Here is a 64020-nt window from a genome sequence, read left to right as displayed (position 1 = left end):
GATCTTGTAGTTCTCCTGTGATCTTGTGGTTCTCTTCTGATCTTGTAGTTCTCTTCTGATCTTGTAGTTCTCCTGTGATCTTGTGGTTCTCTTCTGATCTTGTAGTTCTCTTGTGATCTTGTAGTTCTCCTGTGATCTTGTAGTTCTCCTATGATCTTGTAGTTCTCCTGTGATCTTGTAGTTCTCCTCTGATCTTGTAGTTCTCCTGTGATCTTGTAGTTCTCCTCTGATCTTGTAGTTCTCTTCTGATCTTGTAGTTCTCCTGTGATCTTGTAGTTCTCCTCTGATCTTGTAGTTCTCTTCTGATCTTGTAGTTCTCCTGTTATCTTGTAGTTCTCCTGTTATCTTGTAGTTCTCTTCTGATCTTGTAGTTCTCTTCTGATCTTGTAGTTCTCCTGTTATCTTGTAGTTCTCCTCTGATCTTGTAGTTCTCCTGTTATCTTGTAGTTCTCCTCTGATCTTGTAGTTCTCCTGTGATGTGTGTACAGCTGCTCATGGCTGCGCTCACACTCCAGAAACAGACCCATTGGGGCAGGGCGCACGCCATCTGACAGAGCAAAACTATGGCCCTGACAGAATGCAGTGTGCATGGACTGTGTTGAATTTCGCCGTTACGCCTGTCCATTTCTTGTTCTTGTGAACGAGATATGTCATGAATGCAAACGTGAGGTGGTTAGTGAGGAAGTTATTTACAGTTTATTAAAGTCGCAGCAACGCAAACAACAAATAATTACAGAGTTAGAAAGACTCTGCTGTTTTTTTGCTCTCAGGGAATTAAAATCCACAGTTTGCCAACAATCATTTCCTCCGTCTCTGTCCTCCCCTCCCCTTGTTTGCGCCTATCCTATCCTCTCCTCCCCTCGTTTCCTCCTCTTTCTGTTGTGATGTAGAAAATGAATCCACGATCTTATCATTGAGATGAATGCATTATTCTAGAAACAGCATCCCCCAGTTAGTGAGTGTGTAATGACGGAGGCCGTTTGATGACACACACACAGTCGTAGCGGCCTGTAAGTGCAGCAGTGCTGTCACATCCAAACTCATTAGATAATGGAGCTAATATTGTGATGGAGCAGATAACGCTGCTCTCAGCTCCTCGCCGGAAAACACAATGTAGAATATATAGATTTAATACATTTCCTGGACGGCTGCGCGATTTGCAAGAAAGGCAGCGACAGTATTTCAACATGATTGCGAGCATTTAAAAACATCTTACAGAGGCATATTCTTTAAAAAAAAAAAAAGAAAAATCAAGAATGAGTACGAGGTCAAACAAAGGGGCTGCTAAGTCATCGTCTTTGCAGAGCTGCACGTCGTCTTTTCTCTTGAATCGCAGGAAATATGCTGTGATGAACAGCATCAGCGGTGTCTGTGAATGTAGAATAAAAAAACAGCAGATCTATGCACATTATAAGCATGCCTTATAGAGCAGCAGCTGCTCTAACAAGCTGTGTAATAAATGATCCTCTCATTCTGCAACAAGCGCCGCCGCGCAGAGGAAATATTGCTGCTGTCAGAAATGGTTTTAACATATTCATCACGTGCAGCCTCTCGTTTTTTTTCCCGCTGGTCTGCGTCTCTCTCACTTTTTTAATGAGGAGCTCATGTCGACATGCACAATTACGTCTCCTGGATCAGAGCTCCTCCTAATAGTTTGGAGAAGTAACAAGTTGAGATGAATTATGCTTCTTCACACACACAGTCTCACAGTGTTCCTGTTCCTCGCTGTCCGCCAAAGGAGGGTTTTAATCGCTCCCATTGTGGCTCAAAGCATGACAGTAACAGTCGACTTTATTGAACAATACGGGTGATTTATAGTTCAGATGGTTAACCATGATGACTTCAGTGACCGCTGAACGTTTTCTTTGGCCGCTCCACGAGAGCCAAATCTTTGCTTTCTTAGTGAAATATCCTAAAACCACCGCACTGCTGATCTGAATCTTAAGGTTAAAGGGCTGATATGTAACTCTGATTCCAAGGCCGTTTAAAATAATAATCCCGTCCACACACGCTCAGTCCACATGAAAACACAAAATGCACTGTTACGGCGATCACGAGCACGCCAGGTCAACATCGATGTCCTTGATATGCAAACCTTTTCATTCCTCTGCAATGACCATTTCATTTTTACAGTTGTCCCACCACCCAACGTCCAACCGGGTCTCGTCCTAATCCTCGAACATTGGCGTTGGGGGGGGTTTATTTGGTCGGAGTGCTTGTAAGTCAGAATGTGGTTATGGTACCAAATTTTGCCACAAGGTTGTGCCTCTGTTATGTTTTGAGTTTGTGAGAGAGAAAGTCTATCTCTAACATCCATCTTGTATATGTGGAAGATCTTGAGAAGAATCTGAACTCAGTGACGAGTTGGTGCAGGATATCTATGTTCATGTGTAATCAGTGCATATAGCGCCGTGGAGACCTGGCTTTGCACCGTCGATAAATTATTGTAGAATAAAAGTGCCATGTGGAAATCCCCCACTCTATTGTCTGTCAACTACCTGATGCTAACCCAGTAACTTCTGTTAATTACTACCTGCCACAACTGCCTCCTGTACCTGTTACACAAAGCTGCAGTGACCTCCGTCGTCCAATCAGTCTCTGCTAGACGCCTGATAACTGTGTGTGCATGTGTGAGTGTGTAAAAAGTCCAGTTAGCATCGCTAGCAACAGCGCTAGTTTGGTGACGTCTGCCATCGCGCTAATCTCATTTCAACTGAAGAGACAGCGTCGCACGATGACGTCCACACAGAGGAGAAACCGACGCACAGCGTGACGTTACAAGAACAACACTCTGTTTTCCCCGTCTACACAGAAACACCTTAAACTGAGTTTCTGAACATCTTTTCTTTTTTTTTTTTTTTTTTCAAGATTTATTTTTGGGCTTTTTGTGCCTTCGATGGAGAGACAGGACAGTGGATAGAGTCAGAAATCAGGGAGAGAGGGAGAGTAGGGAATGACATGCAGGAAGGGAGCCACAGCCTGGATTCAAGCCCGCTTGGAGGACCACAGCCTCCACACATGGGGCGAGCGCACTAACCACTGCGCCACCAGTGCCCCAGAGTTTCTGAACATCTTCACCCTGGAAGGAGTTTTACTAAAGGAAAGTTTACAGAGACCTAAACGCTGTTTGTGTACAAAAGGTAAAAATGCACAGACAAAAGCTAGGTGTTCAAAAATAGACGCCTACATGTGGACGAGGCCTCATTCTGTATGTTTTTTTCCCGTCTGTCTATCTCGACTGTTGATTTTCCTCATGGATCCTTGTTATTTTTCTTCTGTTGGATTTTTATGAAGTTTTCTCTTCTGCATGTGTTCTCCCTTTTCTCAGCGTGACAGAAAACACTTTGTTAATGTAACGTGTTGGATTGTTACCGTTGATATCACCCTTTACATTCGGCCCCTGTGAGTTCCTTCTCTCCTCCAGTGCTAATTAAAGCTCTGTGTAACCCAGCCGGGTGTTTCTGAGTTATTCCTACTAATTGGACCAAAAGCTCAGGTTGATATTGAAGCAGACATGCTGGGAATAACCAGAGTTCACAGAAACCTCATGTACTAATGACGAAGGTCTAAAGAGGGCAACGATGTCAGCCAGGTGCGCGCTAATGATGCATAAAGCAGTGAAAACAGCTGAGATTGTTTTTATTTATGTTTTCAGTCAGGTCATTGTAACTGAAGCACAACGGGAAGTGATGTTTTTACAATATTCACCATCTTCACTGTGTGCAGTTTGACACAAAGGTCACAACACTGAGCAGGAATAAAATAAATATCCAGGTTTCTCAATAAAATTTCCTGCATTCAAACTCTCCCCAGCGACGAGTCATTTGTGTTTCCGCAGAGCCGCTTCTCCACGGAGACGAGCTGCTGGCGTCCATTAGTTTTCAGTGTGTCATCCTCTCCGCCAAAAAGAAGACGAATAGGGTTCGGTCTCAGCTGTGAGGAGCTGACACTCCTGATGTATTAATAAGTCTGGATGACGAGCTCTTCTTCATCGTTACGAGACACATTCTCACATATCGACTGATCCGCCGCTCTGCAGGTGTGAATCATAGGAATCATACACTGTATATAAGGAGTGGTGACTGTGATGTTTCCCGTTGGTTTGTGGAGCCAGAGGGGACAACTTTTGGACAAGAGGGTGGAGCTAGAGAGGAATGAGGGGTTAGTTAACACCTGACTGTAAATGTATTAATGTTTGAAGCCTGGGGCACGGGTGGCGCAGTGGTTAGTGCGCGCGACCCATGTATGGAAGATATGGTCCTCCAAGCGGGCAGCCCAGGTTCAAATCCCACCTGTGGCTCCTTGCCTGCATGTCATTCCCTAATCTCTCTCCTATCTCTCCATTAAAGTCACAAAAAGCCCCCCCAAAAAAATATTTGAAGTCTGAGTGACGTCCCCCGTCTGCCCCTGCAGGGGGCGCTGGAGTCCCATCGATGGCATTCTACATGCTGGAAATTCTGTCTCAGTCTAACTTTCAGTCAACCTAACGACAGGCTGAGAGCTGGAGCTGAGGCGGGTTTTAAGCCTCCTGACAAACATTTACACTGCGCCCGCCTGTATCAGGTCAGATACACGCCTTATTGTGAATAACTCTTATCCTTCATCAAATCAAAACTGATGAGTCATCAAAACATTCACCCCCCCCCGTACAATGTGTGTCGATCGAGACATGAGATAATCAGACCTATTTGTTTTTTTGAGCCAGGTTGTAAACATGTTAATTTATTCTGTGAAAACGGATTGATTGCCAGTCATGTGTATGTGACTTGTGTTCCTGTGCAGCCAGCCTCTAGTGGACACTCGTCCACTAGAGGCTGGCTGCACAAGATCACAAGAGAACTACAAGATCACAAGAGAACTACAAGATCACAAGAGAACTACAAGAACACAAGAGAACTACAAGATCACAGAAGTAATACAAGATCACAGAAGAACTACAATATCACGTAGGAATAAAGAGAAAAACATGTAAACAACATGTTCCTTTGTCTTTCTGAGGATGATTATTGTCTGTATATTGTGTTTTATTTTGAAATTTATCGGACGCCCTGTGCATTTCCTTGTCTGACTTTATAGATGTGCTTGGTTTCTCTTTGCAGCCCTCTGCAGACCCGGTCGTCCTCGTTTCCTCCTCAGCTGCAGATTTTAAAACCTTTTGTACAAATAAAAGAGAAGGAGACTGTTGAAAGATCAGAAAGAGTTATGCAATTGTTGAATTTTTAATTTTTTAAATTTTATTATCATTTCATTCTTTTATCATTTAATACATATGTCATAAAGTCATAACCTTTTTCTGCTTTCAACATTTCCTGTTAAACTTACACACACTCGTAGTGCCGACGCACCTGTGAGGTCAGGATAAGTGTGTCATACATTGAAGCAAAACCACATTGGAGCTCGTAGGCGTATAGCGTTTCTGTGTATCTGCTCGGTTCAGCTAAAACCACATATAAACTTAGTATTACCTGGGTTATGAACTTGGTATGACCTGTGGATGCATCACGTTTCTGCGAACGTGCACTGTTGAGGTGTTACAGGATCTTGGAAAAAAAAAGAGAGACTTTTTGGCTATAAAAACCCTGTAGAAAACCTGATCCAGCTTCTTTTTTGCTTTGCTAAATGAATCCACGTCACTCTGACTTTTGAAACCCAATTTTTGGGAATTAGTCTCTGAGACCAAGATCTTATAAAACCTCAAGTGTCTACACTCACAGGTTTAGACTTTGGTCTTTGTGTTTTGCTTTTCTTTTCCATTTATATATTTTTTACTTTTACTGTTTTGTATTTGCATTTGGAATATCATTTGAAATTTTTAAATACATTTTCAGAAACTTTTTGAAATCATTTTTGACTGAAATCATTCACACCACAAAGACTGGAAGTCCCCCTTAAGGACCCCGTGAACCTCAGAAAGGAAAGTTGTGAGCAGTCCCACCACGGCACACTTCTACTGACTTTTAGTACACACTTCATACACACCTAGCATCCTAGCGAGGGGAGTTCACAGTTATTCCCTCTCCGGGGGGTAATCTAGAGTCCAATATCTGAGGTTATCCTTGAATCTAATTATTCTAGAAATGAATGTTAGGCAGATCATCCTGGGGCTGTGATTATAACTTGTTCATCCGTCCTCCAAAGGGTGTTAGTGGAATAATTTTTACATAAATCCTTCCACTAGGAAATAGTAGACTAGCAGGTTGGAGGGAGCGAGATCTCATTTAGTTTTCTAATTAGTTAACTAATGTGTGGTGAGCTTCCGTTAGCTATAGTAAAGTTATTCACCCCTTTTTGCATGTCCAGGACTTTCTACAGACAAACTGCTCTGACCAAGATTACTAAAATAAAGAGTGACTGTTTTCTCTGTGGGGTTCTTTTAGTATGTGCATGTTCAAATTCATGTATATTTCAGTTTGCTGCTTTGACTTTGGCTTCATTCATAATTAAAACCACATGAATCAGCGTGTCAGTCAGCGCTGTAATGTGAAGGGCTGAATGACATTTTAACGAGTGCCGGGCTATTCTGGGGTCAGAGCGACCGAACAGGTACCCACTGTCATCACTCACTCAGAACAATTAATTATTCTTCTGCCATACTCTTCATGCTGTGGCCCGTCCTCCTCAGGGCAGAGAGTCATTTTAGATCCCGTTATGGAATATAAATATCATGGGGAGATATGATTTTACAAGCCGAGTCAATGATGTATAAACATAAGAGGTGTAAAGATAAACCAACCTCAACGTTAAAGGAGCAATATGTAACTCCTGGGCCGGCTCTAGCCATTTTGATGCCCTAGGCGAGGTTAGGATTTGGCGCAATTCTCAATTCTCACATTCAAAGGCTTGTAAAGAGTATTGCAAAAGAAGACAAAAAGGGAGATGATGCAAAGATAAACATTTGAAACTGTGACATGTTCTTTGGCCACTTGCAGCTCGATACAGGTTTCTAGCAGACGACGATGCAGAACAACAGACTGCCCAGACTGAGCAGAAACAATGACACCCGTCAGCAGAGCGACGCCGGAGTCAGAACGTTCAGACTTGTTGCTGATTATTTTTAGATCGTGTGGAGCCTGCCAACAGGATGCTGTCGTTGGAAGTGGCCATGTTGCAAGCGACATGTTGTTATGTCATTTGTCTGGATGGACATTTTGTGCCTTCAGACTCTGATACTTACAGCGAGTTTTTGAAACTGTGAATGTGCAACGGGGAAAACCTCTTAGGCTGGCTAAACATGGGGTGATTTTTAAAAAATCTTAACCAATGTTAAAAACGTGGAAGACCACAAGGACAGTTTCAACCAATTTTGACACTCCTGCCGTTTGTAGTAACGATGATCAAACGTGACTATAGAAGAAACAACAAATATGTTGGATGATCAACTTTGTCAGCTGGCTGTCCTGGCATGCGTTCTGTTTTGCAGCCTATTTTTTCAATATTACACGCTCGAGTCCAAGTGGCAACCTCCAGTGTTGGAAAATGAAGCCAAGTAGAACTGTTATGATTACTGCTGACAACCAACGTAAACGAGCTGCTGAGGAGGAAACCTTTACCGACCACCTTCTGTGGCCAGTGCAGGTTCTCGATCTGTTGTCACCTTATTTTTATATCAAGATTATCATTAAGATTACATTAATGTTCCTCTTTGATCACATGATATTTTTTTTTTTTTTTTGCACAAACGATCAGACTGAATGTACTTTTAAACACGATCATGAAGTGTGCAATTTCCCGACATCCCATTAAATCATTTCCACCTGCAAAGTGCCGAGATGAAAAGATGCTTAGCACAGCTGAAAGTGACCTGACGTCAGAAAAAAAGTCATTATGATTAATTAGGCCCCATCAATCAGGCTGTCAGGAGAAAGAAAACCTTACATTTGACCTCTCTGCAGCAATTTAAAAGTGACATAAAGGGCTTCAACACTTGCAGAAAACTCCTGAAAAAACTCCTGATATCTGCAGGAGGAGCTGTCCTTCTGAAATCATCTAGATATTTTCAGGAGTGTATGAGTGAAAACAGCTATACTAACAAAAACAAGACTGAAAACATGAGTTTTTGTGTTTTATAGTGAAATATTTTAACCTGGGACGTCACAAATCTGTAATCTGGGAGGGCACTGCTCTTGTGGCGACCAACAACTGGTGTGTCGTGTTTGTCGACTTGTTTGTTTGTTTTAAGTCCGTACCTGGGTTTGATGTGTGTCTGATTCAAACCCCTTATAATCATGATATTGAGTCACCGGCACTCTCAAACAATTTCATACTAACGCAAGTTTCTCTTGGGATTACAATGGAATTATCTGGCCGTGAATGATCCCACACACTCTTGGTTGGAACAAAACCTTATCAGAGACCTATCTTTTCGGCCGGGTGTCAAATTTGGAAAGTCGCGGGTTTGTAAACGAGGAAGAAAGGCGGCGTGCGTCAGCGCAACAGGAAACTTCAGAGCAATAACCGTATTCCCCTACCTTCTATGATTTTGGCTAATGTGCAATCTCTAAGAAACAAGATTGACGAATTACAAGGAAATGTTCTCCATTTTTTATAGATTATAGAGATTCATGTCTTATGGTGTTTACTGAAACGTGGCTGACTGACTTGTGCAGGGACTCTTCAGTGGATATTACCGGCTTCGGGGCTCCTGTGCGTTTGGATCGAAACAGTGATGTGACACGTAAATCTCAGGGAGGAGTAGTATGCTTGTACATCAACCGTAGATGGTGCAGTAATGTAACTGTGTATGAGCGGCTGTGTCTTCCCGATATCGAGCTTCTGTCTGTGTCGGTAAGGCCATTCTATCTCCCGAGGGAATTCGCTCAGATATTTGTAACTGTTGTCTACATTCATCCTAAAGCTGACGCCAAAACTGCTGCCGACACAATCTTTAAAGTAACACACGACATGCAGTCCTTATCCCCGGATGCTCCTAATTTTATTTCAAGAAATCCTTGAACAATTTTTATCAATACGTCACGTGTCCAACACGACGTAACAAAACTCTGGATCTATGTTGTGGATCAATCAAGGGGGCATATAAGTCTGGAGCAGGGCCTGCACTGGGTTCCTCAGATTACAATACTGTGCACCTTCTACCTGTGTATAGATCTGTGATGAGGAGGGAGAAAACCAGGTAAAAGTCTGGACAGACTTCAGGGGTGTTTTGATTGCACAGACTGGTCTATGTTCCAGGAGGACTGCTCTGATATTGACGAACTTACAGATGTTGTGTGCAGCTACATTTCATTTTGCAAAGACTGTGTGATTCCTTCCACGAATGTGAAAATCTATTTTTTTTTTTTGTTGAATTTTTGTGCCTTTAATGGATTAATAGGACAGTGGATAGAGTCGGAAATCAGGGAGAGAGAGAGTGGGGAATGACATGCGGATAATAAGCCACAGGTGGGAGGTGAACCCGGGCCGCCTGCTTGAGATGACAGCCTCCATACACGGGGCGCGCGCACTAACCACTGCGCCACCAGCACCCCAAGAAAACTAAAATTAGGTATAAAGACAGAGGCAGAACTCAGCAGTAACAATCTGAAAAAAACCTGGAATGGAATTAAAACTATGACTGGACTACACAAGAAGGGTAACAGTGGAATTGCCTTAGATTATTTTTATTCAGATAAACATCTGGCAGTTGAATTAAATAGTTTTTATCTTTGTTTTGAAAATAATGATTTGACTGCACAGATGAATGTAATAAAGGAAAAGACAACAGCTCCTCCAGCACATGCTTTTGATGTGAAGGAAATGGCAAATCTTTTTAGGCACACCGAGGCAAAAAGCCCTGACCCTGACAACATCTGTGGCCAGCTTTTGAAAACATGTGCAGATCAGCTGTGTGGCATCTTTCACTATATCTTCACACAATCTGTTAACCTGCAGAAAGTGCCTAAACTTTGGAAAAAGTCCATTATTGTTCCTGTAGCTAAAATTAGCACCCCGACAACACTGAATGATTTCAGGCCTGTAGCGCTGACTTTTCTACTGATGAAAACATTAGAAAAGATTGTCAAGACTCAGATTTTAATGCAGGTTGAAGAACACCTAGATCCTCTTCAATTTGCGTACAGAGCTGGTAGAGGTGTGGAGGATGCTGTCACCACATTGTTACACTATTTGTATAAGCATCTTGAGGGCCCTAAGACACAGACTCCTGTTCATTGACTTTTCTTCAGCATTTAACACCATACAGCCGATTTTGCTTGCTGAAAGGCTAATTCATCAGTTTAAACTTGAGCCTAGCTTGGATTGGATGAATTGTAGATTTTCTGACCAATAGGTGGCAGTGTGTGAAAGTAAATGGTGTTTTTTCTAACCAACTCTCTTCTTCCACTGGGTCTCCTCAGGGTTGTTGTCTGTCACCCCTTCTGTCAATTATGTACACTAATGAGTGTTGCAGCAATCACAGTAATTTGCTGATGACAATGTTGTTGTCAGCCTTCTTGAGGGGGGAGGGCAGGGTCATGGGCCAGTTGTGGATGACTTTGTGGCTTGGTGTGACGAAGCTTTTCTCCACTTAAACGTGACAAAAACTAAAGACGTGATCATTGATTTTAGAAAGTCCCCACCAAGCCAAATTCCAACTGGTATCAAATCAGCTAACACTGAAATTGTGGAACGCTACAAATATCTGGGTGTTGTTCTGGACAATAGGTTATGTTTTGAAAATCATGTTGATGCTACCTCCAAGAAGGTTCAGCAAAGACTGTTCTTTTTAAGAAAAATGAAATCTTTTAATGGTTCTACGGAGATTATGACTCTGTTTTAAAAAAGTTTTATTGAATCTGTTTTAAATGTTTGTATCGCTGCATGGTTTGGGACAAACAAGAATAGACTTGGGAGACTTGTAAAAACAGGTGTCAGGTTGGGCTTTTGACCTTGTATAATCAAAGGAAAGCTAGGGCCATACTTGTGATCCCAAGATCACCCACTTCACAGTGAGTTTGACCTTTTATCCTCAGGTCGTCGTTTTAGAGCTCCTGTGAGGAAGACTAAAAGACTCCAGGTCTCATGTTTACCAAGTGCAATTAATATGTTACACAACAATTATCTATTTGTTGCTCTTTTTGCACTTGAATTGCACATTTGCACACCTCCACTTAGCACTTTAATAACTTGAATTTCCATTCTGGTTTGGGCTCTTGACTGATTTTATTGCGCTGTTTGTATTTGGTTTTATATTTTGTTGCGTTGTCTGATTTTCCAATTCGTTTTGGTTCGTTTCCATGTTTTATGGTGATGTTGTCCTTGTGTTTCTTGTCTTCTGTGTGCTCCTGTTGCAACGCAAATTTCCCCTTGTGGGACAATAATAAAAAAAATAAACAATAGTTAGATGTTTTGGAAAACAAGGTCAGATTATTTGTTCTGTGTAAAGTAAGAAATGAAAGTGTATTTATATAGCACCTTTCAAGAGCAGACGTCGCAAAGTGCTTCACAATAAAACAAAAACAGAGTACAAACAGTCACATAAAATCAAATACAGACAGATTAAACAAAGGCAAGTCTGAACAGAGGGGTCTTAAGCTGCTTTTTAAAAGTGTCCACAGAGGTCAAGGCTCTCAGTTCTGGGGGAAGAAAGTTCCAAAGTTTAGGTGCCACAACCTCAAAAGGCACAGTCTCCTTTGGTTTTTAGGCTTGTGCAAGGAACAACCAGCAGACCTTGGTCAGAGGACCTCAGGGACCTGCTGGTACTATAAGGCCTCAGCAACTCAGCAACATAAGCCGGAGCTTGACCATGCAAGGCTCCAAACACAAAAATAAGAACTGTGAACATTGCAGCACATTTAGAAAGCAGTCAGTTCTTGCTTTAAAGCTGGATAACTTCAAAATAACTTTGAACCGCCACATTACAACTTGCAGAAAAGACTCCATCTCTGACAAAATGCTCCAAACATCCTGTTTTCACCGCGTCGTGTTTAAACTGGGTCAGTGTCAGAACATTACATGAGCTCGTCTCTGTGAGCAGCAGATTCCTTTAGCGTCTTCTGTCCTCCTCCAGATGATGTTATTCATGTCAGTGCGTCAGAGTGAGTAATCCTTTTTCTAACAATGCAGATGAGCAGCCCTGGATATGAGGTGTACGCAATGTTTAAAGGTTTGTGTGTGTGTGTGTGTGTGTGTGTGTGTGTGTGTGGCCTACATAAGGGGACGTGAGTCTGAGGAATGACAAGTGAACAGGGACAGCTTGTCAATGTCAAGTCTCAATGGGCAAAAAATAGATGTTGATCCAGTTGTTACATTTATTCAACTTACAGGGGGAATGATTTTAACATATTGGTTCTGTGGACCCACTAACCCCCCTAGTGGCTGTAGCTAAAAATACATGTAGGAATAAAACTTCTAGAGCTTTTAAACTTGCAGGAAACTCCTGATATTTCCAGGCATGTGTGAACACAAACAGGATATTTTCAGGGGCAGTCCTCCTGAAATTCTCTAGAATATTTTTTTGCAAACCAGGGGTGTCCAAAACGGCTGTGTGGGGTTGTCCTTAAAAGCACCTACCTTCTCTGGTCCAAACAAATCCAGAGCGTTCAGGAGCAGAATCTAAAGTTAGAAGGAGGACATACTGGCTGCTGCATTGTTGTCAGAGAAGCCAGCACTTCAACATAGCATGTTTCCTTAATGTCTGATCATACAGTAAGATCACTTTATCATCTCACTCACTACACAGCTCACTGATTGAATCTTTAAAAATCAACCTGCAGTCAAACCATGCAGGAAGAGGAACCCTGCATGTTTGTGGTCCAACACTGTCCCCCTGTGGATGTCTAAGTAATTACACATCTGATCTCTAACACTGAATCAGCCTCACAAGTGCAGAAGTCAATTCCAGCTACTGGCATCAAACCTGAAATTTTAGTTTTCAGGCCGGGGGAAATAAATTTGTCTGGGAGTGTTCAATTTAGTGATTACAATTTTTTAACATGTTTTGATGTGCACCCATTTTCAGATTTATTGTTTCAGTACAGGGAGCTCCTTATGTGAAATGGCACAGCATAACAGAAGGTCGAAAAGGCAATATCTCAAAGCCAGTTTTTGGTCAGATCATATTTTGAAAGTTTGATTTAAATTACCTCAGTTCATTTTGTAAAACAATCAATTAAAACGCTTGTAAGCATTTCATTTTACAATTACATATTTGGGTTTCACATCATTATGGTTTTTATTGTCATCTTAACTTTGCTCCCTTTCAATCAAGAATAATGACTCGCATTCATTTCAGTAACTTGGGTCATGGTCAACCAAGACTTAGTTCTTAAAATGTTGTCTTGGACAGAACTTAGACTAAATATAAATGTAGTTTGTTAGTGTCTGTGCAAGTTCTCAGTCATCCAGGTCACGGTAAATTCAAAGTGGACTGGTTGAAGATCTTGAAGATGTTCCACCTCTTCTCCGAAAGGCTTCTAAACTATCTGGAGGACGTAGGGAGAAGTTTAGTTTTATATTATTGAAATTGGTCTCGAGACCACTTTTTGAAGGTCTCGGTCTCAGACTGGACAGACTGAGAAAATCATGACCGGTCAAGACCACCTCTGATAGGCTACTTTCCCACGTCCTTACTGACCCGAGTCAGATACGATGCATCAATCAGAAACTCTCAAAACAAAAATAAGACACGATCCCGCTGAACGTTACCTTTAATAAAAAATTAGAAACCACAGTCAAAAAAAACATTTACAGTAAACTTAGCTTTTAATAAAGTTGAAATGTGTTACATTTTCATTATGAAAAGTTAAAAACCATGACAACACTTGCATCATGTGTGGAGCTCTATATGTTTCTTTTCTGTCACTGGTTATTGCTTCAGATTAAAACGCGTCATAATGCATCATTTGAATCCTTTTGTAAGCTCTCCCGGCTCCACATTATCTCTGCTGCTTTAAATCTTCTCATGTTTCCTGCAAAGATCTTTCTAAGAGCTTTAACGCTTCATGATGTTTTTCACACGAGGACGTAGTAAACTGTACCGAACTACAGGCTGGTTTCTCAGACACCGGTCTACTGGAGACCGATGTGAGCGTGGTCGTCGTGGGTCGTCTTGATGTTAGGCGCCGTGTAGGATTCGGTCTCTGCGTCCCTCGATCCTGCAGGATGTGACGATGAAGCAGAGAGAAAACAAAAGAGACAAATGTTAAGTTTCATCCTGGATGAATCTCCTGATCGTTTTTTAATGAAGTTAACTGAACATTATTAATAAATGGTGGACGTTAACTCGAGTAACTGCTCATTTCAACGTTCGGTCAGCGCCACAGTTTTGCTCTGTCGGACCCTCTGTGCCTTTTCCTCGTCTGACTTCCTGTCCGGGTCATCCTATTCTGTCCAGCTTGACGTGTACTTGTGGCGGTCTCCGTCGAAAATTGGCTTCAGTGCGTAACTGAAACGGAGCAGAGCGTAGCAGCGCTGCTAACACGCTCAGGAGACGGACCGCGGAACTCGCTGTGGAAACCCAATGATTGACTGGAGTTGCAGTTGGTCTAACAACGAAGAACAACACGGCGAAACATGTCTGCAAATTTTCTGACTGTGTGGCTCATTTTGAGTCGTTTTGGTCAGATACCGGCGTTTAACACCCCTGGATTTTTCAAGTATGCAAAGCAGTGATCGATTATACTTCATGTCCACGTCATGCTCTCGTGCTCATGCACATGAACGAGTATCAACACAGTGCATGAGCACACCTCTTCCAAGCGGGCCAGAGCCAAGGAGGTTAACCGTGGGAACACTCACACTGGTCAAACTGTACGGAGAGCATAGTGTGAGTGATTGACATTTTAGCTTCAAACTGACTGAAACGTTTAACTTTAAAAACCGGCGCCATTCAGTGTTTCCCCTACTCATATAATGGTAGAGATAGGATAGTGGATAGAGTCGGAAATCAGGGAAAGAAGTCATTTAAGGATACCTTTCCGATAGAAAAGGACAGCTGTCATCAAAAGTAACGCATGAACACCAAGATTCCTTCAAGTGTTTGTGTCGGTGTGTCCCCCCCCCCCCCCCAACGCTGTAAACCTAGGGGAAACACTGTAAGTCATCTTTTGATTGATCGTGTAACTCGAAGGAGAGGGAAGAGCGGACAAACATTTTCTCACAGTGGACTTGTTCGCCTCGCCGCCCGACTCTGTGTTAGTTAATGATTAAAAATAGATAAAGGTGGAAGTGAATGTTTCACTCGCCTTCTGATCTCTAACATGTCACGCTCTCAGGGAGAGACTGGCATTATTGTACACGAACACAAAGACACACACACACTCATAAACATATAAAACATGACAGATTAAACTGAGCTGTGTTGGTTTTGTCGCAGGGATCTCTTCCACCTCAGAGCTACGCTGCAGCCGAGGGTGGAATGGGTAACGCCACTGCTCTGCTCTGCCTCCTCAGACCACACACACACCCAGTATGAAGCACTGGGCTGTACTGGGAGAGGAGGAAAACGCACACACACGCACACGCACACGCACGCACACACGCACACAGAGAAAAGCCTTGTTCAGACTGCCGTTTCAAGCCACGATATTTACGCCCCTGTGACGTTTCCCTTCATTCCTAATGTTGTGGAGGTGTAATGGGGGGGGATGAAGTGACACCCCTCCCCGTCCCGTCCCGTCCCGTCTCGTCTCGTCTTCAGAGGTAGTAACAGCAGCGTTACAGAGGAGAGGCGGGAATAGATAAAACGTGTATGCAAATGACACAATTGTGCACACATTTCATTAAGAAAAAGGTTTTCCATAATTCATTTAACCAGGTAATTAAATCTCTTTGACAAAGGTGACCTGGCCTAGAGGGCAGCAGCAGCACACACGTGTGCCATGTCACCTCCTGGTTTCCATAGCAACTGCCAGATCAATTTCTCATTAAAAATTCTACCTAGAGTTCGTTTTTTAAATCATTTAACACTCGACTCTGAAGGGACAAAAGATGGAGTTAGCTCGGTTATGAATTGGATTAACAGCAGCAACTAAAAGTAAAGCATAGAGAAACCTCATGGTCATTAAAGGGATACTTCACCCATTTGCATTAAGCTTTGTATCATTACAAACCTGGTAGTATTTTTGAACGGTCGTGCATCCCGCCCTTATTTTCCCCTGAGATGGGAAATCTTTGTATTTCTAAGTCTGAAAAGGAGCTTCCAGTGATGCAAAAATCTTCATTTTGCATCACTGGAAGCTGTTGCGGTTAGCGGGGTGAAACTACAAAACGCTAGTTCCTCATATTTTCAACCACTGAAGCTACAGACCAATCACAGATCAGTGGGTGGGAACTCACTCCCAGAATCCAAACTTAATGTCCGCCATATTGCTTGGAAGCTATGCTAACAGGCTCTATGGAGAAAGCTGATAATGGCGAAAGAATATAAATATAGCGACGAGGGGGCGGCTGCTGACAGGCCGGTCTTGTGTTTTGGCTGCTGTGCCTGCTGACCGCTGCCCGCCAGGGCCGCCGCGACACAAGACCGGCCTGTCGGCAGCAACCGTTCACTGTTTCTCTCACTGTTTGCCTATGGACACAGACATAAGAGTCTGTTTTCTGCCAGGAATTTCCAAGATCAATTCTGGAAGAAATCTCTGAATCTGTTAAAGTAAACATGTCTGTAAATGTTTTTATTACTATATTTCTACTGCTATATTGTACATTTTGGAGAGACTGTATCGATCGAATTTCCCTCTGGGATTAATAAAGTATTTCTGATTCTGGAATACAGGACCTTAGTGGGAGTGGCCTGCTGTGCTGTGCATTCTGGGATTTGTTGTCTTTCATCCACATGAGCCAAAAAGACACTTACTGCCTTTTCTCGGCCAAAATGGCACCAACTTCAACATTTATTTCACATTTCTACTACATATATGACCCAATGTCAATACAGATTCATGTTTCAACAGGTGAAGTATCCCTTTAACTCTTTGTATGAATAAACTTCACATACTGTAAGAGTAACAAGAAAAACAAAACGTCATATTAAATCTGAGGCTGAATGTTTTTAACTTCTGCAGAACACTGAATATAAAAAGCTACCTCTAAACTTTCTCACACCTTTCTAACGGTACAACCAGGAGGGGGGGGGGGGGGGACATGTGCAGACGTGGCATCAGCACAGTGAGAGTATGCACCGTGGAATAACTGTGCACAAAGCTTCATATCTAACTTACAGCTCATTGATCATTATTACACCATAAATCATCTGAATTCTCGGAGCATTGTTTATTAACAGGGCACATTAACTCTTATTTAGAGAGTATTAAAGACATAGTATTTGTCGGGTTAAACACGCACTCTATCAAAGTCAAAGATGTAATTTAAGAGTAAAGTTTGACTTATTAACCGTCTGAGTGTCGTATTATTAAGTCTCACACTTATTTTAACCTGAACTTTGAACACAGTTGACCTTGTAACGCGACACTCGGGCTGCAAACGCGTCACAGCTGCTCGTAATAACACAACAGAGTGAGAATAGAAACTGTCAACAGCGTGAGGGAGTCAGAATGAGTATAAAAAAAAATAAAAAATACAAACAAAACTCGTTCTTCAGGTTAAATCATCACTTACGATGGAGCACCGTGGAGATGTGGAGGACAGAAAGATCTGGAAAGGGAGAGAAAGAGGAGAGCGGTGGTGCTTTTAGCTGCACACCGAGGGTTGCCAGGTTTGCAGCTAATCCGCCATTAACGGGTGTTAAAATGAAAACTGGTGCACAGAACAAGATAAGGAAAAAGACTGTAGAATTGTAAATCCACGCCAGAAATAAGATAGAAGTGTGTACAAAATTAGGATTTTGACAAACAACACAAGACAGCCCATCTACACCAATGGCTGCTCCGTGAGAGAGAGACACCCGTTTTATAATATTATTATTAAAATAACATTACAATATGATAACAACTAAAGAGCCTTCGCTTGTCAAAATGTGCGGAAACAACAGGCTACTTTAATAGAACTGGACCTCAAATTTGGATTTTCTTTTATTTGAAGTTGTACGTTAAAATAACACAACACAGAGGATAACGCGTGTTTTCTGCAGATCTGGCAACCCACGTACGCGTCAACCACACACCACGCAGACTCAAAAACGATGGCGGACGAAGTTGAGCAGGTTAGCGCCGTGAATTATCGTCAATTCTCTCACACACTGTGTTTAATATCGAGTTACAAACGGGGCGGCAGACACGTCAGGCATGTTCTCGTTTGATAGGCGTGACTTTGTAATTTGTTTTGTGTGGTTTATTTTCCTGTTAACGGCGCGGAGAGGCCTGTCTAACGAGCTAGCTTTGTTAGCATGTGATGCTACGTACCGTCAGAACGTTTAAACGTGCGGATGAAGGTTAGCGCGGGTTTGTTGTTCAGTGACAGAGCCAGCCTGTGTTAGTCTTAATCTAATTAAGTTACATTAACCTCTTTGTGAGGACTAAGCAGAGTTATGTTCTGATTCTGACCGGCATGGTGTTTCATTTGAGTGATAGCATGATGCTAACACTCACTACAATAAAAGCCTGTAAACAAAATGATTGCAGGTACTGATGAACTTTTTCTGAAGCCTGCTCATGTGTTCACTCTTTGTGTTCACTCTTTGTGTTCACTCTTTGTGTTCACTCTTTGTGTTCACTCTTTGTGTTCGCACAGGTTCTTCAGTGTTGTAGCACGATTTAAATAACACACAACTTGTGTTACATCTCTAAAAACAACCATGAGTTTGTCAGGTAAACAGGTTGTGAATGACAAAGGAAGGAAATCACTGAGGAATACAAAAGACAGATGATAGATAGATAGATAGATAGATAGATAGATAGATACTTTATTGATCCCGAGGGAAATTCAAAGCATCCAGTAGCAGATTACAAAGACATGACATGAAACATTTGTTACAAATTAAACCACAAAACCGACCCCCCCCTCCCATACATATATATTAACCTGAAAAAAAGATTTAAAGAATACCCCTAGATCAGGGATGGGGCAACTTTGGTCACAGCAAGGGCCACATTCATTTGATTCTCACAGCCAGAGGGCCAAATTGTAGTACACAAAAACGATTACAGTCAATTATGTCTCAGATTTAACTCAACACATACCAGTGATCAATTATTATTATGGACATATTTCTGATTTTCATGATTTCATGGCTGATTCTGTCATGTTTTCTTCATGTTTCCAATTAATTGATATTTAAAAACTCTCAACGTTGATTGGGGCTGCATGTGGCCCCCGGGCCGCCAGTTGCCCACCCCTGCCCTAGATGAATCAAACTTCAACTGTGAAATAAAAAAAAATAGATTTTTTTTTATTCAAGAAATGTACATAACCCGTTCAGGGATAAAAAAAATATGTGAGATTTAAAGAAGAACCTATAAACAGTTGAGGAAAAAAATCTGTATTTAGACCTGAATATAAAAAATTTAAAAAGTGTTGACCTTGTGAAGTTGTGTTGTTTATATATGTACAGCAATGTTTAAAAAGCAGATATTGCAGAGTTATCAAAAAACAGACATTAAATAACAGGCAGTGCAAACATTACATTAAAGGTGCTATTTAAGTAATTGAGGTGATCATTAAGTGTCCAACTAGAGACTGACTCTTGGGACAGCTGATGGGAAATGGAAAAAGGAAGATTTAGTCCAAGTGTGTGCTTTCCCCCCTGCCATAACCATGAGGTGTTGTGCAGACGTATGGCCAGGGGGACAAAAGAGTTGTTGAGTCTGTGGAGCAGGATTGTGACAGCAGTCTGCCACTGAACACACTCCTGTGCCTGCTGAAGGTGCTGTGCAGAGGGTGGTGGGTGTTGTCCAGGATGGAGAGCATTCTGTTCAGGGTCCTTCTTTCTGCCAGTGTACAAAATCTAAACTTTATGAAGACGTGTTTTCCGATCAACATTTTCTTTATTTGCCGAAAAGACCAAAACATAAACATAGACAACGTTACATAAAAAAAAAAAAACATTAGCATTGTATATTTATTTAAATTACAATTTAATTATCAGGGCTTATGAATGTTCAGATAATCGTCTATTTTATGAAGGGACATTTTTAAATTATTAAAGAAAACACTGACAGGGTCTTTACTAGAGCTGGGTATTATCCACAACCCTGATTCGAAATCAATTTGATCTATGGGTCTAGCACAAACTGACTCAAACATATTTTTATCGTTGCATTATTCTTTATTAAACTTCTCCACTCTCTGTTTTCTTCCCCCAAGAAGAGTTCACCAAAGTTGGACTTGTTTTTGCTTTAAAGGGTTTTGAAACACGTAGAACCGTTGTCTTACTCGTTTACTTTCTGCGTTCTGCAGCAACCGACCACCAACACGGTCGAGGAGCCTCTGGATCTGATCCGCCTCAGTCTAGATGAGAGAATCTACGTCAAGATGAGGAACGACCGGGAGCTCCGAGGCCGGCTGCATGTGAGCCACAAACACTGAAACTTAAATAATCGTGTTTAGCCAGCGTGTGTGTAAAACCCGAGAATACTTCCCGTTCATAAAAGCGCTCTGTCTGTTTTTCCCCGCAGGCCTACGATCAGCACCTGAACATGATCTTGGGCGATGTCGAGGAGACGGTGACGACAGTAGAAATCGACGAGGAGACTTACGAAGAACTCTACAAGGTGCGACATATATTTCTCTCTGTTCAGCTTCACTCCCAATTTCCACGTAGTCGGCGCTCGCTGCCCCACTGGGTCTGTTTCTCGAGCCTGAGCGTAGCTGTACACACATCCCAGGAGAACTACAAGATCACAATTTTATTTTGATATTGACCGGTTCGTCTGACTTCCTGTCCAGCTCGATCTATTCTGTCCAGCTTGACGCCTGCCTGCAGCGAGATCCGTCGAAAAAATAGACTCTCAGCGTATTTGAAACAGAGTATTTGAAACGCTCCGGAGACGGACTTCGGCGCCTCTGTGGAAACGGGAGCATTGACTAGAGTGGCAGCGAATGGCGGTTTTGTGCGCCGCTGACGGACCGCGGCATGCACAGAGTATGATGACATTGGCAGTAAGGCCCCGTGTTCACCTAATGCTTTTTTTTTTCTTCAGGCAGAAAAGCGATGGCGGCGCTCAGGAGCGCTTGATAATAGGCTTGTCCGCAGAGAATAAAAGCGCTGCACATGTGTCCCGTCTCTATGGCAACAGCGGCTGTTTGACCGACACTGACCTTGTTGCTCTTTACTGTTTTATATTTGAGATCTTCACTATGAGAATCAAACAGCGAGTACCCGACTGATCTACTATCTGATTTGCAAGTTGAAAAGAGTGCCGGTGATATCTACAGCGCCGTTCTGAAAAGTTAAGATTTTCAACTTGAAGCGCTCGGAGCGGCCGCGCTAACTTAGGCAGCTTGGAGAAATGACGGCGTGTGCTGTGCTGATTAAAAGCAAAGACGTGATTAAGTGCGGAGAAATCATCTGTAACAGACACGTGTAATTAAGTTCTACTGAAGACGTTTTCACTCATAATAACATAAATTCTGTCTTTTTCTTTCTGTCTCTTCAGTCGACCAAAAGGAACATCCCCATGCTGTTTGTGCGAGGAGACGGCGTCGTCCTCGTAGCTCCGCCTCTCAGGGTGGGCTAACCCAGACCACCACTTCCTGTTGCGATGATGTGTTTGTGTGTTTCGTACCAGATGGGAGTTTGTAACACTGACCTGGGGGAGGAGGAGGAGGAGGAGGGCGGCGCTGTCTCGATCAGAGGCTGGGTTCAAACATCGTCATCATCCATCTCGGGTCCCGATGTCAGCGCCGTCATACCACGACCACGAAGTCAGATACGACCTTCAATTATCAAGACAAACAAACAAAAAGGACTTTTGGACTGAGGGACGATTTACTTTTTATTTCAGTTAAATGGATTCCTGAGACCATCAGAGTTTAAGTTCTGGTCGTCATGGAGATGAAGACTCACCTCTCCAAGTTTTAGTTTCCTCTCATTCTCAGTTTCGGCGAGTATTTCATCCACACAGCGACGTGATTTTGAATTCATTTAATCTCTTAAAGAAACTCGTGCGGTGACTTTGAACCTGTGATGTCTGAATGTTTGACACGTTCTTTGAATCTCTCTGGGATTTTTTTTTTTTGTTCGTCGTTTTTTAAAAAAGTTTTGTAAAGTTATGAAGCACTTGGAAGTCGATCATGTCCGTCAGATGTGTAAACATTTGTGTTCTTTTTGTTTTGTTAACTTGAATAAAAAACTTGATTTGAAAACATTCAGAATGAGTCTCTTATTTTATTTTCAAAACATCCACAAAGTCCAGAACCAACTTCTCATCAGTCATCAGTGCTCACTCAAAAAGAACAAAACTGTTTAGTCAGCATGAACGTTAACGTCTTAAAGGTCCAATCAGTGAGATGTGTAGTGAGTGAAATGATAAAAGTGACCTTACTATATGATCAGACATTAAGTAAACATGCTATGTTGAAGTGCTGGCTTCTCTGACAACAATGCAGCAGCCAGTATGTCCTCCTTCTAACTTTAGATTCTGGTCTTGAATGCTCTGGATTTGTTTGGACCAGAGAAGGTAGGCGGTTTTAAGACGACCCCCCCCACACAGGAAAAGTGGTGTAGATAATGGATGGATTTATTTTCAACAGCATGAAAGAGATAGCTGTGAAACACAAACTCAGAATAACATGAGATCATGTGTTTTTGTGTTTAACCACTAGAGGGCAGTATAGCTCTAATAAAACGTGCTGATCCATCCTGTTTAACAGGATTAGATGTTTATTTTTTTCCCATTTGCACAGGTACAGGGCAGTACAGGAGATCAATTTCAACGATAAGAGAGCAGAAGAATTAATAAAATGTAATCACGGAGGTAGGGAGGAGCATCAGGCGGAATCTGAAATGTCACAAAATAATTTGTCATGTTTGTAGTTTGTAAAAATGTGATGTAGCTTCAGAGACCGTTCCAACATGAAGTCAAGGACATGTTCTCTTCTCTCTGTCAATGATAAAAAAAATAATCATGACTTAATGTTTGTGTAATTCTTCATGGTCCTACGAGAGGAGACGTTGTTTTGCAGCATGCAGGGGCGTGTTTAGAAACTGGGGTGGCCCACCTGGGGCTCTGACTTATGCAGGGGCCGCGTGACATTTGTGGACACACAAATTGATTACATGTTTTAACCCTTTCTATCCCCACTTCAGATATGTACTTATAAGTTACACAATTTGGCAACATCTAGATCTTCTCAGTTTGATTCTTTAGGGACTCAAAAACAAAGACGTTTGTGCAAAGTCACAATTTAGGTGTGACACGAGGTTTAACTTGGAAATTTCAATGGAAAGAGCAAAGTATTTATCGACTGCTGAAAGTACGATCATTAACCTGACCTAACCCTAACCCAAGACAGCCCGAACAGTTTATTTGTTCTTCATGGTGCGTTCAACTTGGCCCGCGAGTTGAATAGGCCTGGTATAATCTGTAACCATTGCCATGTCAACCCCCAGCCAACCTTCTGGACACGCCCCGAGACAACATATACAACAAGGACAACATCAACAGATACCCCAGTAGAAAACATCAGAGGCTCAAACTAAGAGAGAAATGTTTATTAAGTTATGTGAAGTCAATATGGAGGTGTGCAAAGTGCATAGCACCACCCGGGTGTAGACTTCATCTCTCAGGGCTTAAACCATCATCTGACGATCGTGTCTGTGTTCTGATATTTGATACTTATAAGGGTAAATGTTTGCATGCAGAATAATAAACTGAGTCGACATCATACCTGCAGCGGCATCAATGTGAAAACATTAGCATGCTGACCTTTGAGTTCCACTCAGACCGCGGCCTTTTCAGTCTTGTTTAAGTCTGTTTCCCCCACAGCTCAAACTGAACTTCTGCCACCGACCTCTTCAAACATGAGCAACATGTTCTACAGAGAGTGTAATGTCTACTCTGATGTAACAGAGGTTTAATTTGTGGAGGTCATATTTCAACATGCCTGGAACAGAGACTTCTTTAGATCCTGCACATCCTCGATCCCCTAACCCTAAACACATCATCATCCTCAGACGGTACGTTCATCGAACCCCCGACCCGTTAAGAGACGGCCGACTCTACCACTGAGCCACAGCTGTCAAACAAATCTGTACAAGTACCAATCCTTGCAGAACTCCCAAGGTTGCTAAAAAACTTCAGGTGATTTATTAAATGACGAGGCGTGTTGAGTTCCTGTAACCTGGAAGACGTGTGAAATGACACCCTGTGGGACGCCTCGCTTCACTTGGCCCACGCCGCCGTCGCTGAGTCTCTCCACAGCTGACTCTAAATAAAATCTGTCCCGACACAGAAGGCCGTACAGTCGTTCCTGGTTCTGTTTCCAGCAGCAGCCTGAACCTGGAGGAGCGTCTTCACTGTGACTCTGAAACGTCACTGCTCTGCTGCACCGCCCCGTCTCGCCACATCACCGTCTCGGTCCATCACGGCTGCACGCAGCGGCCTCGAAGGAACTGTTGGTGTAATGTAACATCAAAGGGACCTTAATGCACTTTAATGAGCTGCGTCCTGCCTCTAAAGGTCTCTAATGAGGCCTATTATGGATCTGATTCTATCGGGATAGAAACAACTTAATCTGCACTGAGCAGTTATTCTACGAGCTCGGAGTCAGACGGTCGTGTAAATCAGGATGATTGTTTAAAGTGGATTCACGTTGACTCAGGAACCCGTCCGTGCAGCCAGCGGTTATTAATGACCTCAGTATCAGACAAAGATTAGTATAAAAATTAAAGTGTGAGTGCCATATTTGAATTTAAGGATGGACTGGTGAACAAAAGAGTGCTTCAGTCTGATCTTATCAAAGCGTGGGACCCTGTATCCCCGATCTGAGGTCTTTAATAGTTCATCTTCACTGTTCAGAGCGAGGTCAAAGGTCAAATGAAAGAAGGACAATGAAGGACAAGACTTCATACTATGTTCAGCAGTAGTCAGTAGTGTGACCACCAGTCGACGGCTACTCTGCAGTAGACCAGACCAGGCTAAGCTGGTTTCTGGTCTTTGAATGAGGAAGTAAACAACAGCCCAATCAAGAAAGATAACTGGTGGTATCTTTGTTTGCTTTGGTCTGATTTAGATTATTTCCTCTGTTACGATTGGACACTGCTGTCCGTCATTTCAACCTCTAACCTGCCGCTTTGCATTGTGGGAAACTGATTCAGGAAAAAATCTAAAATGTAGATTTCTTCCTGAATCAGTACGACATCCGGGTATTTTTTTCCAAACTGCGGATAGAGTGAGACATCAAGTAGAGAGAGAGAGAGAGTGGGGAATGACACAGGTTGGATTTGAACCTGGGCTGCTCGCTTGCTGGACTACAGCGTTCCGTACATGGGGCGTGCACACTACCCACTAGGCTACTGGCGCCCCGATTTCGGCAAACTTTAACCTCAATGTTTCCGCCGTCCAGCAGCACTCTGCAACAATCGTCAACAAGCTGGTGAAGGATCTGAGTTTATTGTTGCTCCCCCTCTGATTCCAGGAATTATCAACAATTTGTGCAAATCAAAAACAGGAAAGAAAACTTCCAACTAATGAAACATGAGCCAATCTGTGCCATGAGAGGGAATGGTGTGATGAAGTAAAGGGTGATAAATCGAAGAAACACTGGTTGCACATTTAGCCTTTAAGTTTGTGAGGTGGCTGACATTTTAAAAACACTTCCAGATGAAGAAACAGAAACAAAGATTTAAAAAAAGAAGGTTCAATCAGTTCAAGGTTCGTTTCTCTGTTTCATGGAGGAATAGAAGACACTTAAAGTATTTCAAAGGGGACATATTATGAAAAATCCAATTCTTCAGTGTTTTTGAACATATGTGTAACCTGAGTGTCTACTGATCCACAAAATGTGAAATAAACCCGTCCAGTCCTTTGTTTGTGGTCTGCATAAGTCTTACAACACAGAGAAAAACTCTCCGTTTCAAATGTGCTCTCCTTGTGATGTCACAGTGGGATTCTGGTAAAAAACAAATCCCCTCCCCTCCCCTGATATCTCCACACATGGACTCCAACCCCAGACTAGAACAAAACTTTTGCGCATGTCTGCCATTTTTATTCTAGCTATAGAGGAGTGATGTCTAACGGGAAAACTCAGAGGGGTGGGCTCATTGCATTTAAAGAGACACACACACCAAAACGGAGCGTTCTGAGAGAGCTGGTTTCTACAGGGTCACAAACCTCCTCTGGTGCTTGATTCATGTTATATTTTGACCAAAGCACAGCACAGATGTTTTATTTAGACCACAGGAGACTGTTTGAAAAGGTGTAGAAGGGGGGATAATATGTCCTCAAACATATTTAACAAACAAAAAGGACTCATATTTGGAAGTATTCATTCATATTGTACTGAGGCAAACAGAGTCGAGTAAATGAAGAAAAGCTTCGTTCTTCGGCTCTCAGATATCACCGCTCTGTGATTTTCAGCACATTCCAGCCGCAGTCGCATTCGCTGACGGTCGTCAAACGCTACGTCATCCGACTCCTCGGAGCGGTCCACAAAATAATGACCTCATGCTCCTCGCGTCTTTGCGCTTGTGTCAGAGATATTTTCAGCGTTTTTAATCACCGCAGCTCACACGTGATGAGGCTTCAACACTCAGCCTGAACAATGTCTCTGAACTTATTTCAATCTGCATCTGTCACTTCTCTCCGCTCACACTTCAAGATTAGAGAGGTCAGCCTGTGACTGGAAGGTTGTTTATACCAGTTATGCTGTCAAATATTTACCAAAATGAGGAGAAGAATATTTTTTAAAGCTAGAAATAAATCATTTTGTAGTTCAATTAAAATCCGGACTGAACTAAAAAACAGCGAGCAGGTGCACCTGATGTTTCTGAGCTGCAGGAGCGGCTGAAAAAACCTCTGATATATTTTTTAGCTTCAAGTTTCCATCTTTGTTATTTTAGAGTTTAGGAGCCATCTTTAAAGCCAACAGGTGATGTTTTATAGCGTTGGCCTCCATGAGAAATTAGTAGAAATGTAATAATTATATTCCTGTTTTCTTGAGCTGTTGTACCGAAAAAATTTCCCCCATGGGGGATCAATAAAGTTTATCTTTATCTTCTTTATCTTTAAACATTCAAACTGGGCCCCTCCTCCTGGGCTCATTGCCCCCCAGAAGCTCCGCCCCCTGCCGGAAGTAGTGTGTACGTTTACTGCTTGTACCTACACTTCAAGCTAACGCACGCTAGCACAAGCTAACCGCCGGTGTTTGTCACCTGCCTGTCCAACAGGAAGCAGACCAACTCCACGTCCACGTTTAAAAGACAACACAAGGTTCACCCTCGTTTTAGAACGAGCTTTATCCACTTGGTGTTTTCTCCTCACTGTGATTATATTTTCTCTTCTTTGCTGCTACGTCCACGTCCGTCATATTCACCGGTTTGAATCAATCACTGAATTGTATCCTCTCCTAAACTTATCTGCTGCGCTGTCATTGGCTGGAGGAAACACACCAGCTTCGCCCAGAAACAGGTTTACTTTAGGATAACTCTATTTATTTATGAAAGAGTTACTGACTACATGTTTCAGTAAATGTGTCATTCCTCCCTGTTGGAAGCGATGAAGGGATGAGAGGAAGGGAAGGAGGGTGGGTTGAAGAACGAAGACAAACAGGGTGGAGTGGGACGGCTCAGGATCAGTCGGTTTGTCAGGTGATTGAAGGTGAGGTCCTGCTCCTGAACCTAAGTTAATATATGAACTTCCTTTGATGAACTTTAGAGTTAACCCGTCCAGTTCAGAGTGTAACGTTTATCTAAGATGCTGCATGTCGAGCAGCTTGTGAGTGCTCGGTACGGATGCAGGTGTTCACTCTCAATCAGCCTCTTCCACATCTTAACAGATCGTTGTGTTCGCTGTTGATGTAAAAATACCTGCAGCCTGATCGCAGCGTCGATAAGAAGGACTGAAAATAGACTCTGAAGAAAGTTTGTCACACCATGAAGCATTGTGGACGGAAATACACACACACTGAAGGACATATAGCACACACACACTTATCACACACACACACACACTGAAGGACACACACACACTAATCACACACACAAACATACACACTAATCACACACACACACACACACACACACACACACACACACACACTAATCACACACACATTGATTGCACACGCACTCAAACACTAAAGGACCCATAGCACACACACACGAACTGATTGCACATACAAACAAACACACACACACACACACACACACACACACACACACACACACACACACACACACACACACACACACACACACACACACACACACACACACACACACACACACACACTGATTGCAGACACAAACACACACACACACACACACACTTTGCATCTGTCATTGAGAGAAGCATGTGACCCACATAAACAAAAATAAACTAAATCAAGGCCTGTGGAACTTTTGCAGGAATGTGTCCTTGAAGAAATTAAGTTAACACTCACACACACACACACACACACACACACACAAACACACACACTCAAACACACACACACACACTCTGTGTCTCCTCTCATGTAGGCGTCAGAAATACCACCGGCCTCCGACTGTCTGCTGCCTATTTCTGTGTTTATCACCGGGCTGTGTGACAAACGAGTGTTTGAGCGTTTCACTTTATTCACCGGTTTCTCAGGCTGCAGCTCCGTGGCAGCGTGATGCAGGCACGATGTTCTGAACTGTTCCTTTAAAATTCTAACAAACAAAATCTGTATAATGTCTGCTTTTTCCCAACTTCAAGGCCGACATGTCCACACGTAAGCAGGTATTTTTTAAACACAGGTTTTCCTCCTCTGGTGTTACTGGCCTGAGCCTGTCCCTTTAAGCAGGTGGCTTGTGGGTAATGTAGGCGATGATAAGTTGTGACTGAATCTCCCGCTATGGTGCGAGTATGTGTAGAGGTCTAAGGTGTCTGTAAATGAAGTGACCCGGTGCAGTCTCTCCTCCTGCTTTGTACACGGTATGAACAAGCCAATCAGCTGTCCTGTACCACAGTCAGGGACAATGAAGCTGACAAGGAGGTAACACCGTCCACACCAAGCGGCCATCTCAGCTTGAGGCTCGCTCCAAGAGCCCTGGAAGTGCACATTCAACACCCATTCAAAAAAGTTCCCTTCCCTTGTTTGGTCAGGAAGGCGTTCTCACTGACGGTGAACTGAACTCTGGTGTGCTTGAGAGTGAACTGCGGACCAGAGTCACCAGAGCACCCCAAACCAAATGAACTAACCAACAAAGTGCACCAGAGTTTGTTTAAATGTTACAAAACACCCTTAGACTCAAAGAGCCCACACAGCGGATCCTGAAGAACAAACACAGCTTGATGACATGATTAAAATAAACTCTAAACCAGAATACGACTCTGATCTCTCATCTCTAAATGAAATGAGGTGGATACTGTCCCTGAGAGAGAGAGGCTCATCTGATGTAACCCTTTTCAGGTTACCCCCCCCCCCCCCACCCTTACGCGGTGCCAAAGTTGCTGCATCAAAGTGCCACAGCTGTGCTCGACTTATTAATGCTTTAATTCTCCGTGTGGCCATTAAAATATCCACTTTTTTTATGATCAGATTATGTGAGATCAGAACTTGATTTTTGGAAACCCAAAGTGAAATAATCCACATGTGGGACGAGTGGATCGAGGCGTCCCACAGGGTGTCATTTCACACGTCTTTGAAATGACTCATCAATCATTTAATAAATCATCTGAAGTTTTTTAGCGACCTTTGGAGTTCTGCAAGGATTGGTACTTGTACAGATTTGTTTGACAGCTGTGGCTCAGTGGTAGAGTTGGCCGTCTCTTAACAGGTCAGGGGTTCGATTTCCAGCACCTGCAGCAACAAGACACTTAAAGGCAGGGTTGGTAATTTTCTAAAACTATCATGATTTTGAAAGTAGCATTCCCTCAGTGCCCCGTCTGCACCCCCCCCCCGCTCCCTCTAAAGCCACGCCCCCTCACTTACATGCACGAGCGCCGTCTCAGCTCATCACTTGCATTGTGTAGAAACTACGTCGTCTCATGTCTCGTTCAGTATTTTACAGTATAAACTCCGTCATCGGTGACGCGCTTTGAGTGTGGGCTAGAGCACGCAAGAGGTAGAGAGCGAGCAAGGAGACAGGGAGGCGTGTGATTGGTTCATCAGATTGGTACCTCGTGGCAGACATTGATTTAAGTTTTTACAGACTTACAACTGGTACAGATGTAAGGACCTAAAGACAATTTCAACCAACATCTGAAAAAGTAGATCTGGAGTAAATGACCAACCCTGCCTTTAACCCTGAGTTGCTCCTGCTGCTTCGTCTGCGGTGTATGAATGTGTACGTGTGACCTTGCGGAGTGAAGGCACTTTGAGGAGTCAGAAGACTAGAAAATAAACATACAAGCTCAAGTCCATTTACTGTTTACATTTGAACTTTTCTGCAGACTCCTGCGAGAAAACTCGAGTTCAGCCTTTTCTGTGCGTCCTCCAGCGTCCTGGTTCACGTGCAGAAACAGAAAGAGGGGGTCCTCATCAGATTCAGTTTCTCACTCGTTCCCCCGAGTGTGCTGACATGCTGGACAGTTTAACAGAGTAGAGTTATATGTGTGTGTGTGTGTGTGTGTGTGTGTGTGTGTGTGTGTGTGCGTGTGTGTGTGTGTGTGCGTGTGTGTGTGTGTCTCTCGTGTGTTACATAACTTCATGTCACGGCTGCTGGGCAGAACACACACGTGATCTCATTTCTAAATCCCTGCGATCTTCTTTCTGTTTGACTGGATACTGTACACTCCACATGTGGCCTACTTTGTGTGTGTGTGTGTGTGTGTGTGGATGTGTGTGTGTGTGTGTGTGTCGGTGTGTGTGTGTGTGTGTGTGTGTGTGTGTGTGTGTGTGTGTGTGTGTGTGTGTGTGTGTGTGTGTGTGTGTGTGTAAGTGGATGTGTGTGTGTGTGTGTGTCGGTGTGTGTGTGTGTGTGTGTGTGTGTGTGTGTGTGTGTGTGTGTGTGAGTATGTGTCTGTGTGTGGGTGCTTGTAAGTGTATGTGTGTGTGTGCGTGTGCGTGTGTGTGTAAGTGGATGTGTGTGTGTGTGTGTGTGTCGGTGTGTGTGTGTGTGTGTGTGTGTGTGAGTATGTGTCTGTGTGTGGGTGCTCGTAAGTGTATGTGTGTGTGTGTGTGTGTGTGTAAGTGGATGTGTGTGTGTGTGTGTGTGTGTGTGTGTGTGTGCTCTGTGTCTGCAGGAATAATTGCTTTTTATACCCTGAGCGTTACATTCACGTTCTTGTCCTGTGTTTTGGTAACACCTTTGAAAGCATTGTTTTTCGTTCTCAGTTTTAGGAGTTGTGTGTCTACATCAGAGTTTCCTAATTACTTTTCCGAGCGAACTTCTAATGCCAAGAACACGAATCCAGGGGCCAAAAAAAAGATGTTTGCTTTTTCGCCAGTGGTTTGGATTTTGCAGAAAATGGTGATTAAGTTTTAAACACAGCTGATCAGATTTATACACGGCTGCCAAATAAACTGATGGCCCCTTCTCAGAATGTTTGTGCAACATTTCTATGTTTGATTTTTTGTTAGCAGTTTTCAGATTTTACAGGGTAGTTCCCACTGAAATGGCATTATGCAGAGTGTGTGTGTGTGTGTGTGTGTGTGTGTGTATGTGTGTGTTGTATTTCTTGTGAATGACGAATCAGGAGCGATATGTGGGTTCTGGTTCTTTACTTTCTCATGCTGTTTGTAACAGATATCCATCCATTATCTTTAGCCGCTTTTCCTGTTCAGGGTCACTGGGTGCTGGAGCCAATCCCAGCTGTCATTGGGCGAGAGGCGGGGTTACCCCCTGGACTGTTCACTAGCCAATCACAGGGCTGACATATAGAGACAGACAACCAGACACGCTCACATTCACACCTACAGACAATTTAGAGTCAGCAGTTAACCTAACGAGCATGTCTTTGGACTGTGGGAGGAACGCCGGTGTACCTGGAGAGAACCCACACATGGGAGAACATGCAGACTCCACACAGAGAGACTCCTGTCAGACGGGGATTCAAACCAGGAACCTCCTCGCTGTGAGGCGCTAACCACTGAACCACCCTGCTGGTGGTAAGTCTGGACGAGATGAAAACAGAAACTATAAATAATTTCATCGCTGTGAGGGGACAGAGCTAACCACAACCTCACAATTGAATGTCCTAAACATGAAGCACTTTGTAGGGTTGTATGATCACATCGATTCTCTCAGATTGTTGAACCTTGTAGCTCGACTTCTTCCTGGTTCTCAAGTGATTCATAAGAATTTATCAAATTCAAACCGACCACTAACTCCTGAATGTTCCCCAAACCAAACTGTGACTGTATGTTCTTTAATTTAACCCCTGTCAGGAAAGATTTTCAAAATAAGAGCATGGTTTAAATGAAGGGCCAAGATGTGCTGTTTCTTGTTTATTGAGGACTCTTTTTATGTCAGGAAAGAAAAAAAGGCAGCATGAGACCAATATGACAAATAAAGAGGCAGCTCAGATCCATCCAAAGAGCAGAATCTTCAACTGATTGTACAGATGAAGCGCTCGGCTGCACACACAACAGAGTGTGATTTCAGTCTTTCAACAGGCTCATCTGTCATTATGTGGTTTCCTCTGTATTAGGAAACTGAAGCTGCACAGAGCTTTGACATCTTATCTGCAGAATACACACGCAGCTAACGCCGTCTTAAGGTAATTGTAGAGGGCTTCAGTCACATTTTCTTTTTCCCATGAAGGAGGAGAGGAGCGTATTACACACAGACTTATGTGATAATCATCACAGAAGGAATAAAATCCTCCTGATTTTCTACATTTTGCAGAATAGAAAAGAGGCTTTCTGTGGCGACTCCGGACCGCCATACCTGAGAGCTGCCCAGAGTTACCACAGCCGCCTGCTGCAGCTTTAACTGGACCAGAGAGCTGTTCAAGATCTTCTCTTAAACCTTGGTCTGAGGGAAGACTGGATTCTGTTGACTGAAGGCCATTTTCCAAAACAGAGGCTCTCAAAACTTCACAGGATTTACACCAACAACTTTGAACATCTCGCTCGATATTTTTTAACCTCTTAAGTCATTTCCACCGCTCTCTCTCTCTCCCTCTCTCATTCATTCTCTCTCTCTTCCTCTCTCTCTCTCTCTCTCTCTGTCTCTCTCTCGCATGTAGGAATGATTTTGTTTGGGAGGCTAATGGGAGAGAAATTCCTCTGAAATTGATCTGCGGCTCGGTCGGCAGGACGCAGACACACGGCAGCCTCGCTCTCAGATCGTTTACTCATCATGTCTCAGCCGTTTAACGGCGCTTCAAGCTGTTTTTAAGTTTGTTGAACTGTGTTTCAGTCATCTGTGTCCGTGTCTGTGTGACCGTGTGTGTGTGTGTGTGTGTGTGTGTGTGTGTGTGTGTGTGTGTGTGTGTGTGTGTGTGTGTGTGTGTCTGTGTGTTTCAGTCACCTGTGTCCGTGTTGAGGTGGTATTAGCAGGCAATGTGAGGCCTCAGAGAAACACAAATGACAGAAGGTCAAACGTCAGCATCAGCATGCATCTGTGAGGAAGAAAACGTCTTAATTTCATGTGATCACAGTTTGGATGAAACTTTAGTTTTTTTTCCATGACAACAGGGAGACGCAGCAGCAGCAGCATGTGCCGGCCTGTTACTTTGCACCGCCGTCAGCTTGTTATGACCACGAGAACAAAACTGTACGTGTCTGAGGAAGTTAGTTTCACACTGCTGGCTTCCCACCGGATCCTTTGTCTGACTGCTGAAGGCTTTTTGTCACACTCGGTTACAGGACAAAGCGCGGGATAATGTCGCCAGTGCTGAGATTATCAGGGACGAGTGGACATCAGTTATTTCAGCGTGGAAAAATAAAAAACATGTTTTTGTTAACTGGTCACTCAGTGGTCGGCGCTTCCTGGAAACCAACTACACGAGGACTGACGTTTCAAAACACCAGACTTCAGCAGAAGCTGTTTGGATTGTTTGCGATAATATGAATCAACTTAAGGAATAAAGTCGCTTCAGATGACCCCTAAGTCCCCCAATGACTGGAGACTAATAAGCAGAGCGAGCCTCACGCCCAGCTGTCAGTGTAGTTAAAGGACCAACAACTAAGATGTGTAGTGAGTAAAATGATAAAGTGACCTTACTATATGATCAGACATTAAGGAAACATGCTATGTTGAAGTGCTGGCTTCCCCTAACAACAATGCAGCAGCCAGTATGTCCTCCTTCTAACTTTAGATTCTGGTCCTAAATGCTCTGAATTTGTTTGGACCAGAGAAGGTAGGCGGTTTTAAGGCACCCCCACACGGCCGTTTTGGACGCCCCTCGATTTGCCAGATATGAGAGCAGTTATCAGGTCAAACCAACAGGTGTTGCAGCGATGGAAGCGGGCATGAGAACTGGTTCAGATAGAAGTGATTGTACCCGACCTAAAAAGCCTCTGCATGTTTCTAATAAGCTCCACGAGCAGAAACGTGCTCAAACTAGGATCAATATTGGAGATGCTTTTGAAAAATGGAGAGAGGTTAGAACACAGAAAGGTTTACAGACCGATGCAGAGCTGGATAAACACTGAAGCTTCAGAGTCCACCACATGGCAACCTGCGTGAGCATCGACTGTAGAGAGGAGGGGAGGGAGACAGCTCTCTACAATGTTTAGAATTTAGACTGCAGTACCTATTTTAAACACTAGGGGTCAGATTTACATACTGCTCCTTTAAGTATTTGCTGAAAGTTTCTTAAGGATTTCTTTTGGGGGGATTGTTAGCGTGCAACTGCAGATAGAGTGTTGCTGGAAGTGGAAAAACAGTGGAGGTAAATGTTCAGGAATATGGTGAACATCAGTACAAGTTCAGCTGCATGATCACCATCTGCTCCTGTCACACCTGTGGAGGGGTTATTATGGACGCCGGCTCTGCCTCAGGAGAGATGACTGACAGGTTTTAATGAGCCGAGGAGGAGAACAGCAGGACTTAGACTAAACACCCACTCTACTGCTTGACAGATACATCACAGACTGTGTATCCACATTTAAATTTGAATTGATCCAGCTGATGAAAGATGCTCGATCACACCATCAGCTGCTGGTGTGTAAAATCATTTGTTGCTGTAGTTTGGAGCTTTAAGTGTCAGGCCACTCCAAGAGGATTAATCTAAACAAAACAGACTCACAGAGAGAGGCAGAGATGATGTTTCAGTTTTTAGGGAGGCTGGAAGTGGCTCAAAAGAGGAATAAATATTCATCCAATAATAAAAAAAAACAACTTTTCACACCTCGGCTGCTGCAGTCTGCACGTTCCAGAGCCTTTGAGGAAGACACCAAAACCTCCAAGGAACTGTGAAGGCTGTGCTGTCATTGTGTGTGTGTGTGTGTGTGTGTGTGTGTGTGTGAGGATGAGAATAGATGGAGGCTGACAGCTCCGCCATCAGTGCATGAATGTATATGTGTGTGTGTTAATGCAGTGAATGGCACACAGTATGAAGCGCTCTGAGCGTTCAGAGGACGAGAAGAGACAAGTTATATAAGAGCAGAACATTTCATTTCAGACAAAGTCACAAACAATAGAGGGAAGTTATAGGAAAGACTTAGCAGAGATATTTTACTGTGAAGAGACAAAGTTATTGATGAAACAATTGGAGGAATAAAGCAGTCAGTGAAGTTAAAGGTCCAATCAGTGAGATGTGTAGTGAGTGAAATGATGAAGTGAGCTTAATATATGATCAGACATTAAGGAAACATGCTATGTTGAAGTGCTGGCTTCTCTGACAACAATGCAGCAGCCAGTATGTCCTCCTTCTAACTTTAGATTCTGCTCCTGAATGCTCTGGATTTGTTTGGACCAGAGAAGGTAGGCGGTTTTAAGGCTACCCCCCACACGGCTGTTTTGGACGCCCCTCGGTTTGCCAGATATGAGAGCAGTTATCAGGTCAAACCAGCAGGTGTTGCAGCGATGGAAGCGGGCAAGAGAACTGGTTCAGATAGAAGTGATTGTACCCAAACTAAAAAGCCTCTACATGTTTCCAATAAGCTCCATGAGCAGAAACGTGCTCAAACTAGGATCAATATTGGAGATGCTTTTGAAAAATGGAGAGAGGTTAGAACGCAGAAAGGTTTACAGACCGATGCAGAGCTGGCTAAACACTGAAGCTTCAGTGTTCACCACATGGCAACCTGTGTGAGCATCCACTCTAGAGAGGAGGGGGCGGGGGGAAACAGCTCTCTACAATGTTTAGAATTTAGACTGCAGTACCCATTTTAAACACTAGGGCTCAGAGTTGCATACTGCTCCTTTAAGATCAGAATGAAGATTGCCTCTTCTTTCTTTTCATTTCATATATTTCATTAACTTTACTATAAATGTTTTTACACTCATGATGAAAATAAGAGAAAGTGGATTGTTTTGATGGAACTGAATCTTCAACAGGATGTTACCTCCTCGCTCTGTGGTAACAATAATTTCTCTTTTTAAACGCTCTGATTAGCTGTAACCTAAAGTGGTCACAGAACCTCCTGGAGGTTTGAGCTGCTGCTTGACGGAGCTGTTTTCACTGTGAAGCTTTGTGGCAGTCGTTCTCCCAGGCTGTCACTGTGCCGCCACGAGGTCTACGAGAAACAGCCTTCGAGGTTTGGACCGCAGTTAACGACGTGGTTCACCTCAGAGGCCGGCGGCGGAGGAGGAGGCGAGGAGGAGAACTTCAGGGAGGGGAGTGTGGATGCAAACAAAGCTCCAGGAATGTCACTTCTTTTTCTCTTTCCCTTTCATCCATCAGCTTTTCTTTTCTCCTGTGATTGATTGTAAAACAGAGAGAGAGATGCGGAAGAGAAAAACAGATCTTTGAGAAAAAGAGATGAGAGACGAAGAACTAAAAGTTGCAGTCAGAAATAAAAATGTGTGAGTGCCCAACAGGAAGTCTCCCAGAGCCACTGAGGTGTAAATGTGGACAGACAGATGGACGCTGCTCGTTGGACCGTTCTGCAGAGTGGCATCTGGAGCTTGCGCAGCTGTTTACCTTTAAGCAAAAATCACCTGACCGTCCTGAGCGAGCGGGAGAGAAACTTCTGCACTGACCTGATTTGGTTGAAGTGACCAGCTGAGCCTTGTCTCTGCAGTGGTCTCATTTGCATTGCCTTTTAATACGAGAATAACAACATGCTTTACGTTGCTGTGAGCACATAAAAACCAAAGATCCTTATTTGCAGATGCTTTCCTTTGACTGTTTTATGCAACAAACTACAAGGCAGCCGGTTGGCTAATCACACACTGCACAAACCTTGATGTTGATGATTTAAGGTTGGGCTGAACAAGATACACGTTTTGCAAAAGGTCGGACTTGTCCTCTAGTCTGGACAGCTGGCCTGTGGCTGTCTTTAAGGCTGATTAAAAGGTGTCTCAACATATGCATGTTCTAACCAAGCAGCAACCTCCAGTGACGTCATTCATGGCGTGCAGAAAGACAGCGAGTGGTGTCCCACAGTGGAGCTTTTATTGTGCTGGTGAGCTCAATATGTAGTCCACTACAGAGAACCATCTGTGAGGGGAGAAGTGAACGAGCTGGTGAAAACAGAGCAAGTGCCGCTAGATGATACAAAACATAAAGTAGGAGGACAGTAAAGACAAAAGATTCTGAGACTACTGTAGCCTTAAACAAACAAAGACATTACACAGTGATAAGAAATAATAAATGGGATGAAAAGGGAAAGGGGAGATTATACTTTGTATGAAGCTCAGGAGGTCTTGTCCCGGCAGCAGAAGCCAGGTTCTAGAGTAGATGGAGCTTCCCCAACCTTCAGCGAGGTGATCTGGCACTAATACCACCCGACGTCCCTGACGCCTAGCCATCACCATCGGACTGTGTCGTCCCAACAACCACTTCTGGCCTCCGATTGAGGGGCTGCACACAGTGAGTGCTCCTGAGCTGGTGGGGGGGTCAGTACATTGCTCAAGGGCACCTCGGCAGTGCTCAGGAAGTGATCTGGAACCTCTCCAGCTACCAGACCAATTTACAATGTTATGATCAGCTATGAGTAAAAACATCAGGTTTCCTTGTGACAGACAGTTTGAGAAGCATGAAAGGAAAAACAGGTGCACGGTTTGGCATTGACTCTTTTTTTTTGTTTCATAGTTTGAGCTGCTTTAAAAGTTATAGTTTGGACCTGGTGTCTGGAGAGGATTTATCCGACCACAGAGATGTTGGTTACCAAACGGCAGCTTGCATGTGAAAAGGAAATTTAGATGTTTGTGGATTTTGGTTTTGGAACAGTCGGCCGGGTTTACTGGCAATGACACGATGCAACCAAAACAACAACAGCGTATTAAGTGAATGTGAAATCCAAAACATCAGACGTGTTTTTTTTTATCTTCAGGCCATCTAAGAAAGAAAACCTGAAATGTTAGCGGTTTGGTTTGGAAGCTCTCGATGTTTTTCTGGGAGTAATACGACCACAGCCCAAAAGACAAACAAATTAGTCAGATAACGTGGGAGTCGTCTGCATAGAGTCTGAACCGTCATGTTGGTATTTGTGTGGCCTGGTCAAACGAATGATGAGAGTTTTGGTCTGGTTGGGGCTCTGTTTTAGGCATTGGCTCTATCTTTAGCCGTCCTCACAGTTAGCCGCTCTGCATGCTTGTGGCAGCTTTGGTTTTTTCCCTCTGGGAACATTTTTCATTCTCTGTTTTTGGTTCCAGTGTGACGGTGCTGACAAAGTGTCTGGGTCGGGGTCGGTAATGAGCCTTATGCACGAGACTGTAGTGAATTTTTTAACTCTTCACCACAGGACTGGCTGCTTTCTAGGCAGCACCGCTGAAAACCTCGCCAGAGAGAGATGAACACAACAAGTCCTCTGGGCCCCCACCGCACCGCCAGGAACTCGCCAGTACAAAGCGACCCCGGACCCAGAGAGAGTTTCTGCGCTCGGGACACTCAGTGCTGAAATCAATGAACTGCACAGTTTGGTGTGAGAAATTGGCGTGACAAGAAAAAAGAAAACATTCCTGAAAAAAGGCCCCAATGCATCACATTTTGACACTTTTTGATGTCAGTTCAAGTTAGGGGAAAACAAAAGTCCATCTATTTCAGCCACTGCTTTGAAATCTTAAAAACTTTTTAGGTATATCGCAAAAAACAACAACTCTATATCTCTCATCCACCTTGCACATCTAAATGCGTTCTAACCTCTCTCCATTTTTCAAAAGCATCTCCAATATTGATCCTAGTTTGAGCACGTTTCTGCTCGTGGAGCTTATTAGAAACATGCAGAGGCTTTTTAGGTCGGGTACAATCACTTCTATCTGAACCAGTTCTCTCAACCGCTTCCATCACTGGGGCGTCCAAAACGGCCGTGTAGGGGTGCCTTAAAACCGCCTACCTTCTCTGAGAAGTTAACACTAACAGCTTTTGAACCAAGAGAATAATCAGTCGCATATTAAGTCAACAAATCTATGTTTCAATGTTCTGAATTCATCCTGATACGATTTGAAATGTAGAATCTTTCAGATCTGCGTGAATGATTTCAGATTTATAAAGAGATCATTGGAGTAAGAAGAGGCTCCTGGCATGTCGTTTGTCTGGTGAACAGAATCAGCACGTCGTCTGGAATGCTCCTGACAGCACACCTTTACGCTCCAGTGAACTTTCTATAGTTCTGCTCTTTCTTTTTGTCTTTTGTTACCCATAACCCCCTGCAGCGAGCTGATCCTCTTCCCCCTCCACAGGTTAACAGGTCAGAACACTCATCACGGCTGAGTGCTCCCCTCGTCTGTGTGTGTGTGTGTGTGTGTGTGTCCAGCCCCCCTTACACACACAGACTGATGTGTGGTCTGATTACAGGTGACCTACATCCCTCCTTTGGGAGTCCGAGTGTTTAAACACAGCTCAGTCGCTCTTTTTTTAACCCGTTTGTTGTTTTTTATATCGAGGATCAAATCAAATCCTATGTACAGACTTTTTTTTAAAGATTTATTTTCAGACTTTTATGTCTTTATTTAAAGACGCAGGGCAGTGGACAGAGTCAGAAACCTGGGAGAGGGAGAGATAGAGAGAGAAGGGGGGTAACAACACAGGAAAAGGAGCCACAGGTTGGACCTGAACCCAGGCTGCCCCCTTAGAGGACACTCACTAACCACTAGGCTACCTGTGTCTTAATCATATTTTTGTGTAAATCACATTGAAATCACATTTTCAACACCAGAGGTTGCTGCTTGGTCTCAATTCAGGGGCTGCATCCTTTCAAGGACGCATGTGGAGACTGGTCGCACGCTGCCTGTTTCTGAAAGATAATTCAAATACATCCTAAGCTTTTGGGCCATAAAGGATGTATCTTGTGCATCCTCCATGGACTAACATATTCGAGGATAAGACCAGACCAGAAAATTGAAGCCATATTTATTGTGATATTATGTTGGCTTATTTTACCCAACACTCTCTAACACAACCTGTCGTTCTCTTGTCCTGTCTTTAGTGTTTCCTGTTTTATTTTGTAATTCTTGCCTCAGTGTTTTAGTTCCTTCCTTTGTGTGTGTGCCCCTGCACCCTGATTGTACCTTCTCCAAGTGTCCAAGTGTTGTGGATTTATATGAGCGCTTATGATTTGTATTTTTACCTAAATGGTTTCATTTGCAGATTTGGACTTTCAGAGAAACAAGTAAGCCTTTTGTTTTGCATTTCGTTTGAAGGTCACATATTCTCTTCCTAGGACAAACTAGAGACACATATTAGTGTTATAAAAACATGGTGAGGTGGATTTAGCAGAGTATGTGACAATTAATAAATCCTTTGTGGTTCTGCATGTGGGTCCTTCTACCTTTTGTTTAGTTGTATAACTGTGACACACTGCATGCTTAGAGATACATCCCACAAACCAATGATTGGTCATGGTGACCAAAAATGTTATCAACATGAATATTTCAAATAAAAAGCACAAAAAGTGGCTGCAAATCACTTCTAATAATACATAAAACACACACAGATCATCCAGTCTCACAACAATGCACTCAATGTTCCGCTCCCTCATTGGTCCTCTCTCTCTCTCACACACAAACACACAGCCAGTTAAACGTGGCTTCCCTGCAGAGCTCTGTGTGGATCTAACCTCTTCGTCCCCTCATGTTCATATTTAAACTGATAACTTAATATCCTCTCATATGAGGCTCTCAGCAGGCAGAGGAATGAAGTCCAGGGATAAAACATACAAAAGATTTGACAGCGGGGATTATTTATTTTGGGAGAATATCTGATTCCTCTTGTTCAAGCTTTTTCTACATGTGTACCTTCATTTTTTAGTCATACACTTGAAGTTATTACCGTCCGTCACACTGTCTGTCTTCCTGTGAGTTCTGGCCATGTAGATGTTTAGGGTTAATTTTCCAATAATATAGTCAGTCTTTAAAGGTCACAAATTCTGCAAAACACACTTCATCATGTTGTTCTAAATGTGTCTCTAGTCTGTCAACAAACCCACAATGATAAGAAAAGTCCATCCTCTCCATCTTTTGCATGCTCCACTTTTCAGAAAATGTGTGCTCAAACAGGCCGTTTGGAGATTTTCCCTTCATGACATCACAAAGGGCAGTAACCCCTCCCCCAGGTGGTTGACACTCCCACAGCTAGGTGTTTGTTCTGCCCTCTGAGTCTGCCTTCTCACCGTAAACAATAGGACATGGAGCGAGAAAGCCCGAGTACACCCAAGCCCTTCTAGAGAGGGGGCGTGGTCAGACACAGCTCATTTACATATTTAAAGGTACAGACACAGAAACAGCCTGTTCTGAGCAGGGCTGAAATAGAGCGATTTATAGGCATGATCAAATACAGGATCAGAGTGGATTTAGAACAAGAAACTTCACACACATGTTTTGAGGAGCTCTGAGACTGTTTACTGAGCGAATAAATCAAATAAGAAGTTCGCCCAGAAGTTATTTTTGCAACCAGTGGAGTCGCCCCCTGCTGGCCGTTAAACAGAACACACATTTGGGTCAACTGTTCTGTTGCGGCGACCCTAAACGACCTAAAGCAGACAGTGTTGGGGTGGTTTAATGTCTCAGACTGAGCTCTGGTGTCAGTCAGTGGCTGTGTTCGTCTACGTTTACCCGACATGTCCATCCACTTCAGCCGTCAGCCGAGCAGCCCTGCACATATAACTTTACACTCTGCTGACTGACGGCTTTCACTGCTTTCCTCTCTTCTCTTATTCATGTAGTTACACTGAGGCGGCGGATCACTTTCCCCAGCACGCTCCTGTCTCCTGTCTCCTGTCTCCCGTCCCGGCCCGTCAGCTTCAGGTAAAGGACAGCAGGTAACTGAAGACAGCGGTGACAAATGAAAACAGTGTTACAGACTGGAGCCTCTGCTCACACAAAGGGCTGGATGGTGTACCTGCGCTCCTGTCCGATGGCGTTCAATGAAGAAAACTCGACCAGCTGGTTGCTCACTGTGCGCAAAAAGACTTTAACACGTGCAGTTGAAGTAGAGAGGTTGAGACATATGTCCTTGGATGTTAGAGATATTAGAGACCAGGAACGATGGGAGACCAGAGCTTTTATAGTCTGGGACTCCCTGCTGTTATCCCCCAGATCTGCTCCAATGTCAGAATTGAGTCCAGGTTCCCCTACACGCCTCACACCTAGGTTTGAGGTGCTGCAGGGCATGCTGGGAATCAGTGTTTTTGTAGGTCCTTTGTTCATTTCCCTCCAGAAGTTTAGAAGTCATATCAGATGCCAAGAATTCAGTCCAAGGTCAAAGCACTGTCATTTAAAATGATAAAGAGACGGTGGCGGCTGTGGTTCAGTGGTAGTCGGTCGTCCTTAACCAGAAGGTTCGGGGTTTGATCCCCAGCTCCTGCAGCCCCATGTTCGATGTTTCCTTGGGCAAGACACTTAACCCCAAGTTGCTCCCTCTGCTACACATAAGTTAATACTGATGGACTCTTTACTCAGCAGCCTCTACCATCAGTGTGTGAATGGATGAGTTAATACTGTTGCCTCTGGTCACTTCCTGTTAGCACCTGTGCTGTGCCTCTGTTCACTTCCTGTCAGCACCTGTGCTCTGCCTCTGTTCACTTCCTGTCAGCACCTGTGTGACCTGTCTGACTTTAAGCTGTTTGTTTGCACTTCCTGTCGTTGTCTCTTCCTCTCTCTCTCCTTGCTCGTGTTGTTCTTACTCTGTGATGTTGGTCTCTTTGGATTAAAGCGTCTGATAAATGATTGGAGCTGAGACTGAAGGAATTGTCAGGCAAGTTATCAAGGACTAAAGCCAACTGCATGAGAGACTAGTTTTTCAAAAATGTGACCTCCTGCTCTGAGTGTTTCACTGTCAAATGTAACCGTCTCTGTGTTTCTCATGGTTGTTATCTCATTTCATCGACCTCCCGACGTGCAGTATCAAGTGACTGAATAGCTCTTGCAGGCTGAGACACTCTGTTCCTGTTGTTCTCTGGTTGTTGATAAAGGCGGTTTTATATTTCAGTGAAACTCTTCAGATGCTCAGCTGTTTATAAAACTTTGATTCTCTCACTACCACAGACTCTTAAGACTGACGAGTCGGAGCCCTGCGGTGTGTGTCCATGCTCTTTCCCACATGTATTTGTACCATGCTGCTATTCATCCAAGCTTTGTTTTCAGAGCTTTAGGGCACCATGCTGAATCCAAACTGAAACTGATTGTGCCACTGAAGAATGGATGGTTTGAAGGCAACATTGTTCCGTTTGATTTACAATTAGACATTGTTATTACCCCCATCGGTTTCTCTGTTATAACATAACTTTGCAACAAACATGCTGGTGATATTTGAGTTCGACCTTTAACTTTCACGGTGCAGTTTTTGAATGGGAATGTGCAGGGGCATGCTTTGCGGTTGCTCCTAAAGTACCTACAGTAAATATGCCAAACGTCAACATCCCGCGTTGAAAAATGAGGCCGATGCTGACGTGCAAAATCATGAAGAAGGTGCATAAGTTACAGTCAAACCAGACGGGGTCATTTTGACCCCAGAGGACAGCAGGTGTATAGGAATCGGGAGGACATTACGAGGGTTAAGTTATATTCTGGATTTAGAAAAAGGTGAATTTGTTTTTGGTTGTGTCTCGGTTGCTCTCTGTCTTTGAATTACATCAGGTTCAGAGAGTTCAAAGTGGTGACCGATGCAAATCAATGAAAATAAAGAGATTGGTTATATGCAAATATTTCACTTCCTATGTAGACAAGAGAGAGAGTGAACAGACGAAGTGTGAAACGAAACATTTTTCCTAAAACTGAAACCTTTTGATTTAGACTTTTACCAAGAAAAGCAAACTTAAATGATCGTTCTAAACTAGCATGATTGCATTCAAGAGTCATTAAAGGGAGAATGTGCGACATGTTCCACATAAATGTTTCATAAATCAAGTCTATCCTGTGTAAACGTGTCTCTGAGTCATGACTGTCTACAATGAGTGAGAAGCTCGAGTCCCGCTGACTGTGTTGTTGTCAGAGCCGTGTTACATGTTTTCAAACGTAGCTGGAGTACAAAACTTAATATGGTGCAGGTTGGAGGAGAAAAACAAGATTTAGATCCCGTTCGCTGCTTTCTTCTGTTTCCTGGTATGTTGTTTATGTTTAAAAGCATCAACTGGTCATGATGGTGTGAGTCATTAAAGCTTTCCAGCCTCCTAACAGCCAGTTATACCAGCTCACCATGCCATCATCCCCTTTGATTTATAATCTTCACATAATGATTCTACACTTCTCCCCTTAGTGACTCCGTTTGTCATTCTCTTGCTGCTTTGTTTAGTGGCTGTGTTAAACCGTCTCTCTACCTGATGCTGAATTCAGGGTCATAATTTCTTAGAGAAGAAAGTCTGTAATGTCAAGAGAGCTGACTGTAAGTGAAGAATAGATTTATTTTCTTTATGAGTGGTGTTACGTGAAGGGAGGGAGACATGACGTTTCAGAGCTGTGGGACATTACAGCTACAGAACGACCGAGAACAAAATGACCTGGAGATGAATGGATGAGTTAATACTGATGGACTCTTTACACACCAGCCTCTGCCATCAGTGTATGAATGTGTAGGTTTGACCTGCAGTTTAAGCTCAAGTCCATTTACCACTGACAGGTGTCTCCTGTAAAATGCCCCCGCAGAGAGTCAGCTGTTGTGATGGATTAGGTTTTAATGCATGTGCACAGGTGCCATGCATGATGCTTGGTGAAAAAAAGACTAGAGAGGATAATATCAAGTTCACTTTACGCCTGCTCTCTGTGTCCTCAGAGTGACGTCAGACATGAAGAAAGAGTGAAAGAATAGAGACTTTAAAGAGAGCAGAGAGAAACGAGAGCAGAGAGAAACACGACAGTCGGACAGAAAAACACCCGAGAGAGAGAGAAAAATAAAGGCGGCAGAAAACGTCATCAGAACTTCTTTCCAGACTTTAGAACAGTTTTATTCGACAACTTCTGTTTCTGTCTGTCACCAGAGGAGGTGGAGGTCAGAGAGTTAGCATGGTTCATACCAACAAATCCTCCAAATAATGCAACCACAGTGATTTTTGATGTTTTATTTCCCCCTCTGTTAAGACCAACAGGAACATTTCATTTAGATTCCCCAGGTAACACATGTGAATATACCTGAAGTAGTGTGTTACATGAAATCCATCCATCCATTATCTACAGTATAGCACTTATCCCATACGGGGTCACGGGTGGCCAGAGCGGATCATGACCAGCTGATCCCAGCTGTCATTGGGTGAGAGGCGGGGTTACAGCTAGTCATTCACACACACACACACACACACACACACACACACACATTCTTATTCCTGTTCTTCCCACTCTCTCTTGGAAGCTGTCTCGCTTCTCTGCTGCTGCCAGTAGAGACCAGGGCAGCATGTTTGTTTGTGAGTGTGGTCCCCTGAAAGGCCCGGTCAATTTTGCCCTCCCAGGATATACACATTTGCTGATGCACAGTACTGTTAGCACATAGCCTCCTGGCTTACATTAGCTCCCTCTGCCTGGCTCCCCCATCAGCCTTTGGAGCTGACTGAAATAAGTTTGTTAACGAGTTCTTGTTGGGGTCAAATGTCCGAGCCTGCTCCCTCCTTGTTCAACTTTTTTTTCCCCACTGACCTCCATGGGACCTCCACATGGGCCCTCCACATGTGACCGGCCATAGAAAGCCTTGTGTCTATCTGTGTCTGTGCACATGTGTGTGTGTGTGTGTGTGTGTTTGTTTCTGTGTGTGTGTGTGTCTCTCTTTGTCCCATCTTCTCAAACCATCAGATTTGGTCTGCACCCCCCCCCCCCCCTCCCCCTCCCCCCTGCAGACTGGATGTCAGGATGATGGATGGTCACATTCCTGCAGGAACATCAACACTTACAAACTTTCTGTGAGGTTTTTGTTGTGGAGCAGTTTCTTCTGCAGCGTTATATGAACATGCTGTGAACACTATGACTCCTTCATAAGATAAGGACTTAAAATCTAAAGATTGACGTCCAATTTAGTTTATTTGCTCATGAAATGCTTCTCTTTCTTCTGAAAATACGTAAGACGCTTATGATAACAGAAACATGTAGGAAGAATGCCTGAACTGATTTCATATTTTTGGGTCAAAGATGCTCTATAGGGGCGCTGGTGAGGCAGTGGTTTGTGCGCACGCCCCATGTATGAAAACGTTTTGTCCAAGCCTAAACTAAGGACATAAGTACAGATCAAAAATAATTTTATGCCCGAGTTATATTTTACGTGTCGTTTATCTAGAAGCCAAAGATCCTTGGTCACACAGTTAAGATCTGGTATTCTCTCTCTGGCCATTGAAGTTGGTCGATTCAAAAATATTCCAGTAGAAAACAGACTTTGTGAGATGTGTGAGTTGGACGAAGTTGAAATGGAGTCCCATTTTCTTTTGCATTGTATAAAATATGATGATTTAAAATAATTATTGTTTCATGAAGTAAAATCAGAAATATTGGGGCGTACAGATGTGCAGAAACTGGAATGGCTGTGTTCAGATATTCTGTTTAATTAGTTTGACTTCTTGCTTTCTCTTTTTGTTTCTTGAGAATGAATATAGCTTACCTAGTGCACTCTGATCTGGGAACGTTCTTAATTTATGGTGCCATGTAAGCCAATGCGGGCTGGGCATATGGATGTATGTATGACACGAAAATAAAATAAAAAACGAAAACGAAAACTAAAACTGTATGGAGGCTGCAGTCCTCCAAGCGGTCAGGTTCAAACCAGGTCAGGTTCAAACCAACCTGTGGCTCTTTTCCCGCATGTCACTCCACTCTCTTTCTCTCTCCCTGATTTCCAACTCTATCCACTGTCCTATCTCTACATTAAAGGCACAAAAAGCCCAAAAATAAATCTTAAAAAAGAAAGAAAGATGCTCCATAAACACAGCGTTCCTATCATACTTTACATTTAATGACTTAAAGCTGATATACAGTATAGTGTAGCATTAGTATGCTAACAACTATCCAAGCAAAATGTCTCTTCTCTCGGGCTGTTTGTCCAACAGCTCTCAGAGAACGATCAACGTCGACATCCTTTGGACCCGCAGAGAGCCAACTCTGATTTGGAATGACTCCAAGAAAAGACGGATTACAACCAGATTTGTGACCAGATTAACGGAGAGAGAGATGTTAATAAAAGTGAGGTTGATTCCCTCTGAGTTTTAATGCCGACTCAGGTCATTCAAAATGACGCGCATTAATAGTTGCACAGCTCTAACACGGATGCGTGATATCGGTCTGTGTGTGCAGTCGTCCGATTGGAAACCACTCTGTAAAAATTATGCTGCGAGCATCGGGGGAAAATAACATGCAAAACCATTTCAGCCTGAGCGCACACACACAGAAATCAGCATCAGTGCAGCCTGGAGACGTCTGTGCCAAAGAACAACCTCATGTAAATGTGCTCAGACACTGCGAGAAATTAATTTGCAATGCAAATACCCGCAGACAAACACTCAGGAGGTAAACGCTGCCTAATGAGAGCAGAACTCAGAGCGGCCTGCAGGCGCCGCGATATCAGCCACAGACAGGAAGAAATGAAATCAGCTGAAATTCACGCCTCTGATTACTAAATCTGTCAACCTGTGATGCTCACGAGCAGCACGGCAAATTGAAAAAGGGATGGGATTAAAAAAGTTCAGTTTCAAGTTTTCTGATGAAAACGCTTAAGGATATAATAATTATGAAATTATTTATAGTTTCTGTTTTCATCTCGTCCAGACTTACCACCAGCAGGGTGGTTCAGTGGTTAGCGCCTCACAGCGAGGAGGTTCCTGGTTTGAATCCCCGTCTGACAGGAGTCTCTCTGTGTGGAGTTTGCATGTTCTCCTCGTCCATGTGTTGGTTCTCTCCGTGTACTCCGGCTTCCTCCCACAGTCCAAAGACATGCCCGTTAGGTTAACTGCTGACTCTAAATTGTCTGTAGGTGTGAATGTGAGCGTGTCTGGTTGTCTGTCTCTATATGTCAGCCCTGTGATTGGCTGGTGATCAGTCCAGGGTGTAACCCCGCCTCTCCCCAGCCCCCTGCGACCTCGCACAACTATTTTCTGGTTGTTTTTCTCGAGATCTTGACTTACTGATCTCCTAACTGAGACAGAAACTTTGATTCTCTCTTGATGACAACAGTATGTAAATTCAGCCGCCAGGGGTCTCTCAATCCAAACAACCACAAAAGATGATGTCAAGGCTGGCGGGGAATCATGGGAGTGATTCCCATACCACTCCAAGTCCAATAGACCAGACCAAAAACAACATCACTGGCAGACATGTTTCATAAATTTGCTGCAACAATTAAAGTTTCAGCCCAAATGTTCTCGCAGACTTTGCTTCTTTTATTTCTTGGAATCAAGTGAGTCAACAAATTCACACACCTCAGTCGTTGACGTTCGCCTTGAGGTTGACAGAACGATGAAAAAACAATCCAAACTGTCATCCATCCAACTTCTACCTCCCCTCAGTGCCAAGAACAATAGTTTGGATAAGGGATATGTTTCAGGCTTGAGGGGGCTCTGTGCTCATCTTTCACTTCACACTCAGACTTCCCTCTGGCTGGGCATCTGAGAGGTGAGTCTGAAAGTAACACCTTTGTTATTAGTCAAAACAACGAGACAAGATTGATATTTGGGGTATAACCCAAACAGTGACACAGCAAAAGGGTGAGAAGGTGCCAAACTGAAGTTAAAATGTGTTTGTGGACAACAGTGAACGTAACCATTGCAGACAGATGTTGGGAATAATTACAGGCATGCTTTAAAGGCAGAATGAGCCACTTTTTGATCCAGTAGATGTCGCCCTTGAGCTCCAGCATGAAACCAAAACAAACTGCTGTTTGGTCACGCCTCCTCCATCCTGAAGCCTCCGCTCCCCTCCAACCTGTATCTCAGGACATCGTGTACCTCCACCTCCAACCCCTCTTCACTCGTGTTCAAGTAAGGAGTTATCAAAATTGGAATGCACCATAATTAAACACCGTTAAGCGCAAGCAGCGAGTTGCATTGTTCTGTGAGCATGGTAATATTAGCAATCTTTAGTTAGCGCATAGCGTCACATTGCGCAAGGTTTTTATTAACTCTGTATGCTTTCTGAGTTAGACGTTAACATGGAGCAGACAATGGGAGCAAATGATTCCACAATCCATCCTTAGTGAATCAGGCCCAGAGTCTCTTTGAGATGTTTTTAAGACAGTCACTTAACTCACATAAAGAATGTTCTGTTGTTTTGTACAAATTACATTCTTTGTAGTCCATAACAATGAAATATATTCTGATCTGAGAATACATTCCAGTTGCTGTGAATGCCACTTATGTTGGACCAAGACCCTTTGAGCATGAGGGTGGACCCCCTGTCAGGTTTTGGATGAAAGGTTCCTCTGTTGTTGGTCTGCAAGATTTAGATTAATGTTCTCTCTCTGAGAGGTCTGTCTTTATTATTCTCAGCAAGAGGCAAGCAATGCTCGTTTCCTTTAAGGTATGGAACATGGAAAAATACAGCAGCTTTTCTGCATATTTCCACACACACACACACACACACACGCACACACACGCACACGCACACACACACACACACATACACACAAACACACACACACACACACACACACACACACTGTTGTTGCTCTAAGCCAAAGCCCCTCATTCTCTGCTGTAATTACTCGCCGAACTCTGATAATCAATTTAAATTAGAGAGTTTCAAATGTTTGACCACAGACTGTACTCTGTGTGTACTCTGTGTGTACTTTGTGTGTACTTTATGTGTACTCTGTGTGTACTCTGTGTGTACTTTATGTGTACTCTGTGTGTACTCTGTGTGTACTCTGTGTGTACTTTGTGTGTACTTTATGTGTACTCTGTGTGTACTCTGTGTGTACTCTGTGTGTACTTTGTGTGTACTCTGTGTGTACTCTGTGTGTACTTTGTGTGTACTTTATGTGTACTCTGTGTGTACTCTGTGTGTACTCTGTGTGTACTTTGTGTGTACTCTGTGTGTACTTTGTGTGTACATTGTGTGTACTTTGTGTGTACTCTGTGAGTGCTTTGTGTGTACTCTGTGTGTACTCTGTGTACTTTGTGTGTACTTTATGTGTACTCTGTGTGTACTCTGTGTGTACTCTGTGTGTACTTTGTGTGTACTCTGTGTGTACTTTGTGTGTACTTTATGTGTACTCTGTGTGTACTCTGTGTGTACTCTGTGTGTACTTTGTGTGTACATTGTGTGTACTTTGTGTGTACTCTGTGAGTGCTTTGTGTGTACTCTGTGTGTACTCTGTGTACTTTGTGTGTACTTTATGTGTACTCTGTGTGTACTCTGCGTGTACTCTGCGTGTACTTTGTGTGTACTCTGTGTGTACTTTGTGTGTACTCTGTGTGTACTCTGTGTGTACATTGTGTGTACCTTGTGTGTACTTTGTGTGTACTCTGTGTGTACTCTGTGTGTACTTTGTGTGTACTCTGTGTGTACTCTGTGTGTACTCTGTGTGTACATTGTGTGTACTTTGTGTGTACTCTGTGTGTACTCTGTGTGTACTTTGTGTGTACTCTGTGTGTACTCTGTGTGTACTCTGTGTGTACTTTGTGTGTCTTGCAGGAGAGCCCGGGGTCACTCAGGGGTCATGGGGGTCTTTATGAAACAGCTGTTTGTGACAACATGACACACCTCTGAACTTGAATTAAGGCGTGTTGCTAACAGTGCAGCTAACAGTGATCCCTGTGCTGATTCACTGTAAAGAACATAATCCTCCTCTGCAGGGGAGCTTTTCTGTAAAGAACCCGACATATCAGAACGACGACTCGTGTGTCTCTGAGTCTTATGCAACGTTAAGCTGATTTTTATAGCTCTCTGTGTACATATAAACGTATTAAAGTGTGTTATCTCGCAGCAGGAGGCTAATAGATACCAACATACAGAAACACTTTAGAGAGGACGTCATGTTTGCAGCTTTTTTTCCTACAGAGTTGTTAGAATTGATGAATCTTTCCAAGAGGACAACAATCAACTTGATGCAGCTACATTTAGATTTAGTTCAACTTTGTTGTTATTGCACAAGTCAAAGTACTGAGGTGCTAATTCTAATGTACGCTTTGCTGGTTAGGATGAAGAACTTTTTCTAAATAAAAACAAAGAGGCTATGTAACCACCCGTTTCCACCAAGCGGTCCGGTTCAGTATGGTACACATTTATGAGCGTTTCCACCGTCAAAGTTGGGAATGTTACCAAAATAAGGGATCTGTACCGTCCTATTTTTTTGGTACCCTTCTGTTGGTGTGCCAAGGGTACCGATCTGTCCCTAAAGGGTCCCTTTCTTCTTCTTCATTTAACTTAATTAATAGCGGGCTACTCTGTGTGTGGCTGCTATGATGTCCTGCTATCACAGCTGACGCGACTATCTCCATCTGGCTTACACTCCGCTTACCAAATAAGGGTACGGTCGGCTGAGGAAACGCAAGCAAGTTCAGGGTTTACCGTAACGAACTGTACCAAACTGCTTGGTGGAAACGGGGCTTAAGTGTCATCAATGTTCTTTGATCGTCTGGCTCCTCATGGGTTAATGCGTTTCTTTTCGCCTTATTGTGAATATCTCTTACCCCCCCCCCCCCCCCCCCGTACAGTGTGTGTCGATTGAGACATGAGCTAATCAGACCTATTTGTTTTTTTTTAACCAGGCTGTAAACATGTTAATCTCTGCTGTAAAAACAGGCTTTTTAGAATGGGTGTGTATGTGCCTTCCTGTGCTTCTGCAGCCAGCCTCTAGTGGACACTCAGGGAACTGCAGGTTTTTGCATTTCAGCATCAGCTTCACTTTTCAACACCGGAGGTTGCCGCATGGTCTTGATACCTTTAATAGGCTGGAGGGAAGATCAAGAGGACGAACATTAGCTTGTTGCAAGGACACATCGGACATTTGGCTGCAGGATCTGGAGATCAAATCCCGGACCTTCTGGTTGGTAGACGGTTGACTCTACCATTTAGCCACAGCCTCCCCTTGTATAAAAAAAAAAAAATCACTTTCAGGTGTGCAAGAAAAAACGATCTCATGCACACATGCACTACCCTGTGCTCAGGAGAAAGGTTTTTAAAGTGCACATGATAGTTTCTCTTGATCACTAGAAAGAATTGTGGGTGTGTGCTAGAAAGTTTTGGCTATTCTGTCTCATAACTTGATTGTCTTTTGCCGTCTTTGTGAGACTGAGATTTCCAAAAGTTTCATGTGCACGAGCACCAGATTTGTATTTATTCAGTACCCCTCTCTTTAGGGGCTCCATACAGATCAGATTATTTACCGAGTCATCAATCAAATGATGACCCCAACATGACGACAAGCCTGAGAACAGAGCTGCACCAACCAAAAAGGTATTCCTATTAGATAAACATACCAAGCTGGACGTTTGCTGGGAGAGTATTCCAGGTATTATTAGATTCTCCGGGGTTTCTGCAGGTCAGAGAAACTCGACTCCAGAGTTCAGAATCAGAGTTGTATCTGGACTCTGTTGGGTTGCGGGAGATCTGAAGCATGTCGGCGGTGGGCCTAACGCCTGCTGATCCTCCTCCTGCTGCAAATCATGTGTGGAACGCGGCGATGACAGACAGCAGCATGTGTTCTGCAGACACACACGTAAAAAAAGTTACGGCGCTTTTATCCTGTTTCTTTTCTTTTTTTTTTTAAGATTTATTTTTGGGCTTTTTGTGCCTTTATTGTAGAGATAGGACAGTGGATAGAGTCTGAAATCAGGGAGAGAGAGTGGGGAATGACATGCAGGAATGGAGCCACAAGCTGGACTCGAACCTGGGCCGCCCGCTTGTAAGACTATAACCTCAATACATGGGGAGCACGCACTAACCACTGCACCATGTTTCTGATCTCTGCGACGTTTCAGAAGCAAGTATTTCAAATCTTTTTTTACATTCCTGGAAAGAAAAAAATGTAAAACACAAGAATATATTTAAACTGGCTGAAACAAGCAAACTGCAGTTTTATTGTTTATTTTTAGATGTTACATTAAAATAAAACGGAGTATATGATGCACTGTTCCTCTAACTCTAACATGTGTCTCTAGTCTGTCCATAAACCCCCCAATGATGAGAGAAGTCCATCCTCTCCGTCCTTTGCCTGCTCCACTTTTCAGAAAATGTGTGCTCAAACAGGCCGTTTGGAGATTTTCCCTTCATGACATCACAAAGGGCAGTAGCCCCTCCCCCAGGTGGGTGACACTCCCACAGCTAGGTGTTTGTTCTGCCCTCTGAGTCTGCCTTCTCACTATTTGTGTGAGTCACTGCGTGCGGCCTGATTGACAGCTCAGGAGTGATGAGCGAGGTGTGTCAGCGCTTGAGAAAGGAGCATTATAGACTTCAGAGCAGCCAAATTATAGTCAAATTATGCCTTTAAAACAAAGCCTTAATCAGTCCTGAGCCCATGGTCAGGCTTCTGGTCCTGTAGGGCTCGGATCGGGTTGCATACCTCTATCCTGAACTCTCATTTGTGTTGTGTGATATTCTAAAGCCGAGTAACAACACAAAGACTTCTGAAGCAGCTTTCTAACTCCAGCTTTAATGTCTCCTCTAAAAGAAAAGAGGCACAAACATAAAGCTAACATTCCTCACCCTGAGAGCTGAACAAGCAGCAGTTCAGTTTCCAAATAACAACCTCCCTTCACCTACACACCGTTTGTTTTACTGGGCTGTTATGATTTTATGTTCCATGTGGGAGATTTCTCAGACTTACAAACAGCCATAAAAACAACGATAAAAGAGAGAAACAAGGAGTGTACAGTGTGGAACAACACAGACACTGTCAGGAGGCTTGAAACCCGCCTCAGCTCCAGCTCTCAGTCTGTCATTAGGTTGACTGAAAGTTTGACTGAGACAGCATTTCCAGCATGGAGACCGCCATTGATGGGACTCCAGCGCCCCCTGCAGGAACAGACTGGTGACGTCACTCAGGCTTCGTCCTTTAATATTTACAGTCTATTTTTACAGCATGCAATTTGTATTACTTCTACCTTAAAGAAACGAACTGGCCCATCCATCAAACCGCAAACTCTCGACTTTTACTGTCTGCACGGCCTGATGACGAGGAGGCGAGCTACGATTCTAAAGACTCTCTGTTACAATTTCATCCCTGAATTCACTCGTGGATGTTTGTGAGGGCGAGACGTTGATGTTGGAGATTAAGCATATTTGCTTATTTATGAAAATTAACATCAAATCAAAAACGTTTCTCGCTCTTTTCCAAGTAGACAAGCTCCCCACTTCAGCAGCCTGCCAGCTTCCAGATCAGTCACACATTCTGTCCTGCAGTGACACAGAGCAACCACAGACTGTGAGAGACGTGAATTTGGAAGTAGATTTCTAGAAATAGATAGACTTCTGATATTGTCGGATGTGGTTACTCCCTGATTTCCTGGCTGAGTCTCTCCTCGACTTGGTCCATGGTTTCTAGCGCTCCTCCTTCAAAATTATGAAAATGTAGACGATACTGGAAATGGTTTAAATGCATGAAATACAATGCTACCCAGCAGACCAATCACAGGGCTTATGGTCTGAATTCTTTCGACCTGGTGTTTCAGTTTTGAGGAGATGCACATCAGGCTACATAACTCGTCGATGTTTTCGGTTAACCCTGATCCCTTCTTGCATGGATATTGGAGGAGATAGGAGAGGTCTCTTCGCGGCCCTGATGGTCAATGGAAATATAAAATCAACCAGTAATTCTTAAACCCATTGCATGCAAGGTGTTTCCATGAACCTCCAACATCCACATGCTGTGAAACATATCTGCAGTCATTCCTGATCATTTAACCAATAGAAACTTTAACCCTGCTCGTGCTGTTGTCAGGGGTCTGAGTGTTGCTGTGCAGACCGGCAGGAAGGGCTCTGATTTATGAACTTATAAGGTCGTCAGGGTCGACGATCTGCAGTCACAATGGCAGGAATGTGTCTCCTGCCAGCTCTGTGATGACAGCTTCTATGGACAAACACACACCCCCTCTGATGTCTGTGCGACACCTGATGGACTGTGTGTGTGTGTGTGTGTGTGTGTGTGTGTGTGTGTGTGTGTGTGTGTGTGTGTGTGTGTGTGTGTGTAGGAGTGACACATGTACCTTCACACCTCTGGTAGTTTTCCATGCCGCTCTGGCTCTCAGAGACGCTTTCACTTCTTTGAATGTGTCATCTGAGAATCATTGTTCCACCAGGGCTTAGAGAGAAATAAAAACAATGATCATGTCGCGTCCACACCAAGTCCTGAGTCCACACAGAGCCCTGAGTCAACACCAAGTTCTGAGTCCACACCGAGTCCTGAGTCCCCACCGAGTCCTGAGTCCACACCGAGTCCTGAGTCCCCACCGAGTCCACACCGAGTCCTAAGTCCACACTGAGTCCTGAGTCCACGCCGAGTCCTGAGTCCACATCGAGTCCACACCGAGTCCTGAGTCCACACAGAGTCCTGAGTCCACACCGAGTCCTGAGTCCACACGAGTCCACACCGAGTCCTGAGTCCACACAGAGTCCTGAGTCAACACCAAGTTCTGAGTCCACACCGAGTCCTGAGTCCCCACCGAGTCCTGAGTCAACACCAAGTTCTGAGTCCACACCGAGTCCTGAGTCCCCACCGAGTCCTGAGTCCACACCGAGTCCTGAGTCCCCACCGAGTCCACACCGAGTCCTAAGTCCACACCGAGTCCTGAGTCCACGCCGAGTCCTGAGTCCACATCGAGTCCACACCGAGTCCTGAGTCCACACAGAGTCCTGAGTCCACACCGAGTCCTGAGTCCACACGAGTCCACACCGAGTCCTGAGTCCACACAGAGTCCTGAGTCAACACCAAGTCCTGAGTCCACACCGAGTCCACACCGAGTCCACATCTAGTCCTGAGTCCACACAGAGTCCTGAATCAGAACTTTAAAAGTTCCTCAGAAGCCTGAGAGATGCAACTTGCAGCATTGCAGAAACCATGTTTTCCTGCAGGCTGGTTGTAAACAACAGAATCAGGAGGATTTCAGAAGCTGCCTACTGAAACTATTCAGACATTTTCAGGAGTGCAGATGTGAGTTTCATCAACAGACACGTTCATCATAGGAAAACTGTAACCTGGTGCGTTGCATGTTCAAAGCTGACTCTAGAGGGCGATGTTAAAGGTGGGCGCCACTCAGAGGTGTGGATGTTTGCCAAGAGGGGGTTGAGAATTTTTTTTTTTTTTTTTTTCTTCTTGTGTGTGTGTCACAGAAGCCTCACAACTGTGTGCGTAAGCCATGGTGTTAATATGAACGTACTGAGGGCGATAAAGCCGAGCCTAAAGAAGAACATTAAGAGGCCGTGTGCTAGATAAGCTCTGTGTTGTTGTCGACTCGGAGTGACAGACACACACAAGGTCAGTGTGACAGTTCTTGTTTTTGTGTTTGTGTTCATGAACAGATCGCGTGTCATGCAATAAACCCTTCAATAAACGCCTTCCCGAGACTGATCTTACAGAAACCAGCTGCTCACTTATCAGAGAGGAATTCATTGTTTATCTGGATTCATTATTGTATTGAGTCATGGACAGATAGCGCCACAATGACTCTGTTTACCGCACCTCAGTTATCTAATAAAGGCTATAAACCGTGGCTTTGACCTTCTTGCTTCCTGCATGTGTGGTTTGTTACAAATACCAAATGTGAATTTTGACTCAGCCGTCAGGTTGTAACAGTTACAAACCACTGGAGGTGTCAGGTTTGTCTTTGACTTTCAGATCTGTGGGGCTTCGTTTTAAATTAAATTAGAGTATAATCAGTGCTCTGACTTTCACTTTGCCCCAGCTGTTTCAGATAAAATAAAATCAGTTCATGTGAAAGAAGTGCTTCATTTTTACTTCCCTGTTTAGTTGCCATGCTGGACCCACTTCAGGACACACTTCTAACGGCCAATTCAAGTATTTCCTGCCCTCCACGTTGGCCCTCCGGTGGAGAAAAAACAACGAACTGACCACTAAAACAACCATCCCATTGAGAACATGTGAACAAGTGTCCTGTGGAGAAAACAGATGACATGCCGTTCACGGTGGAGGTGGGAATTTTTAGTAGTGAAAATGTAATACAATGTCGACAAGGGTGCCCATGAGGGTGCCTCTCGGTCATATTTCTCTACTAGAGGGCCACCATTAAAACTTATTAAGAGGCCTTTTGCACCAACGTGTCCTCCAGGCTGCCCCTCCAGAGGGGACGTGTGTTAAAAGTCTTGTTTAATGAGCCATTAGGTGGAGAAAATGGATTACATACCAAGAGGGCATTCCAGTAAAGATTAAGCAATGCCTTCCCTAAATCCCTAAATGGTGACCTATCAGAGGGGATAGAAGATTTTTAAGTCCTGATGACATGGTGAGGGGCAACATGGACCCAAATGATGACCTTTCATTGGGGAAACATGTTAAAGTGGCCTCTCGGGTAACCTTCCAGAGATAATGTGTTAGAAGTTCACTTAAAGAGCCCATATTATGCCCTTTTTGGGGTTTGTATATTTAATCTATGTACCTATTAAAGTATGTTCACAATAGCTAAAGTTTGAAAAAAGTGTCTGTTTTCATGTACTGCCGCTCCATGCACCGGCTCGCTTCTGACTCTCTCTCTAAGGCTCTGAAGTGCCCACGTTCAGAGTCCCCGCGTGTGCCAAGTCTGATCTGATTGGTCGGCTTGTCGGCTCTGTCATTATTGGTCAGTCGCTCAGCACGGTTCTCGGAAATGTCCCGCCCCTTTGACCATATTGGGAATGCAGCCACTGGCTCCGTGCATAAACATTAGCACCTTAGCACTACTGTGCTACCGCAGGCTACGGCATATCGTGGGCGTGCTACAGAAGTTAATGGGCGTGCAACATGAGCTGCAGGGCTTGCCACAACGAGCCAATGGGCTTAGATCAGTGATATAACACTGACAAGACGTCACACTGTCAAATTTATTTTCGAGGGGGACTAGAACTGAGCATTACATGCAGCTAATGCTGCAGCTAACAGGAGGACGTAGGAGAAGCCGTGTTTCCCCAAATTTGAATTTTTGCAAATAGATGTACGTAAACATGCACAGGACACTTAGAAAACACACTAAAGAGCATATAAAACCAGAAAAAGCATAATATGGGACCTTTAAGAGAGATATTTTGGTGGAGGTAAAACCCATTGGTCTCACTTGTAGGATTTTCCAATTAACAAAATATTACCCCTCAGATAGTCCTTACAGTGCAGGAAGTATGATAAGTGGACTCCATATTGGATCTCACTTGAGAACATGTTGTAAAATGACTTTCCAGTGTAAGGAAAATTGGTGAAGTTCCATTTTCACTTTTGAAAATGTGGAAGATAGTTTGTCCTGATGGCATAATCAGGGTTAATGTGGACCTAAATGTCAACCTTTCATTGGGGAAACGGTCTGTTCTCGGATGATAGAAGTTCCTTAAAATGACCCTAAAGTGAAAGAAGAGTTGGTTAAAGTGGCCTCCATTTTTACTTTTCAAAATGTGGAAGAATTTCAGTCCTGATGACATAATCAGGGGCTCTTTGTTTGGACTGGAAACCCCTCCTTCCTCGATCGTTTACAGGCTCCTTCTGACAAATATCATTGTGTTGAATTGAAGCAGGGTTCAGGTATCATCACGGCTGAGTCCAGTTACTCATCAGAGGAAGCTGCAGATTTGCGGTTCCTCTGTTCAGCGGTGTGTTTGCACAGCTCGGAGCTCTCTGACAAATGAAACAGTGATGATACAGAGAGCCGCTTCATCCCGTGTGTGCTGTTCTGTACACAGGAAAGACTCAACATAAACGTTCATTAAGAGAGTCAACAATACGTCCTTTCTTCTGCAGGTTTTATTTCCCAAACTGAAACAGGAGATCCCAAAATCCCATCAAACTAAAGCAAAGATAAACTGAAACGTCCCTTTAAGCTGCTAATTAAACAAGACAACATATTCCCCTTTTTTACCACATTTTACTGCATTTAAGGTTTAAAGGTTGACATCTTCTATTTAAAGATGGCCGCTCTTTGAATATCTAGATTCATATGTGAGGGGAAATGTTAATAAGGAGAATAAATATGAGATTAAAGAGCTGACATTTGAATGAATTATTGCTTCTTTAGGTTAACGTATCAAGGACAATTAGGAGTAAAAAGGAAAATATGATGAGTCATTTGATATAGGCACTATAAATAGCTGCAGCCGTGCGTAAATGGTCACACTAATGACGGCTGCTCTGGCACTAATGGAAACACGCCAATGCAACACAATCGCTTTTTTGCCCTTCGTTTCTAGAGTCGGAGCAGGCAGAAGTACATGCAGCTGTGTAGAAATAGTGTTGAGAAGATATTTTGCTTGTGCAACTCGGTGCAGATTGTGCAACTTGTGCAGTTCTGCAAATATCGAGACTAATGAAATAACAGCAACATGAATGTGTTTGCATGTTTCTGGTTTTGTGCATCGGACCTCTGGACTCCGGGACTGGAGCTCGCTGGTGAAACATAGAAATATAGATGTGGAGCTGGTGAGTCTGCAGGCCATCGTTCTGAGAGTATAATATGTCATAACTGTGCATGTGTGGAAATGGACTGTATATGTGTGTGTGTGTGTGTGGTTATATAACGGTTAGTGTTAGCCCTGTAGGCTTTGTATGCCATGTCATGACACACACACAAATTACACAACGATAATCCAGAGTCCAGGCCCTGAGTCAAGGCCTACATCATAATGTGGTGATGTTGGAGCTTGCAAACCTCACAACTTTCGCAGAGCATTTCCTTTGAGGATGCAGCCAAGCGCAGGACACCTGACACACGCTCAGGCGTTAGGAGAGCAGATGATGGCGAACACAACGCCCACGCCTCACACGCAGAGACAAACACAAGCACAGAGACATTCAGTCTGCTCGCTGTCACTTCGTGTTTTCACGCAAAAATCATGAAAGGTCCAACGAGCAGGCGAGCAGAGAGTTTGTAAAGATGTTTCGTTTTTAAGTGTTTATTGAGATCCATACGTTTTTAAAATATAGCGGCTGACATGCTTCCGTTTTGCGCTCTTTAAGATCTCATCTTCACAGATACCTGACATTCAGACAACTCTTATTATAAAAGTCAACTTTTTTTAAATCAGGTTTTAGTCGAGCTCCGGTCGGAGAGAACGTGCACATCTTTAAGCTCCCCTAGCATTTCTCTATTTCAGGTTTTTTAGTGGCTGCAAGCTGAAGCAGTCTGCAGGACATTTCAAACTTTTGCGACCCGTAGTCTTTCAGTATTTAAAATAGGATAATAAATCTAACAGCTCTGAAATATTACAAATGACCCCTTTACTACACTGTACAACGGGCAGCGAGGGCAGACACTCGGCAACAGCTGAAAAGACGGACATCAGGAAAACAAGCAGCAAATTTAGAAGAGATGCAAAAACACTCTGGAAGGGCTTGGGTGTACTCAGGCTTTCTCGCTCCATGTCCTATTGTTTACGGTGAGAAGGCAGACTCAGAGGGCAGAACAAACACCTAGCTGTGGGAGTGTCACCCACCTGGGGGAGGGGTTACTGCCCTTTGTGATGTCATGAAGGGAAAATCTCCAAACGGCCTGTTTGAGCACACATTTTCTGAAAAGTGGAGCAGGCAGAAGACGGAGAGGATGGACTTTTCTCATCATTGGGGGGTTTGTAGACAGACTAGAGACACCTTTAAATTCCACATATCTGGGAGTCGGGTACATCCTGAGCTCTCTGGTGTGCCCTCTAGAGGTATCGTTCTCTTACTAGCTTAGCACAAAGCCAAGTACGAGAACTATTATGATGCTCTATGCAACTATGCAACACAGAAAAAACACATCCACAACGAGACACTTCTGTAAAATCTGGATGATGCATCAAAGCCCGCGAGCTTTTCCGGTAATCTAAATGAGTCATTTTGAGTTTGTTGTGTCAGACGCCTCGGGTTCAATGAGCAATGACTTTCTGTTAAGGCGCTGTATCTCCATAAATAAGCTGCAGAGCTGCTGGTCTTTCATGCATGTTGATTCAAGTTATAACATGGCATGGAAGGTCAGAACATTATGTAATGTGTATGTGTTTGAATGTGTGTGGAGGCTCATGTGGACAGCTCTTGGTGCTCTGCTCCGCGGCGTTTACACCTGACGTCCACTAAAAACCTCCCCTACTCTCTCTCCTGTTTCAACACGTGATTTAAAAAACAACACGCATCAGCAGGTCGGCGTTGTTTCCTGTTTGAACTATTCTTAAATTTCAGGTCCCTGTTTTAGTTCCTGTTTCTGTTCACTGCAGCCTCTCTGACTCCTGTATGGACAAAGTGTCGCCGCCATAGACAACAGAGATTTTATTTGCTGCTGAACTTCAGAGAGGTCGAGGTCATGTTGTTTTTGTCTCTTTAGTGCTTTTGTCTACGGCTCCGTCTCTCCAAGTGTTAGAGCAGCTGTGAAACACACACTCGTCAACGCTACATGCTGAAACAAAAACCAAAGTGAAAACATGACCTCCAGAAAAGTCAAAGAATATGTAACGCTGTGCCTCTTGGTAACAAAAGTTTTGGAGAGCGCTGTTTAGCCAAAAGTGCACTGCCATATGTGTCTGCGGTTTCCACAATGCTCGTTGCGGCTATGCTAACCTTGTTAGCTGGAATTAGCTCTGCAGGAGCTTTCTGGTATCATTGGATGTAAGAAATACTTTACTGTCATCATGGAGATTTTCATTTATCAGGTACTGCATTTCGATCTCAGCGCTACTGACTATTTTACCATACATGAGCAACATGGCGTCCACTCGAACCATCACATCACTGTTGAGTTGAGAGGCAAAAGAAAAGTAGGAGCCTGGATACAGAAATTAGTAACCTAGCAACACAGTATGTCTTAAAGGTACATTTCACAATTTCAAATGTTTCACATATTTAATGAAGAGGCCGAAACATGGCATTGAAGCCTGTCAGACTTTAACAGACAGGTTTTTATGTACATTGATTTGACTGCTCTTCATGAGGGCTGCTCTCATGCATCGCTTCAACATCGGCCTCGTTGACAGACATTAACCCACCTGCACATGATGTGGCGTGCACTGGCGTCAGTATCCAGCGTTTATCTGTTGTCTCATATAGCGGTGCATGGGCGGTAAACGGGCATCAATACCAGCGCAGGTTTTATGTTCTTCCATGACATAGACTTTTTGATACTGTCATTACCTGTTTAAACACAAATGTTTGGTTGTAGACACACATCACCCAGAACTTCCACCTTTCACCAGAGCGCAGCATGGAGCAGCTCCGGCATCCTGCAGAAATAGAAGCCTGGTGTTTCTGCTGCAGAGGGCTCCTGACTGACGGAGCTGAGACGGAGCGCCAGTGGAAGCACACACATTGACTAAAGTAGAAACCTATCAGCTCTGCTAATGGGGAGGAGCAGCGACAGACTGTACACACATCAGGTGGAATTTAGCAGTTAGGCAACACTGATTGCTCAGCTAAAGTGGCGGGTAAATTAAAGTAGAGTTAAAGAGTGATTTGTGACAGACAGCTACTCAGATGACTGCAGACATTCTAACAAAACCTGTTACAAAAGCAACAATAATTAAGTTCAAGAAATGGTTCTTTGGAAACTAAAGCCATGAGAGACCATGGTATTTGGGTTAAGATGATGAGAACAAGAGGGGGTGTTGAATTTTATGTTCTCATTCACATAAATATACATGATGTGATGTATAGTTTGACTTACAGTGTTCATATGTATATGTTTTATACAACGTTTATTTTGTATGCACTTAAAGAACAGTGTACATGTTGAGATCTTATTTTGTTTTTCATGATGTGACTTCCTGTTGTGATGCGTTATGTTTTGCGACCTACTTTACGTTAAGATGAAAGAGCGGGAGATTGGTTGTTGTGTTCCATGGCTGCTGATGAAATGCTATTCCAGTTAGCTGTGAGGAAGGAATGAATAAAAAGGTGACGTGATAACACTAAAGTGTGATTCTTGGTAACATGGCTGACGAAGCAGCCGACCCACCAGTTCTCATTCACATGAATATACATGATGTGATGATCTGCAGGATTCAAATGGAAGACTCGTCCCTGTCATTCTGAAGGAGGCCTTGTTCATACCAACGTATCCTCAGGATATCTTCTCTGTAAAAGCAGCCACAAGCGATGGTGCCAAAGTGGTCTTCAAAAGGGGACAAAATGAGCTCACAACCAAAGATGGAATCGTCTTCTGCATTGAAGAATACGAGAGACTGTATTATCTGAAAACGGTAAATAATCACATACAATGTGATGACACAGTTAATACTATGATATTGAGTGACGGTGTGAACTTAACTTGTGATGTCAAAACATGGCATGATATTTTGGGTCACTGTAATGTAGATGATGTGCTAAAATTACCAAACGTGGTAGATGGTATGAAAATCACAGGTAATGCTAAAATAGACTGTATTGTCTGCACAGAAGAAAAATTCACTAACAGCAGAAATAGGAAAACCGATGCCAAAGCTAATGCACCTCTAGAACTGGTACACACAGACTTAGCAGGTCCTATTGAGCCGATTAGTCGAGAAGGCCACAAATACGC

At 43.5% G+C, this 64020-nt stretch overlaps 1 protein-coding gene and 1 long non-coding RNA gene across 2 annotated transcripts; one reads left to right on the top strand and one right to left on the bottom strand.

The window, feature by feature from the left end:
* Positions 1–13675: 13675 nt before the first annotated feature.
* Positions 13676–17654, bottom strand: LOC109998344 (uncharacterized). The gene is made up of 2 exons (XR_002278592.3): positions 17551–17654; positions 13676–14090 (listed from the first exon to the last, which is right to left on the bottom strand). It is a non-coding gene; the product is annotated as an uncharacterized lncRNA (long non-coding RNA).
* A 339-nt stretch (positions 17655–17993) lies between these two features.
* lsm3 (LSM3 homolog, U6 small nuclear RNA and mRNA degradation associated) lies at positions 17994–22196 on the top strand. Its single transcript, XM_020653138.3, has 4 exons — positions 17994–18094; positions 20287–20397; positions 20505–20600; positions 21486–22196. Exons 1-4 carry the CDS (start codon positions 18074–18076, stop codon positions 21564–21566), a joined length of 309 nt encoding a protein of 102 aa, XP_020508794.1. The 5' UTR covers positions 17994–18073; the 3' UTR covers positions 21567–22196.
* Positions 22197–64020: the final 41824 nt, after the last annotated feature.

The sequence above is a fragment of the Labrus bergylta genome, chromosome 5, assembly GCF_963930695.1.
Source record: "Labrus bergylta chromosome 5, fLabBer1.1, whole genome shotgun sequence".
Classification (NCBI taxonomy): Eukaryota; Metazoa; Chordata; class Actinopteri; order Labriformes; family Labridae; genus Labrus; species Labrus bergylta.
This window is presented reverse-complemented; position numbering and strand designations above follow the sequence as displayed.

Coding starts and splice junctions, on each gene's coding strand:
- lsm3 (XM_020653138.3), top strand. CDS start 18,074: ATGGCGGACGAAGTTGAGCAG. Junction 18,095..20,286: donor TGGCGGACGAAGTTGAGCAG/GTTAGCGCCGTG, acceptor TGCGTTCTGCAG/CAACCGACCACCAACACGGT. Junction 20,398..20,504: donor AGCTCCGAGGCCGGCTGCAT/GTGAGCCACAAA, acceptor TTTTCCCCGCAG/GCCTACGATCAGCACCTGAA.